General features: G+C 41.0%; 1 pseudogene; it reads right to left on the bottom strand.

The window, feature by feature from the left end:
- Positions 1–18,199: 18,199 nt before the first annotated feature.
- LOC132400081 (immunoglobulin lambda-1 light chain-like) lies at positions 18,200–21,528 on the bottom strand (annotated as a pseudogene).
- Between the last annotated feature and the right edge of the window lie 50,561 nt (positions 21,529–72,089).

Raw genomic sequence — 72,089 nt, 5'->3', positions numbered from 1 at the left:
GGATTGGAGAATGATACTGCCGGGGATGACGGCAGAACAGAGTAAGCTGAATTTTCTGTGAATAGTACACAAGTCACGGAATAGATATGTATCAAAGAGGACAGCGTTTTCAAATAGCAGATGTGGCTGACAAAGGAAATTAAGGACTGCATAAAAGCCAAGGAAAAGATAGATAAGATAGCAAAAGTGCGTGGGAAGTTGGATGATTGGGAAGCTTTTAAAATCCGAAAAACTAAAATTTAAAAGCTATAAGAAAAGGAAGGATGAATTATGAGCACAGGTTAGACAATAATATAAAGCAGGATACCAAAATATTTCAGTTACATGATAACTAAAAGGGAGGTGCTTGTTAATATTGGACCACTGGGAAAAAAAATAGTAACGGGGGACAAATAAATGGCAGATGATCTTAATGGGTACTTTGCATTTATTTTCACTGTGGATGACACTAGTAGTATGCCAGAGGTCCGTGAGTGTCACGGAGCAGGAGTGAGTGTCATGGCTATTAAAAGGTAAAAGTGGTAGGCAAACTGAAAGAACTTTAAGTGGTTGAGAACGTTGCTGAAGAGCTAACGGATGCATTGGTCATGATTTTTCAACAATAACTTCTTTCTGGCATGATCCGAAGGACTAGAGAATTGCAAATTCACTTCAGTCTTTAAGACAGGACATTGTAGACCAATTAGTCTAATCTCAGTTGTTGTGAAAGTGTTGGAGACTATTACTAAGGATGAGGTTTTGAGGTAATTTGAAGACTAATAATAATATAAGTCAAAGTCAGCATGGTTTCTGCTAGGGGAAATCTTGCACAAATCTGTTAGTCCTTCGGGGAAGCAACAGTGGTGTGGACAAAGGAGAAGCAGTGGATGCCATTGACTTGGATTCTCAGGAAGCGTTTGATAATGTACCACAAACGAGGCTGTTTAACAAAATGTAATCCCACATTGTTTCAAGAACGATACTATCATGGATAGAGGAATGGCTGACAGGCAGGAGACCGCGAGGGTGAGTAAAAGTGGCCTTTTCTGTTTGACTGCCCGTGTCAGGGATCAATACCGAGACCGTCAGTTTTCACATTCTTTGGCAATGACTAAGATAATGGAATTGGTGACTTTGTGGTAAAGTTTGCATATAAGACGAAGATAGGTGGAGGGTAGGTAGTGCTGAGGAAGTAACGCTATTTGCAGCACGATTGACACAAATTGAAAGAATGAGCAAAAACTTGGCAAGTGGAATAGTGTTGGGAAATATATGATACTGCATTTTGGTAAAATGAACTCTAGACCACATTATTATCTAAATGACGTAAGGGTTCAGACATCAGTGACGTGGGACTCGACCTGCAAGACTCGCAGAACATTAATTTACAGATTGCGTCTGTGGTAAAGAAAATATTTGCAATGTTGGCACTTATTTCAAGGGGAAAACAATATAATCACACGGAGAGCATGCTGCATCTTTATAAGTCACTAGCCAGTCCGCACTTGGAGTATTGACAGGAGTTTTGGGCCTCATATCTCTGATGGGATGTGTTGTCATTGCACAGAGTTCAGATGAAGTTAAGGAGGGTAATTCCGGGAATCAAAAGATTAGCATATGAGAAACGCTTGGCCTCCTTGGGCCCGTACACTTTGGAATTTAGAAGATTGCGGGGAGAGGGGGATCTTATTGAAGCCAACCGAATGTTGGAAGGACTAGATATGGTGGATGTGGAGAGGATGTTTCCTATGATAAGGGTATGCAGAACGAGAGGCCACAGTCTCAAAAAAGGCGACAATTTAGAACAGAAGTAAAGGCAGAGAGTATTAAATCCGTGGAATGCTCTCACATAGACTGCAGTGAAGGCCAAGACCATGGATATATTTAAGGCGCAAGTTGATAGTTTACTGATTGGTCAGGGCATCAAATGAAAGAGAAAGAGAGCAGGTGTATGGGGTTGAGTGGGATCCGGGATCCGCCATGATGGAATGGCGGAGCAGAATCGATGGGCTGAATGGCCTACTTCTGTTACTATGTCTTATAGTCGTATGGTCGTATGTACATCTCCACCCACCAAATGTCCAGTTCTATTTTGTTCTGAAAGTGGATTTTGCGAACAAAATCAAACATCAAGAGGAGTAAAGAATGCTGGGAATACTTGGAGGATCAAGCAGCGGTAATGGAGTTCGCCGATGTTACTTACCGATGCACCAGTAACTATGGATTTCAGCTGTAACAGTCCGAACCTGGAATTTTTGACCATTCCCATCAGAGTTGCTCGCAAAGACATGCCATTTATCAAGCCATCTGAGACCATCTTGGAGACTGATTACTCCAATTTATAACCCTCATTGGGCTAAATATATTTACCTTCACTTTCGTCTTGAAGTTCAAATTCATAGGTAGTCAATCAAATGATCTATAGTTCCTCCGGACCTAGATGCACAACAATGTGTATATGATTCATAAACAACACAGAAAATAATATTATCACAAATAACTTAATACTTGATGACATATAATCCTGAAAACTAACATTCAGAATAAAGTGCATTTATGACACAAGACGGATACAAGCTATGCAATGCTATTGAGACTCCAAAGCTGATAAGATCTGGGTAGTCGCAGGGTGTTCAGCAGTCTCACATCCTGGGAGAAGAAGTTGTTCCCCATCCGAACAGTCCTTGTCCTAACTCTGTGGTACTTCCTGTCTTATGGCGTTGTAGGAAAGCGCAACTCACCATTCTCTCGTTGTTGAATATGGTTTACAGACTGCACCCCGGTGTACGTCTGTCTCTTATTAGACAGATAGGAGTCTTTCTCCTATCTCCTACATTATGACCGTTCACCTTTCCAATGGTCAGTCTTAAGGTTTTATACCCGGTATTATTCGTCATGCAGTAACCATAATGCTTAAATGTTTATTGCAAAGGTGCAATAAACCCTCTCTGTGTGTATATTTCAGGAGCTTTTCAATAAAGGTTATGATTTAATTCATGAAATTTTCCAATTATCTACTATACCCACATTAAAGTTATAGAGTTTAACGTGCTATCCGGACGCTGGAGCAGGGATCCAATCGCAGACCCAGTACTGTGCACACAGTGATATTAATTGAGTAACAAATCCGAGGTGCAAACAAAGTAGGCGTTAAGTTCAGGCAGAGATCAAAACATCCAGAGAAATCCGAAAGCCAGAATCGGGAAACCGGCGGACTCGATATTCAGACGGGCAAGCTGCGGAAGCCGAAAATCTGGCATTGAGTCTGGTTCTGCAGTGCAGAAGGGAGGGGGAAGAATAGGAGAGCGGTGGTGATAGAGACCTCGATAGTTAGAGATACAGACAGGAGGTTCTGTGGTTGTGATAGAGGCACCCGGATGGTTTGTTGCCTCTTGGGTGCCAGGGTCAGGGGTGTCTCTGATCGCGTGCACCGCAGTCTGAAATGGAAGGGTGGGCAGCCAGATGCCAAGGTACACATCGGTACCAATGATGTAGTAAGAAACAGCGAGGAGGTCCTGAAGAGTGAGTATAGACAGCTTGTTAGGAAGTTAAAAAGAATGACCTCGAAAGTGGTAATCTCGGGATTCCTACCTGTGCCACGTGCCACTGAGGGTAAGAATAGGATGCTCTGGATGGTGAACACGTGGCTGAGGTACTGGTTTAAGCGGCAGGGTTTTAGATTTCAGGATCATGGCAACTCTTCTGGGGCAGGTAGGACCTGTATAAGTGAGTCGGGTTACACGTGAAATACTGGGGGAACAATAACCTTCCAGGCAGGCTTGTTAGTGCTATTTGGGGCGGCGGGGGGTTAAACTAGATTTGCAGGGAGATGGGAAGCAGAGTGCCAGAGTAGAGAGTGGAGCAGGCTTGCAAATAAATTATGTTAAAGTTTAATGCGAAGTCACAAATAGAAGGGTTGTGTGTGGTGGTAATAATCTCCAGAGGTGTATTTATTTCTCTTTTCTTTTGTAATTTATTTTTATTGTAGTTCATCATCAAACAAACATTTCCATAAGATGTATTTCAGACATTGTACATTTATATCATATAAGCATATATAACACAAATTTCCACAAAGTATTTATCTGAGGTATACACTTATAGTAAAGAGTGGAGAGAAAAAAATAAGCCAAAGGAAAGAACTATGTACGAGTACGGAGTAATTTTGTTTTACAACAGATTCGTTGATTTGTGAGAATAAATTCAGGCCTATGTGGCATTATGTAGTTAAAACATTTTTCCCAGTCTGAATCAAATTGTTCCAGCTAATGGTTTACAGATGCTGTTATCTTCGCGATTTAGAAAATGTCCATTGTAATTTCCATCCATATATTTAAATTTGTGCCCTCCTGTGATAACCATTTCCCAGTAAGTGTTTTTACCAGCCACCAACAGTATATTCATTAAATATTTATCTCTTTTCAACAATTCTTGAGGTATATCTCCAAAATATATGGTCTTACTCTCTAAGGGTATTTCACATTTCAAGATGTCTTGTAGGGCATTGTGTATCCCCCTCTAATAGTTTTTGATAACAGGGCAGTCTCAAAAAATATGATAATGATTTGCATTTTGATTTCCACAATTTCTCCAGCAAACAGGGAAGTTACTATCATAATGGGATTTCTCAGAGGGTGTAATAAAATATCTTATCAAGTTTTTCCATCCAAACTCCCTCCATTTCTGTGAACTGGTACACTTCTATTGACATCTCCATATTGTCGTCCATTCTTCCTCAGATATCATTATCCTTCCTTCCTTCTCTCGTTTTATTTTAATGTATGAAATCGAATGTTTTTTAAGATTTGACAACCCCTTATACGTGGTGGAAATGATTCTACCATCATTATCCGAATTATATGTTTTTCCAAGAGCTCTATCAAGCATGTATTTACCTTGTTTACATTTTAAGCGTCTTATTAACATATTGTCGCATCACTAAATAGCGATAAAAATCTTGTTTTTCTAATAAGTATTTCTCTTTAGGCATTTCAAAACTGAACAGTGTTCCTTCTTTCATTATGTTGCAAAGAACTGTTATTCCTTCATCTGTCCAGTCCTGAAATCTAGCATCCAATTTATTTGCTGTAAAATCCGAGTCATATGCACACCATTTAAGAATTGCAATATCTCCCTCTAGATTATATTCTGTTATAGTAGTTTTCCATATTTTAAGAGTCAATTTCACCCATGCGTTATCAATAGTATTTATTTACCTTTGCAAGTTGTTATCAGCCAAAATTGCTTGTACTGGGATAGGAAGTACCCGCTCCTCAATGTTTTTCCTTTGAGCGTCATATGATGGGTTATACCAACATATCACAGCTCTCAACTGTGCTGCAAAATAATAATCTCTAAGAGAAGGTAGGCCCCTCCCCAATTTTTCTATGCTAATTGCCGAGTTTTGTGACGAACTCTAGGCCTTTCACCCGGCCAAATAACTTTGATAATATATTGTTCCATTCATTGAATTGATTTTGATTAATCTCTATTGGTAGCGTCTGAAAGCGATATAACAGTCTGGGCACTAGATACATTTTAATAGACTCAGTCCTTGAACTGATACTGCAAAAAAGGAATCAGGTTCCATCGTGCCACATCATCCTTAACTTTTTTATATAAAGGCTGATAATTACATACTGATAATTTTGCCAAATGTTTTGGCACAATCATCCCAAATATTTGAAAGACTCTGTGTGACATTCCCAGGGGTATCGACTTTCAATTTCTCTTGGTGGGCTTTAGTAATATGAAAGTAATTGGTTTTTATCTATGTTGAACTTGTATCCTAATAATTGACCATTTTGTTCAAAAGATTGCATCAATTTAGGTAAAGAGTATTTTGGTTGCCCTAGATAGATCAAAATAAATCAAAATAGAAACCAAATCTAAGTAAAACTCTGTCAAGAAAATTCCAATTAACCGAATCAAATGCTTTTTCAGCGTCCACGCTTATCACTATTGTTTCAATTTTATCTATTTATTTTTTTATATATGATCCGTAACGTGAATGGTCCATCATATATTGTCTTGCGTCTGACATTGTCGTACAAAACCTGTCTGATCGTTACGTATCAGTATGGGTAGAAACTACTCTAATCGTTTGGCCATGATGGAGGTAAATAACCTATTATCTACATTAAGAACGGATATTGGTCTAAATGACCCGCATTCTATTTTATCCTTGCCTTCTTTCGGTATAGCTGAGATTGTAGATTTGTAGATTTGTACAAATGTAGATTTTTTTCTTGGTCGTCGAATTGGTGGTGAGCCGCTAGTATGTAATTGTTCAACAGGTTGTTTGCGTAATCTCCGCTGGAGAAAGGGATCCCGCGTTCTCACTCCAGATCAAGAGACGTTGCCACTAAAGGTACAAAAATAAATTCTTACTGACAGGTTGTCAAGAAGATTACAGAGTTAATTGCGTGGCTCAAGGATTAGCGTGGGAGAAGTAGGTTTGAATTCATGGGAAATTGGCACCACTATTCGGCTTGGAATCCGACGGGCTCCTCCTGAACCGTGATGGGACCTGAATCATAGCGAAACGCATAACCAGGGCTGTTGATAGGGCTTTAAAAATAGTAGGGACAGATTGGAGAAATATGGGTAGAGTAAAAAGGAAGGATTTGGATAAAGAAAACCAAAAAACAAAAAAGACAGAAGTAGTAGTGGAGTGAAGAAAACTCTAGTGGAAAAGAGTAAAAGATTACAAGATTTTAAAAGCACAGTGAGTGTAAAGGCACTTTATTTAAATGCCGATACTATTTGTAACAAGAGCAGTAAACATGTAGTCCAAATCGGTACAAAGCAGTATGATTTAGTGGCCATCACAGAAACGTAGTTGCAAGCTGGGAAAGATTGGGAATTAAATATCCAGGGATATCAGGTAATACAGAAGGATTGGTAGGAAGGTAAGGGAGAAGGGGTAGCGTTATTAATTAGAGATGAGACCAGAGTGATAGAGAGAGACGATATAAGATCTAATGAGCAGAGTGTTGAATCCATCTGGGCAGAGATGAGAGACAGTAGTGACAAAAAGTCTCTGGTGAGAGATGTCTATCGGCCGCTGAATAATAACATTACTGTGGCACAGGCAATAAACAAAGAAATATCTGAGACATGTCAGAATGGAACCGCAGTTATCATGGGGGACTTTTAACGTGTACATAGATTGGGTGAAATAAGTTGCTAGACGGTGTCTTGCGCAGAACTTCGTAGAGTGACAGGTGACAGCTTACTTAAACAGCATTACCGAACCTACAAGGTACAGTCTGGTTCTATGCAACGGGACAGGTTAAACTAGTCGTCCTGTAGTTAAGGATCCTCTTGGAAAGACTGATCACCATATGATTAATTTTCTCATAGAAAGGGAGAGTGTAATAGTTTTATCTACAACCAGAGTATTATGCCTAAACAATGGAGACTAAAATGGGATGAGGGAGAATTTGGTTAGTGTAGACTGGGACTACAGGCTACATGGCAAGACGGTTGAGGAACAGTGGAAGATTTTCGAAGAAAGATTTCACGGTACTCTACAAACATATATTCCAGTTAAGGGCAAGGACAGTAGGGGTGGGGAAAGCCTTTGATAAGAAAGCAAATAGAAATGGGATCAGACTAAAAATTCGTGAGTACAACGTCGCCTAGAGTAGTGGGAAACACGAAGACAGGGAAAACTTTAACTTTAGGGAAAACATCAAAGAACCACGAAGCGAGTAATAAAGAAAGGGAGGCTTGCCAATCTAAGAATGAAAGGTTGTATATAAAACATTTTGGGAAACAAGTTTCAGCATCTGACCACGTTACACCATTTAATCTTCTGTAATTTATTTTTTAATTGAAGTTCATCATCAAACAAACATTTCCATAAGATGCATTTCAGATATTTCTGCCTTTTTTAGAGCCCAGTTCAGTGTGGGGAGTAAAACAGGAATGAACTCATTTTAATTTCTTTGTACCACTCTGCCGTATACTCATCTGATCTTGGTGACTTGCTTAATTTAAGACTACTAATTGCAGCTTTTAATTCAACTTCAGTTATGTCAGCAGTCATCGTTCTATTTTGTTCTTCCCTTAAAGTGCGTGACTCTAGAGAATTCAAGAAGGTGTCAATTTGGGTTATGCTTCCCCTGGAACTTCGAAATATAGAGTTTCCTAAAACACTTCAAAAGTTTCTTGAATTTCACTTAGCTTATTTTTTATTATTGTCGTCCTTGGGTCGCTAATTCTATGAAAGAAATGTATTTTCTGCTATCTTTATTATCAGTTTCCACGCAAGTATTTCCATAGATTTCGATCCAATTTCATAAGGTCTCTGTTTCAGAGTGATGAAGTTTTTTCTTATATGAAAATATCGCTATAATTTTCGCTCTTATGCCTGCCTTCAGAGTATCCCATAAGATGGGAGGTGAAGTCTCTCCATTATCATTAAATTCCAAGCAAAGACCATTTTTTAAAAAAAAATTTGTTCCTTAAAGTACGGATCTTTGAGTGGACTTGAATTTATTTTCCAAATAGTATTCTTTGGTTGTAGGTCAAAATCAACAGATAAATATATAGGTGCATGGTCACTTACATCTATTGTCGCAATTCCACAGGTGTTTAGTTTGTCTTTGTCTTTTCCAAATATTATGAAATAGTCAATTCTTGTATATACAGCATGGGGAGCAGAATAATGAGTGTAATCCCTTCTGTCAGGGAAAGGGTTCCTCCGCATATCAATTAAATCAACATCCTCAAGAAGTGTATTAACTTTCTTGTGTAAAGATTTTGTTTCATAGTTTTTCTACTGGAAGAGTCTAATTTTGGTTGTAATTGTAAATTTAAGTCTCCCCCACATATATACAGTTATATCCCCTACAGTTATATTAAAAGCAAGATAGTGAGGGATAAAATTGACCCCTTAGAGAATCAGAGTGGTCAGCTATCTGTGGAGCTGAGGGAGATGGGAAAGATTTGGCATGATTTCTTCTCTTCGGTATTCACTAAGGAGAAGAATGTTGAAATGTGTAAGGTGTGGGAAACAAGTAAGGAAGTTATGGAACCTCTGACAATTAAAGAGGTGGAAGTACTGGCGCTTTTATGAAATTTAAAAGTGGATAAATCTCCGGTGCCTGACAGGATATTCCCCAGGACCTTGAGGGAAGTTTGTGTAGAAATAGCAGGAGCTCTAACGGAGATCTTTAAGATGTCATTAGAAACGGGGATTGTGCCGGAGGAATGACGTATTGCTCATGTGGTTCCATTGTTTAAAAAGGGTTCTAGAAGTAAGCCTAGCAATTATAGACCTGTCAGTTTGACATTAGTGGTGGGTAAATTAATGGAAAGTATTCTTAGAGATAGTATTAATAATTATCTGGATAGACAGGATCTGATTAGGAGTAGCCAGCATGGATTTGTGCGTGGAAGGTCATGTTTGACAAACCTTATTGAATTTTTTGAAGAAGTTACGAGGAATGTTGACGAGGGTAAGGCAGTGGATGTAGTCTATATGGACTTCAGCAAAGCCTTTGACAAAGTTCCACATGGAAGGTTAGTTAAGAAGGTTCAGTCGTTAGGTATTAATGCTGGAGTAATAAAATGGATTCAGCAGTGGCTAGATGGGAGATGCCAGAGAGTAGTGGTGGATAATTGCTCATCGGGATGGAGGCCGGTGACTAGCGGAGTGCCTCAGGGATCTGTTTTGGGCCCAATGTTGTTTTTAATATACATAAATGATCTGGATGATGGGGTGGTAAATTGGATTAGTAAGTATGCCGATGATATTAAGATAGGAGGTGTTGTGGATAATGAGGTGGGTTTTCAAAGCTTGTAGCGAGATTTATGCCGGTTAGAAGAATGGGCTGAACGTTGGCAGATGGAGTTCAATGCTGAGAAGTGTGAGGTTCTACATTTTGGCAGGAATAATCCAAATAGAACATACAGGGTAAATGGCAGGGCATTGAGGAATGCAGTGGAACAGAGAGATCTAGGAATAACAGTGCATAGTTCCCTGAAGATGGAGTCTCATGTAAATAGGGTGGTGAAGAAGACTTTTGGAACGCTGGCCTTTATAAATCAGAGCATAGAGTACAGAAGTTGGGATGTAATGTTAAAATTGTACAAGGCATTGGTAAGGCCAAATTTGGAATATTGTGTGCAGTTCTGGTCACCGAATTATAGGAAAGATATCAATAAATTAGAGACCATTTACTAGGATGTTACCTGGGTTTCAGCACTTAAGTTACAGAGAAAGGTTGAACAAGTTAGGTCTCTATTCATTGGAGCGTAGAAGGTTGAGGGGGGGGGGATTTGATCGAGGTATTTAAAATTTTGAGAGGGATAGACAGAGTTGACGTGAATAGGCTGTTTCCTTTGAGAGTAGGGGAGATTCAAACGAAAGGACATGATCGAGAGGACATGATTTGAGAGTTAGGGGGCAGAAGTTTAAGGGAAACACGAGGGGGTATTTCTTTACTCAGAGAGTGATAGCTGTGTGGAATGAGCTTCCTGTAGAAGTAGTAGAGGCCAGTTCAGTTGTATCATTTAAGGTAAAATTGGATAGGTATATGGACAGGAAAGGAGTGGAGGGTTATGGGCTTAGTGCGGGTAGGTGGGACTAGGTGAGATTAAGAATTCGGCACGGACTAGGAGGGCCGAGATGGCCTGTTTCCGTGCTGTGATTGTTATATGGTTATATCAGGAGACCTTCTGTTTCCGTTACCATAATATCAGTAATTTTCTGAAGGAAACCAATATCACTTCCCTGAGGTGTGGATATATTCAATAGAGTAACTGTATTGCCGTCTATATTCCCCCTTACCAGAATATGTCTGTGCTCTTAATCTCCCAGTTCGAATACTTTTTCAAAATTTATTCTACTTGAGATAAGAATAGCAACTCCTCTCCTATGTCCTGATTTATATGAGGAGAAAAACAGATTAGTGAATCCCATTCTCTTTTCATTTTGGATAAAATTCTCTTACGTTTGATTGGATTTAATAGCCCATCGATATTAAAATAAATGAATTTTACCTTCTCCTTAGTCATCTGTATTTATCTGTCAATGTATCATTGAAATTAAAATAAAACTTGATCGATCTACTCCCTGAACAGATAAGAACACGGAAACGCCAATAACAACAATGGAAACAAACGTGTGAATCCAAGGCTGTGGTCTCTATTAGATGACCCTGCGTTGAGCTAGTGGAAATGTCTAGCTGTGGGGGATAACCCCTCATAACTGTGAGTTGAGGGCCCCTATTGTAGTATTCATAAAAGTCAGACACACTCATATAAATATATATATATATGTAGCGGTGTGCTACACGCAGCGCTAAAATTACAACACGGAGTCGGTAACTGCAGTCGAAGGAAAAAACTTTATTCGAAATCTTCAGCCTCACTTTTAAGCCTCCCTCAACCTGCTCCCCATGGCGCAGAGGCTCCAAAGCTCTGTGCTCGCAAACCGCCGTAGGCTATCTAATTGTGAGGCGGTTCGGATGTGCCAGGAAATGGGTCGCCACACACACATATATATATATATATATATATAAGTCGCCTTTTCCAATGTCTGGTAAAATCGAGTCCCGCTGTCATAAAACACTCGAAGTTCAGCAGGGTATGGAGTTTGAAATCTAATCTTATTTTTTGTTTTCGTACTCGCTTTACTTTAGAGTATTCTTTGCTCTTCTGGAGCACCGCGGTGGAGGGGGGGGGGGTGTAATCTTGGTCGAAATATATTAATTTATCGTGGAAAAACAATCTCCGCCTTGGTGCTGTACCGAAGGGATTTAATTATCATTGAGCGTGGCTTTCTATCCTGGGTACGTTTCAGAGCAAACCCGCGGGGGGCTCTTTCGACTTCCAGCTCCATAACTGGGGGAAGATTCATCGCGTCCCGCAGTAACTTTCCGACAAACTACGTCATAGACGAGCTCTCCGCTCCTTTGGGAACATTGTAGATTCTGATATTTTTTCCGCCGTGATCTTCCCTCCAGGTCAAGCAGTTTACCTTCTTGGTCATGCAATTTTTTATTGTCTTACTCAGTATCCGTTCCATGTTTTGAACGCGCTCTTCCAGCTTCTGAATTAGAGTCTCTGCCACCGCTATTTTTTGATTAACGCTGGCAAGCTCAGACTTGATATCAAGTCAGCGGGCTGCTGCTTTATTTCTTTCAGGATTTTGAACATATTCGCCGCTTCGCCTGAACGAGGACCAGCATCCGCCTCGCTAGCATGCGGTCGGGTAGGAGAGCCGCCCGCTGCACTCCTCTCGGACTCAGGCTCCGCAGTGTCGCTTTTTTCATTTCTATTCATTTTCCCCATTTTTGCCCCAGTTTTCAGTTCAAATATTTTTCGAAAAATATTAGATTTTTCTAATAAACGTGCTTAATACACGTTTTTCCGGAGGAGCTAGTGACTTAAGATGCAATAGTCGACGATGACGTCACCGGAAAAGCAGGTGTGTCCATTTCAATGGGAGGTGTATTGTGAGGAAGGCTGACGAGCTGAAGGCATGGATTGACACGTGGAATTATGACATTGTAGCCATTACTGAAAATTGGCTACAGGAGGAGCAGGGCTGGCAGCTTAATGTTCCAGGGTTCCGTTGTTTTAGACGTGATAGAGGCAGAGGGATGAACAGGTGGCGGGGGGGGGGGGGGGGTTAGCATTGCGAGTCGGGGAAAACGCAGTGCTCAGGCTGGACAGATTAGAGGGATTGTCTAGAAAGGCCATATGAGTGGAGCTGAGAAACAGGAAAGGTATGACCACATTAATGGGGTTGTATTTTAGACCACCCAATAGTCAGCGAGAACTGGAGGAGCAAATCTGCAGAGAGATAGCAGAAAACTGCCGAAAACATAAAGTTGTGATGGTAGAGGATTTTAATTTTCCACGTATTGATTGGGAATCCCATACTGTTAAAGGCCTAGACACATTTGTAAAATGTGTCCAGGAAAGTGTTCTAAATCAATATATAGCGGTACCGACGAGAGAGGATACAATACTAGATCTCTTATTAGGAAACGAGTTAGGACAGGTGACGGAAGCGTGGGTAGGGGAACACTTTGTTTCCAGTGATCACAACACCGTTAGTTTCAACTTGATTATGGATAAAGATATATCTGTTCCTCGGGTTGAGGTTCTAAACTAGAAAAAAGGCCAAATTTGAAGAAATGAGAAAGGATCTAAAAAGCGTGGATTGGGACAGGTTGTTCTCTGGCAATGATGTCGTTGGTAAGTGGAAGGCCTTCAAATGAGTAATTTTGAGAGTGCAGAGTTTGTATGTTCAACGTTGCAGCCAACGTCAAAGAGCTTCTGCAGCTATATTAAGAGCAAAAGAATAGTAGGGGATAAAATTGGTCTTCTTGAAGATCAGAGTAGTCGGCTATGCATGGAACCAAAAGAACTGGGGGAGATCTTAAATGGGATTTTTGCGTCTGTACTTACTAAGGAAACTGGCATGGAATAAATGTAAATAAGGCAAACAAGTAGCGAGGTGATGGAACCTATCCAGATTGAAGAGGAGAAGCTGCTTGCTATCTTGAGGAAAATCAGAGTAAATACATCCCCAGGACCAGACAGTGACTAGTTATATGGCCTAGCTGCAGGTCAGTGGGACTAGGCAGAAAAAAGGATGTTGCCCGGACTTGAGAAACTGATTTACCGGGAAAGGGTGAATAGGTTAGGACTTTATCCCTGGAGCGTCGAAGAATGAGGGGAGACTTGATAGAGGTATATAAAATTATGATGGGATGAGCGATTGCAAGCAGGCTTTTTTCCACTGGGGTTAGGGGTGGATAAAATACAGAGGACATGAGTTAAGGGTGAAGGGGAGAAAAGTTTAAAGGGAACATTAGGGGTGGGGGCGGACTTCTTCACACAGAGTGTTGGGAGTGTGGAATGAGCAGCCAGATGAAGTGGCAAATGCGGGCTCACTTTTAACATTTAAGAAAAAAACATGGACAGGTACATGGATAAGAGGAGTATGGAGTGATCTGGGCCAGATGCAGGTCAGTGGGACTAGGCAGAAAAATGGTTCGGCACAGCCAAGAAATTTCCAAAGGCATGTTTCTGTGCTGTAATGTTCAATGTTTCTGTGGTTCTACGTGTAGAGTACAGATACGAATGCTGGAGGGGCTTAGGGAAATTCATTGACACCATATGTCAACAAACAAGTGAAAACACAGGACTAAAATACACTGAGCAATGAACAGAGAGGCAGATGATAGGCGGGGCACAATAAGACAGAAGTGGCAGTAAAACAGGCAATAATGAGAAACAGGTGAGAGGCGGAGTACACAGTAATACAATGGCCGAAGTAGAGCAGGAGCTGGTACAGGGAATAATGGGAATGATAACAAAAATGGCAATACAAAACCACTGACTGAAGGCTCGGGGGGAAAACACATAAAAAGGCAAAGTTCAACTGGAGATACTGACAGGTGCAGGATCCTTCAGGTTCTCTGGTTTCCTTCTGCAGTCAAAGAAGTACCGGTTAGTAGGTTAGTTGGTTATTGTAAATTCTCCTGTGATTGCGCTTCGGTCGAAACACTGAGCTGCTGGTTGGTGCGGCTCGTTCGGCCAGAGCAGTCTGTTATGCACTGTATTGGCGAATAAATAAATAAATAAATAAATAAATAGATAAATGGATGGATGGATGGATGGATGAATGAATGAATGAATGAATAAATAAATAAATAAATAAATAAATAAATAAATAAATAAATAAATAAATAAATAGATAAGCGGATGGATAGATAGATAGATAGATAAATAAATAAATAAATAAATAAATAGATAAATGGATGGATGGATGAATGAATGAATGGATGAATGAATGAATGGATGGATGAATGAATGAATGAATGAATGAATGAATGAATGAATGAATGAATGAATGAATGAATGAATAAATGAATGAATGAATGAATAAATAAATAAATAAATAAATAGATAGATAGATAGATAGATAGATAGATAGATAGATAGATAGATAGATAGATAGATAGATAGATAGATAGATAGATAGATAGATAGATAGATAGATAGATAGATAAATAAATAAATAAATAAATAGTTAAATGGATGGATGAATGAATGAATGAATGAATGGATGAATGAAAGAATGGATGGATGAATGAATGGATGAATGAATGAATGGATGGATGAATGAATGAATGAATGAATGAATAAGTAAATAAATAAATAAATTTGTTGTTTGATAGGTAGATGTATACATTCATACATACACACATACGCAGACAGACAGTTAGACATATAGATATAAAGACAGATAGATAGGTAAATGCGTAAATACCAAATTAATATATGTTCTCACCGAAAGCGTGCTGGCAATTCCGGTCTGTCACCAGCACAATCTTTATTGATTTGATTTGATACAAACGGCACTGTATGTTTGTTTCTATGTATGACAAATAAAGCTAATATCTTATAATATTTAATATATTCAATGTTATGTTCATTGATTTTCATGTTTTAGTGTAATGCACTTGACTGTCCCAACATTTTCAAAGAGGTTTTAAAGATGTTTCACATGTTAATAGTTCCAGTAAACCAAGAGTAGGCATTATTTGCCAGATTGTTCATTTGAGTTCTATCTTATGTTCAGGATTTGTTTTCTCTGAAGTCGCGCACGTTGCTCTGTACAGTCCAAAAATAGATTGATTATCACAGACCAGCAATAGGTTGACAACATCCAACCAACATAAAAACATCATTAATGACGAAGTAAGATATTTACACCAAATTCCTGAAAATATTCTGCAGGATAGGCAACCTTAAATAATTTGTGTGAAATGTTACTTAAGTCGCTGAGTGTGTGTGGAGCTTCTGCAGTCGTCTCATCAGTCACACCCTCCATTAAGACTACGCTATTAATCAGACAAGATATTCCTTTAACATAATAAACGGGTCTCTGTAGTCATCTTACACTTGCTTCACGCTTCAGCAACTCCCCCCCATCTGACAATTACAGTCTTAACCATATAACCATATTACTATTACAGCACGGAAACAGGCCATCTCGGCACTTCTAGTCCGTGCCGAACGTTTACTAATCCCACTAATCCCTAATCACTTAATCCCACTGACCCGCACTCAGCCCATAACCCATTCCTTTCCTGTCCATATACCTATCCAATTTTGCTTTAAATGATAATACCGAACCTGCTTCTACCACTTCTACTGGAAGCTCATTCCACACAGCTACCACTCTCTGAGTAAAGAAATTCCCCCTCATGTTACCCTTAAACCTTTGCGCTCTAAGTCTCAACTCAAGTTCTTTTGTTTGAATCTCCCCTACTCTGAATGGAAAAAAGCTGTTCCACGTCAACTATATCTATCCTCGTCATAATTTTAAATACCTCTATCGTCCCCTCTCAACCTCCAAAGAAGGGCTCCAAAGAATAAAGACCTAACTTGTTCAATCTTTTCCTGTAACTTAGGTGCTGAAACCCAGGTAACATTCTAGTAAATCTCTGCACTTTCTACATTTTGTTGATATCTTTCCTATAATTCGGTGACCAGCACTGTGCACAATACTCCAAATTCGGCATTACCAATGCCTCGTACAATTTTAACATTACATCCCAACTGCTATACTCAATGCTCTGATTTATAAAAGCCAACATACCAAAAGCTTTCTTCACCATCCTATCCGCATAAGATTCCACCTTCTGGGAACTATGCACCATTATTCCTAGATCAAACTGTTCTACTGAATTCTTCAATGCCCTATCATTTACCATTTATGTCCTACTTGGATTATTCCTACCAAAATGTAGCACCTCACACTTATCAGCATTAAACTCCATCTGCCATCGCTCAGCCTACTCTTCTAACTGACCTGAAACTTCCTGCAAAATTTGTAAACCGAGTACAATATCCACAACGCCACCTACCTTAGTATCATCTGCATACTTACTAATCCAATTTGCCACCCCGTCATCCAGATCATAAATCTTAGGTCCCACATTACAGGCTTTAGGAAGAGTTAAAACATCAGGCTCATGAACCAAAGTGGATGACTTTAATCACAACATCGCTGAACTGATTCCACGATCTATAGAGTCATTTTGAAACATGTCCTCAGTATTATTTATGTATTAACCCATTATCCCTTTGTCCATTTGTTTGTTTATTTATTTATTTATCTATCTATCTATCTATCTATCTATTTATTTATTTATTTATTTATTTATGATTGAATTTAATTGACTTATCATTCATTCATGTTTTATTTATTTCTCTGTGTATTTTTCTATCTACCCATTTATTTGTTCGCGTCTATTCCTCTTTGTGCTTCTCAGTCTTTGTGTATAGTTTTCACTGCATCTATTGCACTTCTTTATTCTACTGTGAAAACCTATAAGAAAATGAAACCCATAGTCGCATATGAAGATGTGGACATACTTTCATAACAAATTTACGTTTAACTTTGAAGATAACCATGAGTTACAGAAGCTAATGTGCGGGTGTGGGTGTGGGTGAAGTGGGTGGTGACGGTGGTGTCAGGACGGGAAGTGAGGCCGATGGCCGTCATTCAGGAACTAACAGAATCGATGGAGAGAGTGGTCAAGTTACGGGGAAACATCCTTAGAGCGTCACACTTCCAATGGTGGTAAGACTTGGCCAACCGGCGGTGAGAATGTTGATCTCCCTCCCACAGGGATAGTTGTAAATGAAAAGCAGAAGTGCAGGAGCACGAGGAATAGAAGGTTCCGGTGATGGCGGGGACGGGGGAAGGAGGTGGTGGGTGGTGAGTGCCGACGGACAATGCAGGCTCAGGACAAGGATAGCATAATGCGGAATAAGATTTCGGAGTCGATTTAACAGTAATTCTGATTGAGGCTCCCAGACCGCACGTTATCCACGACGATTCCCCATAACGTACTGCCAGCAGCCGAGGAACGAAAAGGCACGATAGATCTACCGCTCATTCCTCTTTTATTTAGAGTTGTGTTACACAATTTCTAATCACAGTACAGGAGATCGCTCCTGATTCTACACGCAGCGGTAGGCAGACACAGCACAGTGGGGACAATTCTACACAGAATTAACCCTCGCAAAGGATGGATTATTATTGCCAACTGCTCTGAAATACAAGCGAACATTACGACACTATTACATTGCAAGGTGCTGCTGCATAGACCCAATCATTGCTTCACTGCATTAAACAAGAGCAAACAATCCGCGTGTGCTGCCAGCCGGAACACTCTCACTGCCCACAGGCGGACGAAGAGATGGTGCTGCGCAGCGGCGAGCTCAGCGAGCTGTGGCTCACGCTGCAGGAATAGTTTGAGCCCTTGTTCCAGGCAGCGGTGAGTACCCGCAGGTAACTGCTCAGCCTGTAGGTCTGGTCGGTGTCCAGGGACACAGCGCCTGTCGTCACCCCGCTTTCCGTCACGACTCCATCGACGACCCAGCTTAGCGCTACCAAGCCCAGCTTAAAACCGCTCACCAGACAGGAGAGAGTGGTCGAACCCGAGTGGGTCTCCTCCGGAGAAGGAGGGAGCAGGAGAACCCTAACCCTAATGCGGCTCCCGGGAATCGCTACCTTTGGGAGAGAACAGACGGAGAAGAATCAACACAATATCAGTTCATGAACTGTTCAGAAATAAAAACAGCAGCGCCGAAATTAACACATGCATTGGGACACTGCATACGGTACATTTGACTTCTCGGGTAAAAACCTTTGAGTGAAGAGTTGCCCGGACTATTCGCAGCCTTGCGCGGCTACGACATTACATTATTTATTTCATTTTTTTTTTTTGAATCCACTCTCCTCTCGGCACTGCATTGTGTTAAAAGATAACTTGAACACGACTCAACCTTTTCGCTAAATCCCCACACCGTGCCCATATGATTGGTCTCTTTATTGAGACCAGTTCTTTGTTGTTCTCCAATAAATCCCCAAATCTTGAACTCTTCGGGCAATAACTGAGAATAGTACACTTTCAGTTAATGATGGAAAGAAGACTCTTTGGGATGTCCCGAGCTCGGGAAGGCACAGTGAATATCCAAGACTCGGGACCCAGTGGATGAAGAGGAAATTACGGAAAAAAGAGCAGGCCTGTGAACCGGTGAGAAGCGGGAAGAGGCGAAACCGCTCGCTCATACTCAAATTGCGTTCCGAACTCCTAGTGACCCGATCTATTGTCGCTTGACTCTGTAACCAGCCTGCTTTTTGCCCAGCACCTTCCCCTAGTGTGTTTTATTTTCAAGGTCTGATGTTCTTCTCCTGTGTTTGCTACAATCATATTGACACGGTTCTTAATCAGACTCTGAATTGCGTTAACTTGAAGCTGTGAACATCCTGCTCCGTGGTCCAGGATTTTCGGCAACCTGTTCCGTGTGAAGCAAAGCAGAGCTGCAGAACGGATGCTGCTAAATAAGAGAGAGATAAAAGAGAGCCATCCAAAGTGCTAATGAGAAAGAGATCACGAAAGAGATAAGGGAGAACTATTCAAAATGCGAATAAGAGAGAGATAACGAGAAAGAGGCACATAATTCAGTATTTTGGCGTCTGCAGTGATACTGCCACGGACATTTTGCTTTGAAGATGAACTGCTCGGTAACACTCGGGCTGAGATGAAAGGAAATAGTGGAGTTTAATGGACAGGTGATACCCTATCGGGGGGGGAGGGGTATTAAATAGCGGATTTGCCAAGACACAGGGAGACACACCACGAGACTCTGAAGAGAGCATTGTGCCCCAACAAGTTGGTGGAAGTTTGGAGGACCGATTCGCGGGAATCGTCCAGAGGATCACAAGGTGTAAAGTTACGACCGGTGGGGACCTGCTATGTGTCCACCCTTGGCTGGGTGACGGGTTCACCACGTATTAAGGGCCGCATCTGGAACGGAGGGGTCACCGTCGGTGACCACAACGGGACAAGAAGACAACGGAAGGTTTGCCTGAAAGTTCAGCTGCATCTCTCACTCACTCTCTCACTCTCCAACGGTACCACAATAACTATCTCGAACTACACTAAACTGAACTGAACTCTGCTTCACTGGAAGACTGATCATTTACCCCTAGACTTAGATAGACCTGGGCCGATTTCTATTCCCATATTTCTGTGTATATCTGTATACTATTATTGCTAACCTGTTACATTTATATCCTTGCATTAGGGTATAGTATTACTTACTTTACTAGTAAACTTTATTAGTTTCTGGTAATTACAGACTCCAACGAGTGTTTCATTTCTGCTGTTTTGACAACCCAGTTACGGGGTGCATAGCAACCCAGAAAAAATATGGAATATTCGCGACATGTTCTCAGAGGTGATGAATAAAGAAGGAAGGATTGATGTCATGCTTGTGGTAGCGATCATTTCCCCAAATTATCTGTGAACATTATTCAAGACAGTATGGGAGAGAACGATAGGATAGACAGACAAGATTTTTCCCCAGGCTAGAAATCTTAGCCAAGAGTTGTAAAGTTTACTGGAGAAGTTGGGTGAATGTTTACTTTTATACAGAGTGCAGGTGGTATGAGGTGGAGGAGGCAGATTCGATAGGGATGTCTAAGAAACTGTTAGAGAATGGAGGGATATGGAGTATATGTAGACAACAGGAATTGGTTTAATATGACATAATAGAAGCGCCGCTGTAATAAGACTATTGAATGGTTCTCTGGTACGATAAGATGGACGATTGACCTCACAATCTGCATCCTTAAGAACCTTTTCTACCTGCACTGCATTTCCTGTGTGGTTGTTATGGACAGTATGCAAGGCAAACTTTTCATTGCATCTTGTGATTTAGCAAAAATAAACCAATACTAATGCTAAAATGGTCAGCGGCTGTTGTGTTAAGAAGGGATGACAGCGAGTATTGAATTCTGCTACACCAACTGAGGTAGATCAAAAGCGTCCAATAAAAAAAAATTGTTCACAAGTCAACCAATCATTAATTTGATTGTTGAGACAGACTCGATGGGCTGAACGGCATCTTGTGCCGACCAGAAACGAATAGAACCTCCCACAGGCCTTCCATGACTGGAATGAGAGTGGCTGTAGTAGGAATTGTTTGTAACAGAATGGGGGAGCCACTTACTCTTAATATCCAGGATGGTGCCTGGACCGAAGATATATCCAGAGTCCCAGGCTGCACAGTAATAGACAGCGGAATCCCAGTCCCTCGGTATATACTATTGCCTGTGGTATGTTCTAACACCCACTCTGGTCTCTCCCCTGGACGCTGTCGCTACCATCTCATGTAGTAACTTCCAACATTACCGTTCTGTATCCGACACTCTAAGCGGACGGTTTAACCCGCGGAAACAGGTCCGGACATTGGGGTCTGATTGAGCACTGGGGCCGCGTGGATATCTGCAATAAAGCACAATAAAACCACTGGGTGACTTGGAGTAAAATAAAATTCAACAACAGTAATCGCAATTTTAACCGAATCTGAGCGTGAACCAATCCGACTTCCACCTGGTAAATGGATCAGCAGAACCCACAAGAGATGCAGCGCTGGGGACATTCCTCCGGACAGATGCGGGCAACGAGCGTCCAAAAATTCCGACCGATCCATGCGCTGTTCTGCAAGCTTCGGGAACCGCTCTGGTTCCAGAGTCTACAAACTGTGGTCTCCGTGTCTGTTTATTAATTGGAATGTAGATCAGTGGGTGGCTCCAGGGAAAGAAGGTGGGCGGAGATTAACTTGCTGACCTTCGGAACCTTTGAATGGCCATCTTGCTGATTTTTAAAACCTTCACCTCTCATTTCAAGATTGATTTATCTTCAGTTGTATCACATTAGCAAGCCTGTAGAACTCTGGAGAATACTCAGGCGAAAGTGAATTTAGCCATTTGTTTCGGCTGCTTCCCTCTGCAACAGTGGGTGTGGGTGTGGATGGTGGTGGCCCCTTGTCACTCGGCTCCTTCTTACTGTTCAGAATGCCTCATGAGAACAAAACTTTTCAAGGTTACATGAAATTTCTACAAAGTGTCTATACAGAATTACCTCGACAATGTATCGTTTCGTATCTGAGAATATATAATTCTTGCAGAAAACAAGTCGCTGCTTTGCTTTTGCGGTTGTTGCGAGAACGCGTAGCTCCGAACTAACAAGTGTTTTTTTTTCTCTCTCTCCCTAAAGACTTTAAAGCGAGACAGGGCAGAATTTCATTTAACGTCAGGCATTGGAGTCAAAGGGGTTGCAGTGGAACAATCAACACAGCCAGAGTGCTCCACTCGGCAGTGAATCTATCATTAGATGGGAATTAAGGAGGTTCAGAAATAATTGCAACAGTGATGCAAATGGCTGCCGATGCTGAATTATGGAGCAACTCAGAAAGAGCCGGAAGGACTGAACGGGTCGGACAGCATCTATGCGGGGAAATAACCAGTCGCCGTTTGTGTTCGAGAACGTTCATCTGAAACCCCATTCATGTAATTTTCCAACAGTGCATTATTGAGGCATGGAACAAGACTCCGAAAATCGTCAGACAAGTTTAGTAGGAGCAAACATCGGTCTGACTACTTTAGTTCCCGCAATGGCCTCTGTCAACATGAAAGGAACTGACCACCCGCCCGTGATGTTCCATGATTTTACTTCGCCATCAACATCGGGGATGGGGGACGGACAAATAACCAATGCGCAAAATAAGACAAACTGTTCAAATCACAGCAAACAAATAATTACATAAATAATTAAATAGATGGATAAATAAATATTATTTTGTCTTACGTGAACATATACTTCACACTTCATGTAAACCTGTCGATCTTCAGGCCATGCCATTCAGACACATGTGCTAATATCTATTTTCTCACTGCATGTGTTAAAGCGTTACTGTACCTAATCTGTATCGCTTTATTTACTGTGATTTTCACCTTGGCCTCAGAGGAAAGGTGGTTCATTTGTGTAAATGCGTAGGGTTAATTGGCAATAAACTTCAACATGAACTTGCACACATGACCTCACCCTTTCGCCATTGAAGTAGACACCAATTTAAAACATTTTTCCAGACATGACCACACGTTTTCCACATTTTTTTCGGTATTTTGTGTCCCTGACTGCTTTGCAAACCTGGGAACATCAACTAAATTATTCTGCAGTGTCGTGATAACCCTGATAATCAAGAAACATAACAATATTACACTCTGTTTGATTTCTAAGTGTTTGGATAAACTCTGTGAACATCTGGATTTCTTTTTTCAGCAAACTCTTGCGAATCACTTCACAGGCGGCCTGCTGATAATCAACATGCCAATCTGCCAATACGTAAGCTATGATACCATTACCATTGGATCACAAAGAGATTTGCCGACCTTGGTTTCCAACCCTGTTTCCTGGCGGATCTTCAGGCACTTCCTTAACATGAGGACAGCGAGGATATAATTAATCAAATTTACAGGGAAGTATCACCCCGAAGTTGCAGGAGGCGAGTAGCTGCGTGACTGTCAAGAGAAATGGAAATGGGCAGTTAGCGCAGAACTCTTCTTTTCTCATTCCCCTTAAAGGGGAATGTATACCTCTTTGGATATTTTTGAGGAGGATGACCACCCGAGAGAATGCCACGGCGACCGGTTTACAGGCACTGAGCATTTTATAGAAGATTCTGTAGACTTGAACGGGACACCCAGATGTTATGTTGCCTCCCAGGTACCAGAATCAGGGATGTCTCAGCGAGAGAGAGAGTCGGACAATCAGACATAGAAATCAAGCACATTCTTAAAATATGGCTCTCGTTTCATAAGACTGACTCCGTTCATACCCATCATTTTTGTATCGAATATCAAGATTGTGCATCTTTGATAGGTGCTCAGACAACGTCCGTACATGAGCCGTACTGCCGTGTCCCTCACGCGTTCAGGTTTGAGGACTGTGTCCTGTGTATTGTGTGTGGTTTTGAGCAAATATGTATGCATATATGTGTTAGAGAGAGAGAGAGAGGAGTGAGAGAGGGAATCAGAGGGAGAGAGCGAGAGAGAGAGAGAAGAGGGGGAGAGAGAGACAGAGAGAGAGAGAAAGAGTCAAGAGAGAGTGAAAGAGGGGGAGAGAGAGAGGGAGAGAGAGACAGAGAGAGAGAGAGAGCAGATTTCTTGGTATATATTGTTAACAATTTCATAGGAAGGGAAAGGAAATGAGGCCCTAAAAGGTGAATTTAGAGAACTACGTTGAAAGCCGAGATGCAGGACCACCCGATTAGTAATTTATAGATTGGTGCCTGTGCCACTCGCGAGTGTGGAGAAAAACTGGACTATTTGGTCCAGTTGATGCAGCGGACAGGGCTTCAGGTTTTTGGATAAATGGAATCTCTTCTGGATGAGGTAATGCCTGCGCAAAGTGATGAGTTGCACCTGAAACAAAGGGTGACTAATAATTTCGCGGATAGTTTTGTTAGGGCTGTTGTGTGTGTTTAAACTAACTGGGTAGGGTGTTGCGATCCGGTGTGAAGGGACTCAGGATAGTAAGGATGGTAAGAAATAGAGATAGCGTGTAGACAGATTGTCAGGAAGTGCACGCAGGTGATAGGACATAGTTGCAGCCAACAGTCTAAGAATCAAATCATCAAGGATGCAGAATCAGAAAGGATAGCAAATGCAGTTCTCAAGGTGTTGTATCTAAATGCACGTAATATAAGAAATCACGTGGATGATCTTGTTGAAATATTACAGATTGCAAGTATGATGTTGTGGCCATCAGTGAAGGATGCAGGATGGTTGTAGTTGGGAGATGAATGTCCAAGGTGACATGTTATAATGGAGGGATCGGAAAGTAGAGAGAGCTGTGGTCCTGCAGGCAAAGAATGGCATCAAATCAGATGTGATACAGGTTCGGAAGATGTTGACTCACTGTAGGTTGAATTAACAAACTGCAAAGGGTAAAAGGACATTGATGGCACTTATATGCAGGAGTCCCAACAGAGGCTGGGAGATGGACGACACGTTACAACAGGAAAGAGAAAAGTCAAAATTATAGTAATAACGGGAGATTTTAACATGCAGATCGATTAGGTAAATCCGGTTGGTAATGGATCTCAAGAGAGTGAGTTTGTGGAATGTCTAAGAGATAGTTTCTTATAGTAGTTTTTCGTTGATGCGACGATGGGATCAACTACAATGGATTGAGAGTTATGCAATGAACCGGAGGCGATTAGGCAGCTTAAGGTAAAAGAATCCTGAGGAAACGATCATCACAATATAATTGTGTTCAACTTGAAATCTGATAGAGAGAAAGTAAACTCTGAGGTAGCTGTATCTCAGTTAAGTAAGGGAAACTACAGTGGTATGGGAGAGGAGTTGGTCAAAGTAAAGAGGAAGAAGCTTTTGGCAAGCATGTTTGTAGAGCAGCAATAATGTGTGTTCCTGGGGAAAATGAGGAAGGTGGAGGTATTCCAAAATTGAAGAAACACTCAAATGATAAAATAGTGCAAGCATGGCTGACAAGGAAAGTTAAGGCAAAAATGCTACCGGGTCAGGGGTGAGACAGAGAGAGAGAGAGAGAGAGAGAGAGAGAGAGAGAGAGAGAGAGAGAGAGAGAGAGAAAGAGAGAGAGAGAGAGAGAGAGAGAGAGAGAGCGCGAGGAGAGAGAGAGAGAGAGAGAGAGAGAGAGAGAGAGCGAGGGAGAGAGAGAGAGAGAGAGAGATCAGCAAGATTTCTTGGTACATAATGGTACCAATGTCATGGGACGGAAACGAAATATGGTGCTGAAAAGAGAATTTAGAGACATGGGTAGAAAGCTGAGAAGCAGGACCTCCCAAGAAGTAGGTCTTGGACTGCTGCCTGTGCCACGCGAAGTGAAGCTGAAAACAATACTATTTGCTAGAAAATACTTGGCTAAGAAGCTGATGCAGCGGGCAGGTCTTCAGGTACATGGATAATATCTCTTCTGGGGGGGTATGACCTGATCAAAAGTGATAGGTTGCACCTGAACCAGAGGAAGCCAAATATTCTCGCGAACAGTTTTGTTAAGGCGGTCGGTTAGGGTTTAAGCTAACTTGGCAGATTGGTGGGAATCGGAGTGAAGGGACTCAGAATAGGACAGATAGTTAAAATGTGAAGATAGCGTGCAGTGAGATTGTCAGGAAAGGCACGCAGGTGTTGGGACTCAATTCAGAGCCAGCAGGCTGAATGTCTAATCATTAGGGATGCAGAATCAGAAAAGATCGCAAATGTGGTACTCAAGGTATTGTATCTAAATGGGCGTAGGATAATAAATACTGTGGATGATCTTGTTTAAAATATTACAGATTGTCGTTATGATGTTGTGTCCATCAGTGAATCTTGGCTGAAGGATGATTGTAGTGATAAGCTCAATGTCCAAGGTTATACGTTATACCGGAGGGATAGGAAGACAGGTAGAGGCTCTAATGGTGAGGAATGGCATCAAATCAGATGTGATATAGGATCAGAAGATGTTGAATCATTGTGTGTTGAATTAAGAAACTGCAAGGGTTAAAAAGACATTGATGGCGTTAATAGACAGGCATCCCAACAGAAGCTGGAAAATGGATCACACTTTACAACAGGAAATAGAAATGGGAAGGTTATAGCAGTTACGCGAGATTTTAACATGCAGGTCGATTGGGAAAATTAAGTTGATAATGGATCTCAAGAGAGTGACTTTGTTGAATGCCTCACAGATAGCTATTTAGAGCAGTATTTCGTTGAGCCTAGTAGGGAATCAGCTATACTAGATTGGGTATTATGTAGACGATTAGGAAGCTTAAGGTAAAATAACCCTGAGGAAATATTCATCACAATAAAGTTGTCCTTCAACTTGAAATTCATGGGGGAGAATGTCAATTCTGATATAGCAGTATTTCAGTGCAGTGAGGGAAACTACAGTAGTATTCGAAAGGTGTTGCCCAAAGTAAATTGAAAGGAGTTGCTGACAAGCAATTCAGAAGAGCAGAAATAATATGTGTTTCTGGGGGGAATGAGGAAGGTGCAGTTGACGATTGTATTCCAAAAATGAAGAAGTACTCAAATGATAAATTATTGCAACCATGACATATTGCAAACAAGGAGAGTCAAAGCAAAACAAAGGGCATACAACAATGAAAAAAAATCAGTGGGAAGATAGAGGATTGGGAACATGTAAAAACCTACAGAGAGCAACCAAAGAAAATTAGAAGGCAAAAGATGAAATATGAAACCAAGCAAGCAATTAACAGCAAAGTGGATAGTATAAGTTTTTTTCAGGCATCTTTAAAAAAAAAGAGAAATGAGAATGGATATAGTTCTGCTAAAAACGAGGGCAGACAAGGAGATAGCTGAAGAATTAAATTAGTATTTTGCGTCAGTCTTCCTGTGGAAGACAATAACAGTGTGTGTGATGTTGTAGTGTTTGAAGGAAGAGAGAAGGTGCTAAATGTACATAGGTCACCCGGACCAGAGGAATTGCACGCTGGTGTTCTGAATGAGGTAGCATTGGAGACTGTGGTGGCATGAGATATGATCTTTCAAAAATAATTGGTCTCTGGCATTGGTACCAAAGTGACTGTAAAATTTCCAAATGTTACTCCACTATTTTTGAAAGAAGGAAAGCAGCAGAAAGGAAATTATAGACCAGCTAGCCTACCATCAGTGTTTAGGAAGACGTTAGAGTCAATTTTTAAGGATAAGGTGATGGACCACTTGTTGATACAGGACGAACATGGTACAAAATCAGCATCGTTTCTTTCAGGGAAAATGCTGCCTGACGAAACTGTTGACACTCTTTGAGATTACAAAGGGGATAAAGGGGATACAGTGGATGTTGTATATTTGGACCTCCAGAAGGACTTTGACAATGTTGCCACACTTGAGCCTTCTTAAGAGCCCAAGGTATTACAGAAAATTTAATAACATCGTTAGAGCAATGGCTAATAGGTCGGAAGCAGCGAGTGGGAATAAATGTCTGCATTTCTGTTTGTCTGCGAGTGGCGTTCGGCAGGGGTCGGTGTTGGGACAACTTCTTGTTACACTGTATGTAAATGATATAGGGTGATGGAATAGATGGCTTTGTTGCCAAGTGTGCAGATGATACGAAGTTTGATGGAGGGACAGGAAGTTGCTGTGGTACGGACTTAGCATGGTTAGCAGAATGGTAAGAAAGTAGCAAAATGAAATATAATGTTGGAAAATACATGGTCATGTAATTTGGTAGTAGAAATAAATCAGTGGCCTAAGTGGCGAGAAGATTAAAGAATCTGAGATGCCGAGGGACATGGGAGCCCTTGTGCAGAACATCTTGAAGGTTAACTTTGTTTGAGTCGTTGGTGATGAAAAATGCCACGTTAGCATTCATTTCGAGGTCTAAAATACAAGAGCACAGAGATGAGATTGCTAAGGCTTTATAAGGCACTGGTGAGAGCTCACATTGAGTATTGTGACCAACTCTGGGACCGGCATCTTATAAGGGTTGTGCTGGCATTGGAGAGGCTTCAGAGGAGGATCACAATCATGATTCCAGGAATGAAAGGGTTGTCATACAAGGAAGGTTTAATGGCTCTGAGTTTATACTCTCTGGAATTCAGAAGGATGAGCGGGGTCGGGGGTGGGGGGAGGAGAGAGGTGATCTCATTGAAACCTTTCGAATGTTGAAAGGCCTAGACAGAGAGGAACGGATGTATCCCGTGGTGGGAGAATCTGGGGGCCTCAGGATACGAAGGTGCCCTTTCAAATCAGAGATGCGGAGAAATTTCTTCAGCCAAAGAGTTTTGAATTTGTGGTATTCGTTGCCACATGCAGCTGTGGAGCCCGGGTCGTTGGGTGCATTAAGGCAGAGATTGACGGGTTTTTGATTGCACAAGGTTACGGGGAGAAGTCCGGGAACTGTGGTTGAGAAGGAGCTATAAAGAAGGATCAGCCGTTTTTAAATGCCGGAGCAGACTCTTAATCCTGCTCCTATGTCTTATGGTCTCCTTATGGTCTTATTAATAGATTGCAGCATCCTTCTATGACTGAGATCTTTCTCCCTTCTCCCTCCCCCTCTCTCTCTCTCTCTCTCTCTCTCTCTCTCTCTCCTCTCTCTCTCTCTCTCTCTCTCTCTCTCTCTCTCTCTCTCTCTCTTCTCTCTCTCTCTCTCTCTCTCTCTCTCTCTCTCTCTCTCTCCTCTCTCTCTCTCTCTCTCTCTCTCCTCTCTCTCTCTCTCTCTCTCTCTCCTCTCTCTCTCTCTCTCTCTCTCTCTCTCTCTCTCTCTCTCTCTCTCCTCTCTCTCTCTCTCTCTCTCTCTCTCTCTCACTCACACTCTTTCCTGACCCAAAAACCACTTTCTTCATTATGCCGCCTGCATAGTGTGATAGAGTGTCACGGCGGCCTGTAGGTCCAGTGTATTTCCCGATAAATTCATTTGCCTTCTCATACATGTGTATTATTTCACCGACTCTATTTATTTACTTTCTGGTGTTTCCATTCTCAGTGTGAAATTGATCCAATTTATCCATTCCACTTTAAACTTTTTTCTTACATACTTATATTGGCAGTATTGGTTCTTTGTGTCTCCTACTACGCTATTCCAGCGGGATATAGCAAGGGTGAAATATTAGCAGGCTACTTTTGCACTGATATTGGGTGAGACTACAACCAGAGATATGACATAAGGGTAAAAGGTGGAATGTTTTAAAGGGATCATCGGGTGAAACTTGTTTATTCAAAGCATGGTGAGGCGGGTATAAAGATTTACCAGCCGGATGTGATGGATAAGGGTCGATTTCAAAACCTTAAGAGAAATTTGGATGGTGGGGGGGTTGTATTAATGCCGATGTTCCGGGTGCAGAATGACGGGAATAACCATATTAATAATTCGGAACAGACTAGATGGACCGAAAGGTCCTGAATTGGTTTTGTGGTGCTCTATTACTTTCTGACATTCCACGTTTTTTCTTAATCAGCTCCTCAGCCTCTGGAATACAAACAGCAAATTTAACGACATGAGGCACTGATATTATACCTGAGTCTGATGCTGATCCGTACTCTGATGAAGGATGTGACTAACAGTGAGGCCCACATGTGGGACATCAGATCTCCCTTCTCTTGTCCATCACCACTCAGCCTCCATTCTGCCACGATCTTTTCGATACTGTGTACTAGATGAGAGGGGAATTTCATACAAGTAAAAGTTCGACTCAATGGGACACGGTATCAACATTTTTCTAATAACGCGACTGTGAAACATTGGGCTTCTTTGGCTTCTTTGCATTTGTGAAATGTTATTGTTTAATATACTTTAGGTACGGTTGAGTAAGGCCTGTTCTATAGATTGTTTCTCATTAGATAATTGGAGATGGTGATTAAAATTTAGAATACTGTTGTTCATAACATGGGATATGGTAATCCTTCAGAAAGCAGGGTACTGGTCAGTCCAGTTAACGTTTTCCCTCATTCAGTCAGGGGCTTTCAATTTTCTTTCCCAAGGCCCCATAATTTTTTTATCCGTTGCCCAGAGTCGAGGATGGGATGTGCACATGAAAAGGGTCAAACTGTCTGTGTTGTGAGAAGCAATGATGCAGCTGCGGAACGAGTCATCTCCCCTTGGGGACCGGGATGGGGTTTGCAGTCTTTATTTAGCGACAGTTACACAAATTGCTGCTGGTTCTGTCTTGTTTGTGAAGTGGTGCAGGTGGCTCGGTCGCAAGGTCCCGGGAAGGTGGGGGCGCGTTTTGAGATACGACTGAACGTTATTTAAATTATCTCAATCGGAGAAACTGCAGTTCTAGGAAGAGATACGTTCTAAAACTAGATCTGAAAAACAATTGGTCTATTGGAATTAGTTGTGACAAGCGATGAATAGAGAGACAGATGGACAGGGAAAGAGAGGTAGAATGAGTTATGGGAAACAGAACAAACAGAGGGTGATACAGTGAGAGCGCGGAGGGAGAGAGATGGGGTGAAAGAAGAATCAGTGGCAAGTGAGGCAGAATGAGTAAGGTAAGAATATGATAGGAGAGAGTGGGTGTGAGAGATGGGGAGAAACAGAGAGAGAGACGGAAAGAGGGGAGAGAGATAGAGGCAGCAGAGTAAGGCAGAGAGAGGGGAGGGAGGGGAGAAGAACGCGAGGGTGTGTGTGTGTGTGTGAGTGAGAGAGAGAGAGAGAGAGAAGAAAGAGGAGGGGCGGGGACGGAAGAGTTGATGACTCTCTCAGCTACGTCATGATAAATGTGTAACATTGAAAACAGCGAACAGAAAAGTTATTGAGGAACATAAGGGCTTGAGAATAACCCAGAGGGTGGTCATGGGATAAGTATCTCTATCCTTCTCTGAACTAACACGCAGCATACTCTGAGGATCCCGATAAATATTGCAATACAAGACACACAAGGAATATATAAGATGACGCATGGATCTCGCGCGCCTACCTCGCCGTTATTCAAGATCTGAAATGGTCATAACATCAGCACTGCCCAGCCGATATCCGCAGCGCTGAATCACGTCATGCACAAACATCCTTCAATTCCATCCTGGACTGTGGTCGGCGATGAAAAATGCACCTGGCACTTGGGAGAGAAAATCGACAGGCCCTGACTGAATTGTGTCACCTCATCGCTGTTCATCCTATTCCCCCATCGCCCATCTAGCTGAAAGAGATTTTGCTTCCTCTTTGTAGTCCAATCAGTGTCTTGCCTTTCGGTGTATTCACCTTTCAGTTCCCCGAACTTGTTTGCTTTCCCTCTCCCGCCTAACATTACCAGTCAGCTCTTTTCTCCATAGAGCATGATCAGCCTGGGGCTATCCGATCCGAAGACACATCTGTCCTGTACTGAACAACAGTCATCCAACTAAAATTTCCTGTCCTCACACTCCTTTGAAAAAGCCAACATATCTCCCTGAAAGCTTGTTGTACTTGCATGCGAGTAACCTGCGAAAGATATATTTGATGCATAGTTTTATTCGTTGCTACTAACTTAAACATATTTCGTCATAACATGTCAGTACCCACAATAAGTAATACTTATGAGGAGCCATGGGAATGGTGCTTGTTGAGCCTCACTGACAACCAACTATGACACTAATTCCCTCTCCCTGACAACCGCGACATTTAGACTTACAGAGTTATACAGCACAGAAATGGGCCTTTCTGCCCAACTTGACCATGCCGGCTATGTTCCCTAACTGCGCTCATCCCATTTGTTTGCGTTTGACACGTGTCAATATGAAACTTTAATATCAATATTACTGCCCGGATTTTTTTTTAAACTGCAAAATTTGGCTTTCTTCTCCTACTATCTCAGGCAGGTTGATAAACATGCCTAACATTTGTCGTAGGATCTAAGTCTCCGTGATGAACCTCGATCAATGTTTTTGTAATTATTTTTTATTGAAGTTCATCATCAAACAAACATTTCCATAAATGTATTTCAAATATTAAACGTATATATCATACAGTCATATGTGCCTCAAATCTACACATTATATTTACTGTGGTATACACAAATAGAAAAGAGAGGAAAGAAAGAACAAGAGAAAGGAGAAAACTACGTACAAGTAGGGAGTGATTTTTTTTTTTACAAATTATTGACTTGTGTGGATAAAATTAGGCCTATACGTTGTTACATGTTAAATCACTTTTCCAAGCATGAATGAAATTGTTCCAACTTATGATTAACAGATTCTGTTATCGACTCCATTTTGTAAATGTCTATTGTAATCTACAGCCATGCATTTAAGGTTGGGCTCTCCTGTGAAAACCATTTCCAAATCAGGAAAAAATTAATGTTTCTGAAACCGAGACATGATGAAAGCGGATCAACGTCTATAAAAATACTGGTATGGAAACGGAAAAAAGATAGCAGAAAATACAATTCATGGAATTTGGAACCCAAAAACGAAAATGATAAAAAAAAATAAGCTTAGTGAAACTCAGGAAGCTTTTGAAGTATTTTACAAAACTCTATATTCCAAAGTTCTAGGGGGAAGCATAACCTAAATTGACACCTTCTTGAATTCTCTAGAGTTACACACTTTAATCGAAGAACAAAATAGAACGATGACTGCTGACATAATTGAAGTTAAATTAAAAGCTGCAATTGGTAGGCTTAAATTAAGCAAATCACCAGGATCAGATGGGTATACGGCAGAGGGGTACAAAGAATTTTAAAAATGAATTAATTCCTGTCTTATTCCCCACACTGAAGTGGGCTCTAAAAAAAAACACAAATGCCACACAGTTGGAAGGAAGCGATAATCTCAGCTATACCGAAAGAAGGCATGGATAAAATGGAATGTGGATCATTTAGACATATATCCGTTCTTAATGTGGATTATAGATTATTTACCTCCATCATGGTCAAACGATTAGAGGAGTTTCTACCCATACTGATATGTAACGATCAGACAGGTTTCATACGACAACACCAAACACAAGACAATATACGAAGGACACTTCACATTATGAATCATATACAAAAAATAAAATCGAAGCAATAGTAATACGCGTGGACGCTGAAAAGACATTTGATGCGGTTTATTGGAATTTTCTTTACAGAGTTTTACATAGATTTGGTTTCCAATACACAATTATTAAAACTATACTGATACTATATGACAACCCTACTGCTCGGATTAAAATCAACGGATATTTATCAAATAGTATTACCCTAGAAAGGGGTACGAGACAGGGTTGTGCATGGTCACCGCTACTCTTCGCTACATATCTGGAACCATTAGCTCAATACATCAGACAAAATGAAGATATCATGGGAATTACTACTAAAAGGACAGAGCATAAATTGGCTTGTTATGTGGATGACATTTTGATCTATCTAGGGCAATCAACATACTCTTTACCTAAGTTGATGCAATCCTTTGAACAATATAGTCAATTATCAGGATACAAGATCAACATAGATAAAACCAAAATGACTTTCATATTACCATAGCCCAGCAAGAGAAGTTGAAAGCAGATAATCCTGGGCATGGCAAACACAGTCTTACAAATATTTGGACACCATTATGCCAAAAGATTTGGCAAAATTATCAGAATGTAATTATCAGCCTTTATATAAAAAAATAAGGAAGATATGGCAAGATGAAACCTGATTCCTTTTTACAGTCTCAGTTCAAGATTGCGTCTATTAAAATGAATATAATGCCCAGGCTGTTATATCTCTGCCAGACCCTACCAATAGAGATTAATCAAAAACAATTCAATGAATGGAACAAGATGTTATCAAGGTATATTTGCCAGGGTAAAAGGCCAAGAGTTCGTCTCAAAACTTGCAATTAGCGAAGGAAATGGGGGGTAGGGATGAGGCCTACCTTCTTTTATAGATTATTATTTTCCAGCACAGTTGAGAGCTGTGATATTTTCGTGCAACCCATCATATGATGCTCAATGGAAAAACATTGAGGAGCGGGTACTTCCCATCCCCATACAAGCAACTTTATCTGATAACAAGCTGCAAAGATACGTAAATACTATTGATAACTTACGGTTGCAATTGTCTCTTAAAATATGGAAAAATATTATAAAATAATATAAACTGCAGGAGATCTTGTAGTTCTTAAATGGGGTGCATATGACACGGATTTTACACCAAATAAGTTGGAAGCTAGATTTAAGGACCGGACAGCTAAAGGAATAACAGTTCTTTGCAACATAATGAAAGAAGGAACAATGTTCAGGGTTGAAATGCTTAACGAGAAACAGGTTAGAAAAACAAGATTTTTATCGATATTTATAGACGTGACAACATGTTAATAAGACGATTAAAATGTAAGCAAGGCAAATACATGCTTGATAGAGCTGTTTAGAAAATCATATACTTCATACATTAAAACAAAACGGGAGAAGGAAGAATGGAAAATAATATGGAAGTATCAATGGAAGTGTACCAGTTCAGAGAAATGGAGGGGGTTTGCATGGAAACACTTGATAAGATACTATATTACACCCTCTCAGAAATCCCATTGTGATAGCAACCTCCCTGTTTGCTGGATAATTTGTGGAAATCAAAATGCAAATCATTATCTTATTTTTTAGGACTGCCCTGTTATCAAAGACTATTGGAGGGGGATACAAAATGCCCTACAAGACATCTTTAAATGCGAAATACCTTCAGAGAGTAAGACTATATATTTTGGGTATATACATGAGGAATCATTGAAAAGATATAAATATTTAATGCATATACTGTTGGTGGCTGGTAAAAAGACTCTTACTAGGAATTGGTTATCGCAGGAGAAGCCAACTTCCAATGCGTGGATGGAAATTACAATGGACATGTACAAAATGGAGAAGATAGAGAAGATAACAGCATTTGTTCATCATAAGCTGGACCAATTTGATACATACTGGGAAAATGGTTTAAATACATGATGCCTCATAGGCCTGATTTTATTCTCACAAATCAATGAATACGTTGTAAAAAGAAGTTCACTCCCTCCTTGTACATAGTTTTTTCCGTTTGCTTATTTTTCTCTCCACTCTTTTTCTGTAAGTGTATACCTCAGATAAATACTATGTGGCGATTTGTGACATATATGATTATAATATATATTATATGCACAATGTCTGAAATGCATCTTATGGAAACGTTTGTTTGATGATGAACTTCAATAAAAAAAACAGGAAAAACATTTCCTCGTAAGCGTCTTTTTACCAGCCACCAGCAGTATATTCATAAAATATTTATATCTTTTCATCCATTCTTGAGGGATATACCCAAAATATATGGTCTTACTCTCTAAGGGTATTTCGCATTTAAAGATGTCTTGTAGGGCATTGTGAATCCCCGTCCAAGATTCTTTGATAACAGGGCAGTCCCAAAAAGTACGATAATGATTTGTATTTTGATTTCCACAATTTCTCCTGCAAACAGGGAGGTTACTATCATAATGGGATTTCTGAGAAGGTGTAATAAAATATCTTATCAAGTTTTTCCATCCAAACTCCCTCCATTTCTGTGAACTGGTACACTTCCATTGATACCTCTATTATTTTTCATTCTTCCTCAGGTATAATTATCCCTCCTTCCTTCTCCCATTTTGTTTTAATGTATGAAGTCAAATGTGTTTTAAGATTTGACAAACTTTTATACACGCTTGAAATGATTCCACTACCGTTATCACAATTATATGCTTTTTCTAAATAGCTCTATGAAGCATGTAGTCCCCTTGGTTACATTTTTAACCGTCCTACTGTCTGATCTGTAAATACTGATAAAAGTCTTGTTTTTCTAATAAGGGTTTCTCTTCAAGCATTTCAAAACTGAACAGTGTTCTTTATTTCATTATGTTGCAAAGAACTGTTATTCCTTTAGCTGTGCAGTTCTTAATTCTAGCATCCAGTTTATTCGGTGTAATATCCGTGCCATATGCACACAATTTAAGAATTGCAATATCTCCCTGTAGTTTATATCCTTTTATAATAGTTTTCCTTATTTTAAGAGTCAATTTCACCCAAGCATTATCAATAGTATTTATATACCTTTGAAGGTTGTTATCAGCCAAAATTGCCTATATGCAGATGGGAAGTATACCCTCCTCAATGCTTTTCTGCTGAGCGTCATAGAATGAGTTGCACCAACATATCACAGCTCACACCTGTGCTGCAAAATAATAGTTTCGATGATAAGGTAGGCCCCATCCCCCCTTTTCTTGGCTAATTGCAAAGTTTTCAGGCGAACACTTCTCCTTTTACCTTGCCAAATATATATTGATGCCATTTTGATCCATTCACTGAATTAATTTTGCTTAATCTCTGTTGGTAGGGTCTGAAAGAGATATAACAATCAGGGCAGTATATTCATTTTAATAGATTCAGTCCTTCGACTGAGACTAAACAAAAGGAATTAGGTTCTTGTATATCTTCCTTGATTTTTATATATAGGGTGATAATTGCATTCTGATAATTTGGCATAACGATGCCCAAGTAGTTGAAAGACTATGTTTGTCATGCCAGGGATATCTACTTTCAATTTCTCTTGGTGGGCTATATTTATATGATAGTAATTGGGTTTTTATCTATTTTGAACTTGTATCTTGAAAATTGACCATATTGTTTGAAGGATTGCATCAACTTAGGTAAAGAGTATGTTGGTTGCCCTAGATAGATCAAAATGTCATGCGTGTAACAGACCAGTTTATGCTCTGTTCCTTTAGTAGTCATTCCCCTGATATCTTCATTTTGTCTGATGTATTGAGCTAATGGTTCCAGATATAATGCGAGAGTAGCAGTGATCATGTACAACACTGCCTCGTGCCCCTGTTTAGGATAAATCTGTTTGATGATCATCCATTGATTTTTATCCCAGCTGTAGGGTTGTAAAAGAGTGCCTGTATAGTTTTAATAATTGTGTCAATAAAACCAAAATCTTTGTAAAACTCGGTAAAGAAATAATTGCCCAAAATATCCATGGTATATCTGTGTCTGACAGACATGTTCCTGCGTTTGTCCATTGATAGCTTGTAGGGCCATCTTATTAAAATGGAAGGATAATCAGCTCTAACTTCTTCACAATGCTTCTCTCAACTGATGCTATGTCTCAGCTTGGAGAAAATTAGAAGTCTACCCTTTGAACTTGTATTTGATTTTGTGATGAGGCTCATTTGTTCGTTGTTGCCATTACAGTTAACTGATAGATTTCCTCCACGATCTAAGTGTTTTTTTTTCTTGATATGGCTTTCTTTCTGGTTGGCGGCTTGATGTTTATTTTTAGAAGCTGTGTGTATGGCGCATGGCTCCATAGTTGTACTCCCAATGCGTTTCTTTTCTTTTCTCACTTTTTTTTGCTTATCAGGGTTTTTTTATTCACAAAAACTGTTCAATATTTAAGATAATTTCTTTTTGAAGCATTGTCAGTGTTGTTACTTCGATGCACCTGTGTTAGCTTTGAATAATAACAATAAAAAAGTTGAAAAGAAAGAAAGAATATTCCAATTAACCGAATCAAATGCCTTTTCAGCGTCCACGCTTATCACTCTTGTTTCGAATTTATTCTTTTTTTTTGCATATGATCCACAATGTGAAGTGTGCTTCGTATATTGCCTTGTGCTTGGCCTTGTTGTATAAAACCTGTCTGATTATTATGTATCAGTGTTGCTAGAAACTCATCTAATCGTTTGGCCATGATGGAGGTAAGTAATCTATAATCTACATTAAAAACGGTTATTGGTCCGAATGACCCATATTCCATTTTATCCTTGCCTTCTTTTGGTATAGCAGTGATTATCGCTTTCTTCCAGCTGGTGGCATTTGTGCCTTTTTTTAGATCCCAGTTCAGTGTGAGGAGTAAGACAGGAATTAACTCATTTTTTAAATTCTTGGGAAACCCTGCCATATACCCATCTGATCCTGGCGATTTGCTTAATTTAAGACTACTAATTGCAGCTTTTAGTTCAACTTCAGTTATGTCAGCAGTAATTTTTCTATTTTGTCCTTCGCTTAAAGTGGGCAACTCTAGAGAATTCAGAAAGATGTCATTTTGGATTATGCTTCCCCCTGCAACGTTACAATATACAGTTTTGTAGAACACTTCAAAAGCTTCTTGAATTTCAGTGAGCTATTTTTTTTATCATTTTTGTTATTGGAGCCTTAATTCAATGAAATGTATTTTCTACTAACTTTTTTTCTGTTTCCAAGCAAGTATTTGCATAGACTTAGGTCAATTTTAATCATGTCTCTGCTTCAGAAACATTAATTTTTTCCTGATTTCTTTCGTTACCAAACCATTAATTTCATTCCTTTTTCTTTAATTTCCTCTAATTTATCCTGTGCCAAATTCAATTTGTGTTTTTCTAGTTCCTTCAGCCTATTTTGGAAATCCTCCAATGTTTCATTCCTTACTATTTTTTTTATGAATATATCGCTATAATTTTTCCCCTTAAAACAGCCTTCAGAATATTCCATAGAATGAGAGGTGAAACTTCTCCATTATCCTTGATTTCTATGTAAAGTCGAATTTCTTTTTTCAATTTGTTCCTTAAAGTAGGTATCGTTGAGTTGACTTGAATTTAGTTTCCAAATAGTATTCTTTGGTTGTCGGTCAAAATCAATAGAAAAATATATAGGGGCATGGTCACTTACATCTATTGTCCCAATTCCACAAGTGTTTATTTTGTCTTTGTCTTTTCCAAATGACATGAAATAGTCTTGACATTCTTGGATATACAGAGTGGGGACAGAATAATGAGTGTAATCCCTTCTGTTGGGGAAATGGTCCCTCCATATATCAATTAGTCCAACATCCTCAAAAAAGGTTTATTAACTTTCTTATGTAAGGATTTTGCTTCATAGGTTTTTCTTTTGGAAGAGTCTAACTTTGGTTGTAATTGTAAACTTCAGTTTCCCCCATCTATCAGGAGTCCTTCTGTTTCCATTATCATAATATTAGTAATTTTCTGAAAGAAACTAATATCATTTCCTGGGAGTGCGTACATATTCATTAAAGTAACTAATTTTCCGTCTATATTCCCCCTAACCAGAATATATCTACCCTCCTTATCTCCCATTTTGAATACTTTTACCAAAAATTAGCTTGTTTGAGATATGAATAGCAAATCCTCTCCATGTCCTGATTTATATGAGGAGAAAACCAAATTAGTGAAGTCCATTCTCTTTCGTTTTCCATGCTCATTATCACTTAAGTGAGTTTCCTGTAAATATACCAATGAGCTTGTTACATTTTTTAAAAAATTGGCTAGAAATTCACTGCATTTGATATGATTTAGCAACCCATTGACATTAAAAGAAATAAATGTTATTTTGTCCTTAGCCATGTGTATTTATCTGTCAATATATCGTTGGAATTAGCACACTAAATCTTAATTCATCTACTCCCTGAACAATTAAGAACCAAGAAATGCGAATGATTAAAAAAAGGCAAAGAAACTGTGATTCCAAGGCTGAGGTCTCTTGTAGATGATTCTGGGTTGAGCTGGAGGAAACGTCTAGCTGTTGGGGATAGCCCCTCCCACCTGGCAGTTGAGGGCACCCATTGCAATACCCATAAAAGTAAGTGAACAAATCTATGTCCATTACACAGAAAAGATTTCCCTGTATATTCCTCCCATATATATATTCTCATTTAGTTGGGGAAAAAGGAGTGAATGAAAGAATAAAAAAGAAAATTGAGTAATATAAATTCCACATTTTCGTAAGTATTTCTTGAGATAGGTATAGTAACGTCTGTTTTTGCTTCCATTTAGCTTATCAATATTTTTGAATTTAGCCAAACCTTATGTCTGCTCTGTAGGGGGTGAGGGCGGTCTTCGGAATACTCACAGTCTCTTCCTGATATAATTCTGTCGCTTGCTTCCCGTCCTCTGCTTCCTCGATTCTTTCACTATTTTCGAAGCAGAGAGGGCTAACTGCTCAGCCAGGTTTTCTCTCTGTTTGATCACGCTGACGGGCAGCCCTCTGGCCTTCATTTCTGTAGTTGCCTTTTCCACCGTCTGATACAGTTGGATCCCATCTTCATAAAAACTCCTAGTTTAGCAGGGTACCGAGTTTAGAATCTAATCTTTTCTTGCCTTAATATTCGCTTTACTGCAGAATATTCTTTAAGTTTCTGCGGACCGCCGGGAGGTAATCTTCATCGAAATATATTAATTTCCCGTCCAGAAATAACCTCTTCTTTCCCAAGGCCCTTCATAGAATCTCCGCCTTGGTATTTTATCGAAGGAATCTGATTATTATTGTGCGTGGCTTATCTTCGCTGTCTCCAGTAGGCCGCACGGCGATAGCACGATGCACCCTCTCAAATTCAAGCTACGTCGTGGAAAGAATACCCTGCGTGTCCCACAGCAACGTTCCTACAAACTTCATCATAAACAAACCCCTCTGCTCCTTCGGGAACATTGCATATGATGATATTTTTCGGCTGTGATCTTCCGCGTGATCAATCAATTTACTTCTTTATTTAATATTTGTATAGCTTTTTGATTTACTTTGGCGAGTTCTGACTTTATATTATTTACTTACTGTTTTATACCTTTTTGTATTTTCCGTCTCTCTTCCAGAACTCTTATATTTGCCGCTTCTCCTGAAAAAGGTCCACCAGCTTCCCTACCACGCAGTCGGGTAGGAGAGCATCTCGCTGCACCCCTCTCGTCCACAGGCTCCGCAGTGATGCTTTTTTATCTCCACTTTTTTTCCTCGTTCTTATCAATTCAGATATTTTCGAAAAATCTGATATTTGATGGATTAATGGGGCAAAATATGCGTTTCTCCTTTGGAGATATTGGGTTAAGCTGCCATTCTGGACGATGACGTCACCGGAACCTGACCTCGCTCATTAACATTTTTAGCCCACAGAACCGCTGCACACTAGATGTTCTTCTTTAATTATTTAATTGTTTGTTTTTCGCATCGTTCTCTGTAAACTCTAGTAACAGCCGTGCATCCAAATTCCAGAAGAGCAGCAGTAACTAAAAGATCCGAACCGCTCCATCTTTCACCAACATTCATTCCGATCACATTCACTTGGAGGACTTGTCACCTCCATTAAGCTGTGTGGTGCAGATATCAACTGAATCTCTTGAACATATATGCGTAAGGTGTAAGAATTTACTTCCTATATCACTCAATCCTTAACGAAAGTAGAGCATTGCGACAAGTGTTAGCAGCGATCCCACAAAAACGTTAGCAAAATAGATCATCGGGTTAGGCACATGATACATTGCTTAGTATATTACAGGAATGACTACATCAATGAACTAATTGGTGTAAAGTTCTTGTTCTGCTGCTGAAATTCTGATAGGCGCTATCGAAATGCAAATATAACTCTATTTTGAGTTGCGGACGCTACATTGTCAGGTTAGGGCCGACTCTGGTCCTCAATGGTAGTCTACCGCCACCAGATATTCACCGGCAGAACTTCAAGCACAAGGCAATCTCAATTGCAATCCGCCTCTCTCCGAACCACCCCCCCCCCGCCACCATGACTATATTTTATTACCCTTTTGCTGACAAATGTGAAACAATTTGTTATTTTGAAATATACCCTGCAAACTCCGAGTTACATCCATATTTTTGCGAGCATATTTGGGCATGTTGATGGAAAATTCCATCCTCGAAAAGGAAAACTGCACGCTGCCCTTTATAAAGAGTTTCAGCACCAAGGGCCTTACAGAAAGACAGTTCCAGGCCTGTGTACCAATTCAAACACTTACACTCGATATCCTACTAATTGTCTCAAATTTGATCCCACTAAGCAAGGAGACCCAGTAATGTGACCGTCACGATGTGCACTGACAAACGTCTGATCCCAGGTGCGCACGAACCACAGACTCTCATATCGAGACAGTTTTAGATAAGAATTCTAACAAGAATATCAGTGGCTTGAGTGAGCAACAGCCAGTCGAATCTTTCCCGAAACAACAGGGCACCGCAATAAGTGCCAATGGGGAGTCTAGTTTAAATGATCATATTGCGCAGAAAACCCGTGTCAATCAAAATAAACTTGACAAGATTAAAGAGAAAGCAAACTGGCTTAATGACTCGCGATAAGACAATGATTAACACAGTCACGTTCACATCCCCGTATGGTTCATGGCAGTACATCGTTCCCAAAGACCGGCACGTGACGTCCTAAGGAGCCCCAGGTTACTCGAGACAGGATTGTGAATTCGATACAGGCATGCTGCTCTCGAGAAATTGCCGGGAAATTCGAAACAGAGCTGATGCTCTCGAGACATGGCTGGTAAAATCGATAAAATGGCATATAGCTCGTGAATATGGAATATTCATCGGAAAACTGTAGGTCAGTGGGAGGCACAGGAAAACTCGCAACAGAGCCTCGACACGAACACTGAGGATATAAGGGACTCTCGCCTCCAGCTAACCGTTGTCCAGGCGGTTGTTGAAACTCTGTTGGGTCAATTTCTGGCTCTGGGTACGACTGTCACTGTGTGCGACTGAACTCAGGTGCCGAGGAACAACAGACTGTCTCATGTAGAGACAGAAACAAGAGTTTATTCACAGTAATTCCAACAGAACATTGATGGCTTGTTCGAGTACCACCGCGAAATGAACAATTCTCGAAAAACCAGGACCCCACCATGGCTGCTAATAAGGAATACGACTTTAATAATATCAGTACGCAGAAAACCAGTCCCAATTAAAATAAAGTTTACAAGATGAAACAGAAAACACAAAGGTTAACGACACTAGCTAAGAAAAGTATTAGCAAATGCAGGTGCACAGACACGCACAAATATGCACAAACACGCAGGGCCATGAAAGACCTACTTTTCCTGTTATTACAGATTGATATCATTTTATGGATAAATTAATTTCTCAGTCGTGTTTCTGTCAAGTTTTCTATCGTCAGCAACTTTAGATACATTATACTTGATACATAACCCTTGAGAATGTGCCTGATATTTAAATGGAATATAAAGAGCAGAGGATAAATCAGAGATCTTTACAACACCAGAATTATAAACACAATAAATTCTGTAGATGCTGAAAATTCAAAGCAACACTACCAAGATGCCAGAGGAACTCAGCAGACCAGGCAACATCTAAGGAAATGAATAAACAGTCGAAGTGTCGGGCCGGTCCCTTCTCTAGGACCAAACCAATAATGAAGGTTCACAGTGATTTTTAATCTTTGCACCCTACCTTTAACTGTTCTCTTTTCCAGTTAATATACTACCCCCAGTTAACCTGAAACTGCGGCAACACGCACAAACTGTTGGAGGAACTCAACAGGTCAAGCAGCATCTATGGAGAGGAATAGAATCGTCGTTCCGGGTCAAGACCCACCACGTAACCTGAAGAAGTGATTCGACCAGAAATGTTGATTCTATTCTTTTCCATTCTTGTTGCCTAACCTGCTGAAGTCCCCCAGCATTGTGCGTGTGCGAATGTGTGTGCGTGTACGCCTGTGTTTTTACTCTAGATCTCCAGCATCTTTAGAATTCTTCTGTTTCTGATGATAACACTGTAACCAGAGGTCTGTGTTGTGAGATGTAAAATGTTCTATGGAGTCGGACACTCAGTCACAGTGTTCTGAATCTCTGATCTATCGATCAGTCGAGGTTGTTTGCTTTTATGCAGGGTCGTGTGTCTGTTTTACCTGGTTTTAACGCAATTTATCGTATCTCCAGGATGGGAAATGTCACAATATCAATTGTGTCTTCAGAAGAAGGTAAGATTATCAGTGAAAACGAGTTACGGTACCGGACTGGCGGAGTGCGATTGAAGGAAAGTAGGTTCTGGGAGTTTTTATCCGCTTCTGTTCTTCGCTTGTGAGAACTTGAGTGTCGAAAGTCTTCCTTCTGCTGCTACGTCACAGGGTCTCTGGAATGAATAGTCTCCCTTGTAGGCACGGTATTGACTGAGGAACACTCTTAACTTTTCCATGTGAATTCCGGAGATTTCGACTGGCCTCCAAATACCATTATGAATTTATAAACATCAGGAATAAATGGTAATTCGTGGGATATTAGCAATCCGACGGGAATTCCGAAAGGAGATTTGCGGAGCGTTTGACTGATGTAGCGCTTAACGGTGGAAGCCCTGCATTCAATATTCACCTTATGTCTCCAAATAGACTGGACATCAATCCCACGGCTGCTCTCGAAGTAAAAGGATATTTTTGAGATTCCACAATGCGGTTCTGCCGTTATTACTCTGTTTCAAACATGTCAATAGCGAGCACGCCATGTCATTTTCTTCCTTACTAATGAATTTGCTTCCCAGGACTGATAAAGGCTACAGGAAATAAAATCTCAGGTATCTTCGCCATTGAACCTGGTTTGCCGATTACGTCCCGTATATGGCTGCCTTCTACCGCTTCTACACGACAGATGTTACTTGGAGAAAATCACTTTTACACTGTCATTTTAAACGGTTATTCCCAGTATTACTTGTGATTCAGTAACAATATTTTTAGACTGCAAGCTACCATTGTAACCCCATCATGGGTGATGCTATGCCTGAGAAAGGAACAGGGTTGGGCATGAGGCTAACAACCCCAATCGGAAACTCCAGAGCTACAGAAAAGCCAGAGAAGATCCAAAGACCCTATCCATGGGAGAAGAAGGATCTGTCGGCGTTCTGTACTCCAGCGGGGGTGATGGGCTTAAGACGAAGAAAAATATATTAGTATTGCAGCTGAATTTGTTGTTATGAGAAATAAATCTGCAGAAGCAGAAAAGATTCGGAAAATAAATTTAGCACTGGACAACCAAGAAAAGTGGTCATCTGGAGCGTTTTCAATCTTCCATGCATTTAACTTCCTTACAATCTTTCCGCTGCGAACACAAAACAGGAGAAGCAGCCACTAAAAGTACACTCAGATGATGTTGTTGCGTCATCCTTCCCCGAAAGATGTTCCGAAGGATCGCAACAAGAACCTGGTTTGTATTCGATACGGCACCTTTCAGTTGGCACGTGATTCTTATCATGCAAATCAGAACTGAGTTCCACAAAGGAATATAGTTCCGGAGTGTGTGGAGTATAAAGAGCGATACTAAGAGCAATACCACAGCTTCTTACAACTGAACGCTATTTCGGGATTTAATTGTGTGCGCATGGGACTGAACTCTTTGCACTCGCTTATATAATATATCGTGTCATTCCAATAACAAAGGCAAGGATGTGATTAGTCTTATTTGTCACATAGATATCGGCACATACAGTGAAGTACAATGTTAAGTTTAACAACCAGCACAGTCAGAGGCAGCCCACAAACGTCGTCACACTTTGCAGGTCAGTATGTCATACCCACAACTCATGTATACACTTAGTACCCGCTTTATCAGGTATTGTTGATCGTTAATGCAAATACCTAATATACAAGTCATGTGGCGGCAACTGAATCCATAGAGGAATTCAGATCTGGTAAAGAGGTTTGTTTATTGTTGAGACCAAACATCCAAATGAGAAATAAGTGGCATTAAACTTGACATGATTCTGGGTGCTAGACAGGGTCGTTTGGGTATCTCGGAAGCTGTGTATCACTTGGAGTTTTCTGGCACGAAATTCTCTGATGTGTACAGAGAATGGCGCGAAAAAAAAAAAAACAAGCCAGTGAACAACAGGTCTGGGGACGAAAACACTTTCTTAATGAGATAGGTCAGAGGGGCATGACTGTACTGATGCGAGCAGACAGGAAAGCGACAGCAACTAGAATAACCATGAGTTATAAGATTGATGTACGGAATAATAAACGGAGGCCTTAATAAAACTGAGTTGGATCCGCAACCACCAAACTTTAAAACTGTGTGAAATTATATTCACTCTTTATGTTGAATGAAAAAGCCATCATCTTCACTATAAAACATAATCACATTGAAATTCTCTTCATGTTCTTTTAATTGAGATAGATTCAGTTATTTCTATCACGCAAACACATCCATATTTCGTTTACTTTGAACATGTCTTTGCTTAATGTTTTGTTTGTGAATCAAAAGTTTCAGTTTCGCTGCGCTGTTTCCATAAATAATCATGGGAGTTGAATGACCATTGTTTCTCAAGGTTTGTAACGTCCTTGGAAAATTTTCACTGCTGACCCAATGGTCTTTCTTTAGAAGTCGTGTTTGGGTTATGGTTAGAGATAAAGGATGCTCTGGAATGTGAGCTGGGTCTATCGTTTTGCGTGAGATGAAGCGAGTAGACGCTTTGAACCGGTCGGAACACACCCGGTGGGAAGATTGTGATTAGAGGGAGCCGGACGGCGAGATCGGTGTATTGAGCTCCAGCTGGTACTGTACACATTTGCCACTGTGATGTTATTTTTCGGTGGCCAGTAAACAACTTCCTCCAGTGATGAGTTTTCCCTTTACTATTCTTAATCTCTACTTAGATGATTTCAGCATGCTACTCCTTAGATCAGATATCATCTCTCACTATCGCCTTGATCTCATTTTTAATTAAGAGTACTTACCTTACTGCCTATCCTTCCGTATTGCCTGATATCCTTGGAAGTTTATTTCCCAATCTTCTGCACCCTGCAACCACATTTCTGTAATGGCCATTAAATTATACCACTTTGTACTGATTTGTGCCACAAGCTTACTGATATCGTTTCGAATACTATGGGCATTAAAGTCAACTGCCTTTACACTTATGGTGCTTTAAAAACCTTGTAATCATTTACTTTTTTGCACTTCTGTTTTCTTCACACCAAACTTACTTTTTCCTTTTTTGTTTTTTTTTTGCTTCTTTATCTTTATCCTCACTTTTCTCCTTTAATTCCCCAATGTGCTGAAGACATGCCTAACTATTTAGTTTAATGCCTTATCCATAGCCCTAGTTATGCGATTCGCTAAGATTCAGATCACATCACGGTTTAGTACAGTATGTCCCAGTGGTACAGATCTCTCCTTCCCCAATACTGGTGCCAACTTCCCACAAATTCAAACGTGCTTCTCCCACACCAATCCTTGAGCCACGCATTTAACTCGATAATCTTCTTCACCTGCTGTCAGTATGAATCTCATCCTGTACCATCACTGGGAACGTCTTATAACCTGGAGTGAGTATTCGGGATCCTTGGCTACAGCGGTGATTGCACATTCAACCTTTGGACAATTGGCGGTGACGATCAAGAAGAAAAACAGTATTCAATGCAAAATTATAATTTATTGGAGCAGTAGTTAGGAGAAGGGTTAGTTTTAATCCTAGCAAGCTGTACATAATCAGGGATGGGACTACAGATTAACTGATGTTCATTATTTCCGGTTGGTCTGAGACTGAGGGAGCCCTCAGTGAGGCTTTGGATGGAGAGAAACGGGAATATGACCAGTGCTCCTGCGACGATCGATGGCGCCGTGAAACAATTGGGCCTCCTGCGCGTGGGCTTTCTTTCGAGAGTGCACGTTTTCGTCTCGGCGGGTCCGGTTTGTCTTCCCGCACTATAAGTTGCTCAGCTTGTGCCGTTAGTAACACGACTCTTTAAAAACATTTAATCACACTACTCAGTTGTTGTTCTTGTTCCGCACATAGGAAACAAGGTCTAAATCTTTTGTTCTTCACGGAGGATAATATTCACTCTGCCTTTCCAGATCAGTTAGTATCAATCGCCAGCTGGGCGTAGATCTGTAAGGAAATGGCATGTGATTGGTTACCGTAACACACTCACCCTGCACCATTCCCCGCCAGTTTGTGCGTATCGGGCAACATCACGCGTTAATTCCAGATCAAAGGGATGTTATATTATGGAGCACAGTGCGTCATTCACCTTTAATTTCCCTGATTAAAGCCAACAACAAAATGCAGGACCCTCTCTTTCGGTCGCTGAACCTGCCCCTGTGATATCCTTCGGATTTCGATATGATTCTTCAGCTCTTGCTCTGTCTAATCTTGTCCAGTCCTGGACCTGATATATCCATAATATTCTACATCCCATAGACTTCTTGATGTCCCTTAAATATAGGATCTGTCGGCCTTTCATCATCTCTATCTCCCTCCCCATCTAACGCCACCATCACCAATGCCCTTCCCTATCTATGCAACTCCCTTCAGTTTCTGTACTGCATTCTTTGTAACTGTTTAGGCAACTACTCGGTACTCCATTGGCGTAACCCCTCCAACCCATATACCCCTCTGTGTGACTCCTCCAGCTCCAAACCACTCTATCTGTGTAACCGTTCTAGACCTTTCGCTGTCTGTGTAATTCGTCCAAATCCTAAACCCATTTATCAAGCAGCACACTCCAACCTCTATCTCCTCGCCGATCTGTAATCCTCTTTTTTTAAGCTGCTTCCCTGCAACTGAAATATCCACAAATTCCGTATCCAATTCCACCCCCTGTTGTATTATTTCTCTTCTTCTGCAACTCCACGACTTCCCAAGGTCTCTGCACTCCGATGTTGCGGACTAACGCCACCAGTGTCTACGCTCACTGCTGCGGGTCTGGAAACCCGACCGCTCCTCCTTTGAAGTCCTCCCGCCGACCGGAAGAGACCAGCTGCAAGTCACATGAACGTGTATGGTTTGGTGTTAAATTCTGTCTATTGGCGTATTTGTAATTTGTTTTAAGACATTGAATCCCACACAAAGTTCTAAAAGCAACAGGGTTGTTGCGGGTAACTTCAACTTCCCTAAGATCAAGTGGGATCTCCTTAAAACAAGATACTTATACAGTGCAACATTTGTTTGGTGAATCCTAAATAGTTTCTATATTAATGTTCAGAAGTTCCAGAAAGAGGATGGGGCAAAATTGAAGTGGAGTTTAATAATGAGCCTGGTCTAGTGACTAATTTTTCACTGGGAGAACAGTTATTATAAATATCATTAAATGCGAGCAGGGTAAATTTGCAGAATATTAGAAAACAACTAGGGGAGGTAAACTGTGAGCAGCTGTTTGGGCGCAAGTATCGAGTCAGGCAGCAATATTGGTTGACAAGGAAAGGGAATCTATTGCTACAAAAAAAAGTTTGCAAAGCTAAAATATTCGATCAGAGTTCATAAGAACTGTGGAGAGCTAGAAAATAAACTCGAAGCAGTGAAGAAGTTCAGAAGAGACAATGAAAAGACTTTGGAAAGTTGGATTAGAGAGAACCCGGGGGGTTCTATGGATCCAAAGAGAGCAAGGTGACAGCGAGGAGCGGATAGGACATGGAATGGCAAATGAAGGAACATATGCATGGATGCGAAGGATGTGGTTCAGTGTTTAACATCAAGAAGAAAGATGTGGAAGTTGGCACGAACAGAGTGGAGGGTACGAATTTCCTTCAGCACGATGAAATAAAGGATGAGGTATTACTGTGCCTCTTAAGGAACATTAAGTGTGTGTCTTGATAGGATATACGCCGGGTTATTAAGAGGGGCAAGAGATGAGATTGCTGGAGGCTTGAACTGCATCTCAGTGTCTTCTATAGCCACAGGCGAGATCTCGGAGAACGTGTACGTAGCTAATTTTCCATTATTGTTGAAAGAAAATTGGGATAATCTTGAGAATTATAAAGCGGTGAGTCTCGTGTCAGTAGTAGGGAAGTTACTGGAAATAATTCTTAACTGTCAGATTTATGAGCGTTTGGAGAACCTGTCTTTGTGCGGTGGACCTCGCATCTTCCGAACTTGATTAACCCTTTTGACGAAGTGACAATGGTGATTTGTTGTAAGCAGACCTATATATGTTGTCTAAGTGGATTATAGTAAGGCGTTTGACAAGGTTCAATACAGGAGGCTCAATCGGAAATTAAGATGCATGAGGTCTATGGCGAATTGGTCGTTTGGATTCAGAACTTTGTTTGGATTCAGGCTTGCCCATAGAAGACAGCGGATATTGGTTGAAGGGACTTATTCTAGCTGAAGGGCTGTGTCCCGCAGGGATCTGCTCTGGGACCTCTGCCATACGTGAAATATAAATGACGTGTATGAAAATATAAATGGGTTGGTTATTAATTTTGCAGATGATACCAAAGTTGTGGACAGAGCAGAAGGCGACCGAAGGATACAGATCAGTTGCAGATACGGGCGAATGACAGAGGAGTTTAATCCCACCAAGTGAGAAATGCTGCATTACAAACGGATAGAACACTATTAATGACTAGAACCTTAACACGGGTGACGTACAGAGGAAATATGGAGTTGAGTGCGTATCTCTCCGTAAATGACGACACAACTTGCTAGTGTGGTCAGAAGCCACACGACATTCTTTTATTTATCAGTAAAGGAAATGAGTTCCAGAGTCGGGAAATTATGTTGGAGCTTAATAGATCGCGCAGTTAGACTTGCAGAAAACATTGCATTCAATTTCGACCAGCTTCATATAAGGAAGGATGTTGAGGATTTGGAAAAAAATGCAGAAAAAGTTTTCTGGGATGTTGTCTGGAATGGAGAGCATCTGATATAAGGAGAGTCTGGCCCTGCGTTCGAATTCTTAGCATTGTCAATAATCGCTCCAACTCCTCCAACGATCTTTCTTATCCCCTTCTGTCAGGCTGGCGGGACCAGATCATTAAAACAAGAACTTTCAGGGTGGGGAACAGCTTCATCCAATAAGCCATAAGAATGCTAATCTCCCTACCACCACCCAAGTCTCAGCACCTATGAAGTGCCAATAGCGTTCTACTGTTTACCTTTGACTTGTACTGTATGTATCGTATTACTGGTTATTTTATTTTTGGTTACTATGGTTATATTGTTTAATGCGTGGTGTGTAAATCATATGTACTGTGTTGTGCAACTTGGTCCAGAGGAACGTCGTGTCGTTTGGCGATATGCATGCGTACGGCAGAATGACAATAAACTGAACTTGAATTTGAACTTGAGCAAACATGGGTTGTTATCTTTGGAACCTCTGAGACCGAGGGGCTATTTGAAAGAGATTTACATACTACGAGATACACAGATAAGAAAGGTAGCCAGTATCACTTTTCCACATTGTTAAAAAGAGGCAAGCGTTTACGGTAAACCCGGGTAAGTTCACAAGAGATGTGCGGGTCCCTTTTTTAACACAGGGAGTGGGAGGAGCCCGGAATTCGCTGCCAAGATGTTGGTAGAGGTAAATGCGATAGAGTCGTTATAGAGGCGTTACGATATGTAGATAGATGTGCAGGAAATTTAAGAACATGGATGTTCTACAAGCAGAAGTATTTAGTGTAGTTGGGTATTTGATTACTAATTCAATTAGCTCATTTGAATATCGTAGGCTGAAGGACCAGTTCCCATATTGTACAATTCTAAGCGCAAAGCAATTTCCTTTTTGTAAATGGCATCATTGGATATAGGAGTGGAACCCGGTTTGGTATTCTGCTGTTGTAGCCCATTTTCTTCGAAGTTCGACGCAATGTTCGCTCCGAGATGCCTTTCTGACAGCACTGTCGTAACACGTGCTAATTTAAGTTACTTTCATCTTCCTATCACCTTGAAACTGTCCGCCCGTTCTCCTCTGACCTCTCTCATTAACAAGTAGTTTTCGTCCACATCACTGCCACTCTCTGGTTGTTACTTGTTTTTTTTTTTTGCTTTTTGCACTAGACTTTGTTAGCTCGAGGAACTGCAGTGTCTGAAAACGCCGGAACATCACATTAAACTGAAATTGAGTCTACTTACATCACATTCTCGATCCTTTCGCCGAGTGGTGGTACTCCTTTTACTTATTGAAATAGATGTTTACAAGTGAGCTATTCTTGAAAGGATTATTCACCGTTTGGCGAGAGGTTCATGTCATGATTGAGTTACGGCCAGCACGTTACCTGGTTTGCGTTCATCCCGATACTTCCCAATGGCCACAGTGGTCGCCCCGACAGCAATGAACACGGGGTTCGCCACCAGGCCAGTTGAAAGCACATGACAGAGTTGGAGCTGCAGGCTGTCTGAAGGACATAGGAACGACTTCCAATTGAAAGTAATTTAACATCAGTTCCAATCTGCATTTGTTGGCCTGTGTGTCCTAATTACTCAACAGATTGTACATAAACTCAACGTAATATCAGAATCATGTATTTGTTGTGAACTTGCTGTATTGCTGTAGCAATATATTACAATGCACAATAATCGAAACTATAAATTACAATAAGAAGTATATGCATGTGTTTGTCTGTCTGTCTGTCTGTCTGTCTGTCTGTGCAAAAAGAGTGGGAATTCGTGAGGTAGTATTCATGGGTTAATTATCCATTCCGATATCAGATAGCGGAAGGGAAGAAGCTGATCTTAAAACTTTTCAGACTCTTATAGTTTCATCTTGAAAGAAACAATGCATAGAGAGAATGTCCTGAGTGATGGGTTCTATAACGATAGATGTCCCTTTGCTGAATCATGAGCTTTTGAAGATCTCCTGGATAGTGAAAGAGTGTTGGCCATGATGGAGCCAGCTGAGTTTAAAACTGATAAATTGAAAGCGGAGGTTGATGGTTTCTCGATTAGCAAGAGCTTCAGTGGTTTGTGGAAAACTGTGGAGAACAGGGACGTGAAATGCCCCTAGTTGTATTTGAGAAGTGTTGCATTGTAAATACATTAGCTGCCCAGGTATGTTGGGGGAGAGCGGATGAGGGGAGTTTTGTTTAGCGGTAAGATATGAAAGCTAAATGGAGGAAAATATAATGCATTACGTATTTTGTATTGTGGCATTCCTTCAATAAAAAAAAATAAATTACAGAAGAGGCAGATTGTGTGAGGTGGTTCACTTAGGTAGGTCAATTATGAGGGCAGAATAGACTATTAATAGTAAGACTCTTGGCAGTGTGGAGGATCAGAGGGATCTTGGGGTCCGAGTCCATAGGACACTCAAAGCTGCTGTGCAGGTTGACTGTGTGGTCAGAAAGGCAAACATCAAGCGTAGAATTGCGTTTAAGAGACGTGAGGTAATGTTACAGCTTTATAGCGCCGTGGTCGGACCCCACTTGGAGTACTGTGCTTAGTTCTGGTCATCTCACTACATGAAGTATATGGAAACTCTAGAAAGGGTGCAGGGCAGATTTACAAGGATGTTGGCTGGATTGGGGAGCATGACATACGTGAATTGGTTGAGCGAACGAGCCCTTTTGCCCTTGGACCGACGGAGGATGAGAGGTGCTTTATAAAGGTGTATGAGATAAAGAGAGGCATTGATCGTGTGGATACTCTGAGGCCTTTTCCTAGGGCTGAATTGGCTAACACGAGTGGGCACAGTCTTAAAGTGCTTGCAGGTAGGCACAATAAAGATGTCAGGGGAAGTTTTTTTTTACGCAGAGAGTGGTGAGGGCATGAAATGGGCTGCCGGCGACTGCGATGGAGTGGGATATGATAGGAACATTTAAGAGACTCCTGGGCAGGTACATGGAGCTTGGAAAAATAGAGGGCTATGGGTAACCCTAGGTCATTTCTAAACTAAGTACATGTTCGGCATGGCATCGTAAGCCGAAATTCTTTTATTGTGCTGTGGATTTTCTATGTTTCGATGTTTCTGTATTGGTACCACTGAAGTGGGAATAAAAAGGGAGAAAGTCATGAAAGTAGAATACAGTGAGTTAAGAAAAACCTGAGAAGCATGCCCTCAAAGGTAGTAATCACGGCGTCGCTGGCTAGGCGACAGTGAGAACAGGAATAAAATCAGGTGGAGGCAGATAAATGAGTGGCTGAAGAATAGGAGCAGGGTGTAGGGATTTAGATTTCTGGATAATTAGGACTTCCTCTGTGCAGGTGAGAGCTGAACAAAAGAGACGGATAGCATTTGAATCCCATGGGAACCAATATTCTTTCAGACAGATTTATGAGAGCTGTTGGAAGTGGTTTAAACTAATATGGCAGGGGGATGGTAACCAGTATGTAGAGCTGAGGGGGAGCCAGCAGGTTTATAATTATATGATGGGTGTAACATGAATGTTATGAATACCATGCCATTGATCGTGTTCAAATGCAAATAGAGCAAAGTGTTCAATGGTGCGAAGGCAAAAATTTAAAAGGGCGGAAGTGCAGGAATGAAGGTGATGTGTTTCAATGCGCGTAGCATTCGGAACGGAGTGGACGAACTCATGGAGCAATTAGAGATTTGTTGGGATGAGTTTGTAGGCATCAATGAGTCGTGTTTGAATGAAGGCCAGAGCTGGGAGCTTAACATCAAGAAATATAATTTGTATGGAAAGGACAGACATGAACGCATCGACATGAACGGGTTCTGTTGGGAAGGGATGGTATTACGTATTTAGAAAGAGTTGACATCCGGTCAGGGAATGTTGGGTCTTTGTGGGTGACGTTAAGAAATTGCAAGGATTAAAGTAGACATGATAGGAATCATGTATAGGTATTCTGGGAATCATACATACGCCTCCTAATAGTTGCCAAGATGTGGGATTGAGATTCCAAAGAGATCTGCTAACGACGAGTATTTAGATCAATGCAGCAATTATAATTGGGAACTTCAACATCCATGGAGATTGTAAAAGTCCAGTTGGTGTCGTATGGCAAGACAAGGAGTGTGTTGGTGTCGAAGTGATAGCTTTTTGAAGCAACTTGTGATTAAGCCTACTCGCCGAAAGGCCATTTTAGAGATGGTGTTGTAAAATACCCCAAATCCTATTAAGGAACATTACGTCACGGAACACTCAGGAGGCAGTGATTATATTATTGAAATCGTACTGCAATTCGAAAGGGAGAAGCGTAACTTACAAGTAAAAGTATTGCAATGGAATAAAGAGAATTACAGAGATCTGAGAGAGGAGTTTGCCGATGTGGATTGAATAAGGATACTGGCTGGGATGATGGCAGAGCAGAGTTAGCAGAATTTTCTGGGAATAGTTCACAAGTCGAGGGATAGATATGTCTCACAGAGGACGAAGTTCTCAAATGGCAGCGGTGGCTGATAAAGGAAATTACGGACTGCCTAAAATCCAAGGAAAGGGCATATAAGATAGCAAATGTATGTGAGTAGTTGGATGATAGGAATGCTTTTAAATCCAACAAAAGGCAACTTAACACCTACAAGAAGAGAAAGGATGAAATATGACAGACAAGCCGTTAAGATAAAGCAGGATACCAAAATAATTCAGTTACATAAAGTAAAAGGGAGGTGACAGTCAATATTGGACCACTGGAAAATTTTGCTAGTGATGTAGTAAATGGGAAAAAAGAAATGGTAGATGATCTTCATGGGTACGTTTCATTTGTCTTCATTCTGGATGGCTCCAGCAGTATGCCTGATGTCCGGGAATGTCACGGAGCAGCGGTGAGTGTCATTATGATTTCAAAGGAAAAAGCGATAACCATGAGTTACAGAAGCTAATGTGTGGGTGTGGGTGTGGCGGGAGGTGACGGTGGTGTCAGAGCGGGAAGTGAGGCCGATGGCTGTCATTCAGGAACTAACGAAATAGACAATAGACAATAGATATTAGGTGCAGGAGAAGGACATTCGGCCCTTCTAGCCAGCACCGCCATTCACTGTGATCATGGTTGATCCTACACAATAAGTACCCTGTTCCTGCCCTCTCCCCATATCCCTTGACCCCGCTATCTATATGAGCTCTATCTAACTCTCTCTTGAATGCATCCAGAGACTTGGCCTCCACTGCCTTCTGGGGGAGAGCATTCCACATATCCACCACACTCTGCGTGAAAAAAGTTTTCCCGCATCTCAGTTCTAAATGGCCTACCACTTATTCATAAACTGTGGCCTCTATTTCTGGACTCACCCATCAGCGGGAAAATGCTTCCTGCCTCCAGCGTGTCCAATCCCTTAATAATCTCACATGGCTCAATCAGATCCCTTCTCATCCTCTAAATCCCAGTGTATACAAGCCCAGTCGCTCCAATCTTTCAACATATGACAGTCCCGCCATTCCGGGAATTAACCTTGAGGACCAACGCTGCACTCCCTCAATAAAAAGAATGTCCTTCCTGAAATTTGGAGACCAAAACTACACACAGTACTCCAGGTGGGATCTCACAAGGGCCCTGTACAGCTGCAGAAGGACCTCTTAATTCCGATACTCAATTCCTCTTGTTATAAAGGCCAGCATGCCATTAGCTTTCTTCACTGCCTACTGAACCTGCATGCTTGCTTTAATTGACTGATGTACAAGAAGACCTAGATCTCGTCGTACTTCCACTTTTCCAAACTTGACTCCGTTTAGGCAGTTATCTGTCTTCCTGTTCTTGTCACCAAAGTGGATAATCTCACATTTATCCACATTAAACTGCATCTGCCATAAATTGCCCACCCACCCAAACAGTCCAAGTCACCCTGCATTCTCATAAAATCTTCCTGACATTTCAAACTGCCACCCAGCTTTCTGTCATCAGCAAATTTGCTAATGTTACTTTTAATCGATTGAGAGAATGGTCAAGTCACGGGGAAACATCCTTACAGTGTCATACTCCCAGTGGTGGGAAGGCTTGCCAAAAGGTAATGAGAATGTTGATCTCCCTTCCACAGGGACGGTTGTAAATGAAGTGCAGAAGTGCAGGACGACGAGGAAGAGAAGTTTCATGTGATGGCGCGGGCGGTGGAAGGTAGTAGTGGGCATTGGGTGCCGACGGACAAAGAATGCTCAGGACACTGAGATCAAAAAGTGGAATAAGTTTTCTGAGTCGATTTAATTGTAATTCCGATTGGGTCTCCTAGACGGTACGTTATCCGCGACCATTCCCCCTAACCTATGGCCAGCAGCCGAGTAAAGATAAGACACGATAAATGTACCACTGGTTCCTCTTTTACTTAGAGTTGTGTTACCTAAGTTCAAATCAGAGCGCGGGAGATCGCTCCTGAGTCAACACAGAGCGGTAGTTCAGAAACAGCACACTGAGGGACAATTCTATACAGAATTATCCTTCGCAAGAAATGGATTATTATTGCCAACTGTCCTGAAATTATTAAACATTCTGATTGTTTCCATAAGCGAACATTACTACACAATTACATTGGAATGGGCAGCTGCACAGACACAATCACTGCTTCACTGCATTAAACAAGAACAAGCAAACAATCCGTGTTTCCTGCCAGCCGGAACACTCTCACTGCCCACAGGCGGACGAAGAGATGGTGTTGCGCAGCGGCGAGCTCAGCGAGCTGTGACTCACGCTGCAGGAATAGCTCGAGCCCTTGTTCCAGACAGTGGTGAGTACCCGCAGGTAACTGCTCAGCCTGTAGGTCTGGTCGGTGTCCAGGGCCACGGCGCCAGTCGTTACCCGGCTCTCCGTCTCGACTCCATCACAGCGCAGCGCTACCATGCCCGGCTTAAAACCACTCACCAGACAGGAGAGAGTTGCCGAACGGAGAGTGAGGGAGCAGGAGAACTGATGGCTCCCGGGACTCACTACCTGTGTGAGAGAATGAGGGGAAGAGAAACAATATTATTTCATGGACTGTTTAAAGATAGAAACACCAGAACGAAAAGAGCATAGGCATTGTGGCCTAGTATACGGGATATTTTTAGCCCTCGGGTACAAGCCTCCGAGTGAAGAGTTTCAGGGATTATTCACAGCCTTTTGTGGCTAGGACGTGACATAATTTATTTTTTAAAATATTTTTGTATCCACTCTGCTCTCAGCACTGCATTGTGTTAAAAGATAGCATCAACACTACTCAATCTCTTCGCTAAATCCCCACATTGTTCCATATGTTTGATTCCTCTATTGCGACCAGTTCCTTGTTGTTCTCCAATAATTCCAAACCTTGATCTCTTAGGACAATAACTGAGAATATTGCATCATTGGGATGTCCCGCGTCGGGAAAGCTCAGTGAATATCCAAGTCTTGGTACTCTGTGGCTGAAGAAGAAATGACGGAAAAAATAGCTGGTCTGTGAGCGGGTGGGAAGAGGGAAAACGCAAAAGGTCTCGTTCAGAACCAGACTGCATTCCAAACCCGTACTAACCCGCCTGTTGCCGCTCGACTGTGTGGCCAGTCTGTTGTCTGCCCAACAAATTATCCTTGTGTGTATTATTTTTCATCTGATGTTTTTCTCCTGTGTTATCGAAACTCATAATGACGCGGTTCTTCATGAGAAATGAATTGCGTTAACTTGAAGTGCTGAACATTCTGCCCTGTGGTCCAGGATTTACCGCACCCTAAAAAAATTATGGAATATTCGCGACAAACATGTTCTCAGAGGGGGTGAATGAAGAGGGAAGGATAGATGTCATGCTTGTGGTAACGATATTTTCCCCGAATTAGGTGTGAACATTATTCAAGACAATATGTAAAATAGCGATAGGATGGACAATCAGGATTGTTCCCAGGGAAGAAATCTCAGCCGAGAGGAGAAACATTTAAAGAAGTCCAGTGAATTTTTACTTTTTAAGCAAAGTGATGGATGCATGAGCTGGAGGAGGCAGATAGGGTCGGGTCGTTTAAGAATCTGTTAGACCGAGACATGAGTATGATGAGAATGGATGGATATGGGGTATGTGTAGACCACAGGGATTGGTTTCATTTGACATCATAGCGGGGGCGCTATAATATACTATTGAATTGTTCTCTGGTAGGATAAGATGCACGATTGAACTCACAATCGACCTCCTTATGATCCTGCAACTCATCTACCTGCACTGGACTTCTTGTGTGACTGTTACATTTAATTCTGCATTAAGCTGTGTTTAACACAATGCACTGTCATCACGTAATCTTTATGGACAGTATGCAAGAAAATTTTTCATTGCATCTTGTGAAAAGCGGCAAAAATAAACCAATACCAATCATACAATTCACAGGACTAATTGTGTTAAAGAGGAGTGAGGTCAGAAAGTATTGAATTCTGCTACACCGACTGAAGTAGATAAAAATTGTCCAACGGAAAAAAATCCACAAATCAAGAGATCATCAAATTGATTGCTTGGTCTGACTCGGTGGGCTGAATGGTCTCTTGTGCCAGACTGAGAAAGATGGAACTACCCACAGTGTAGATATATGACAACTCTCCCCTGGACGGGACTTTATCCAGCTGTGGGCACCGAGAGCGGCTGTAGTAGAAAATGTTTTGAACTGAATGAGGGAGTCACTTACTCTTAATATACAGCATCGTGCCTGGACCGCAGGTCAATCCATTCTCCCACGTTTCACAATAATAGACAGCGGAATCCCGGGGCTCCAAACGGTCAGGATGTGACTGTTGCTGGAGGTGTCTCTGGACGGTTGGAAACGGTCTGTGATCCCTGTCCCTCGGAATATATTATTGGTTGGGTAATGTTCTAACACCCATTCCTGTCTCTCCCCTGGACACTGTCGGTACCAGTTCAGGTAGTAACTTCCAACATTACCGTTCTTTCACCGACGCTCTGAGCGGAAACAGGTCCATCCATTGGGGTCTGACTGAACACTGGGGACACGTGGATATCTGCAATGAAACACAATAAAACCACTGGGTGATGTGGAGGGAAATAACAATCAGCAGTAATCCCAATTTTAAGGGATAATCCGTGCGTGAACTAATCCGATTCTCACCTGTTAAATGGGCCAGCAGAACCCGCAGACATCGAGAGCCGAAAAATTCCGACCGAACCATGCGCTGTTCTGCAAATTTCAAAAACCGCTCTGGTTTCAGAGTCTATAAACCGGGGTGTTCGGGTTCATTTATTAATTTGGATGTAAATGAGTGGGCGGTGACGGGGAAAAAATGTGGGCGGAGATTGACTTGCTGACCTTCCGAAAATTTGACTGGCCAGCTTGCTGATTTTTAAAACCTAATCCCTAATTTCACGATTGTTTCACCTTCAGTTGTATCACATATGCAGGCGTATAGAACTTTGGAGAATACTCAGGCTATATTTAGTTTAGACATTGTTTCGACTGCTTCCCTCCGGAACAATCGGTGTGGGTGGCGGTGCCACTTGGCCCGTTGTCTCAGCTCAGAATGGCTGATGAGAACAAAACTTTACAATATCACATTAAATTTCTATAAAATCTCTATGCCATCCCCGAATTACCTTGACAATTCATCGGTTCCTATCTGAGAATCTGTCATTCCTGCAGAAAGCATGTCGTTGCTTTGCTTGTGAGAGAATAAGGTTTATCACTAAAATACTCAACTCGGAACCGACAAGTGTGTTTTACTCTATAGACTGTTCGGCGAGCCGAGCAGAATTTCATGTAACGTCAGACATTCGGGTCAGAAATTGTGCAAGCAAGTTACAGTGGAAAGCAATCAACGCAGCAGGGCATGAGGGGTGCTCCTCTCGGCAGTGAATCTTCCGGGTATCGTTAGGTGGGAATTGCGGATCTTCAAGAATAATTGCACCGACTGCAGATGGTGAAATCTGGAGCAACTAAGAAATAGCTGGAAGAACTGAACGGGCCAGGTAGCATCTATCCCGGGAACTGGACAGTCGCCGTTTACTTCAGAGGACTTTCATCTGAAACCCCATTTTCCGACAGTAAGATATTGAGGCATGTAACAAGACTCCGGAAATAGTCAGACAAGGCTGGTGGGTCCAAACATCAGTCTGATTACGTTAGTTCCAGCAATGGACCCTGTTAACAGTAAAGGTTCTGACCGCCAGCCCGTGACGTTCCATGATCTTCAGTCGCTATCAACATCGGGGGGGTGGGGGGGGGGCACCACTGTTCAGAAACCACTGGATTGATTAAATTGAGCCTTATTAATTAGACCGTGGTCCCAGGCTTAGGCTTATAAAATTTAAAGCTCAAAATAAATTCACTGTCAAAGTGCGGTAACGCATCATGAACTGAAGAACCCTGAGTTTCATTGACTTGCGGGCATTCACAGTACATATAAATGAATACAATGGAAGCAATGAAAAGCTAACCACTAAGACGAAGAAGCAGCAAATGTGCCAAATAAGTCTGTGCAAATACAAACAAACAAATAAATAGGTATATGCGTGCATAAATAGATGAATACATAACCATTATTTCGCCTTACATAAGCATTCACTTCGCACTTTATGTCAGCCGGTCTATCTTCGGGCCATGCCTCTCAGAGACTTGTGGTAATATCTATTTTCGGACGACATGTGTTGGATCGTTACTATATCTAATGGGCATGTCTTTATCTACTCTGTTTTTCACCTTGGCCTCAACAGAAGTGTGGTTCCTTTGTGTTCATGTGTATGGTTAATTGGCAATGAACTTCAGCATAACTTTGTACGCATGATATAACCCTTTCGCCAATGAAAGAGACTCCAATTTAGAATATTTCACTGCACATGACCGTACGTTTTCCACATTTCATTCAGTATTTTGCATCCCTGCCTGTCTTGCTCTGTGAACATCAACTCAGTCATTCTGCAGTGCCCTGCTAATACTGATAATCAACAACCATACTAATATTATATTTCGTTCCCTTGACCAAGTGTTTGGATATACACTATGAACAAATTGATTTATTTTTTCAGCAACTCTTGCGAATCCCTTCACAGGCGGTCTGCTGATAATCAACATTCACCGCGTCCGCTGTTTGCCAATCGTTCCATTCCGTAAGTTATGACACCATTACCATGAGATCACCAAATGATTCGACGATCACGTTTTTTTATCCCTGTTCCCCGGGTGTTCTGAAAGCCCTTCCTTTATATGAGGAGACTGAGGATAGAATTGATCAAAGTTACAGGGAATTGATCACCCCGAAGTTGCAGGAGGCGAGTAGCTGCGTAACTATCAGGATAAATGGAAATGGGCAGTTCGAGCAGAGCATTTCCCTCAAAAACAAGTATACCGCTTTGTATCATTTTGTGGAGGATGAACACCTGAGATATTTTCACGGCGACCGGGTTACAGGCACGGAGCATGTGTCCGTGGCCCAGAAAGGAAAGAGACAAAGAGAGAGAAGAAAGGAGCCGTAATGATAAGGAACTCAATAGAGAGAGGAGGACAGGAGATTCTGTAGACTTGGACGGGACACCCGGATGGTATGTTGACTCCAAGATGCCAGTGTTAGGGATGTTCGAGAGAGAGAGAGAGAGAGAGCGCTGCCAGATTTCTTGGTAAATATTGGTACCAATTTCATGGGAACGAAAGGAAATGAGGTACTGAAAAGTAAGTTTAGAGAGCTAGCTGGAAAGCTAAAAGGCAGGACCGCCGGAGTAGTTATTTTTGGATTGCCACCTTTGCCACGCGCCAGTGAGGGTAAAAGCAGGACTATTTGGCAGATAAGTACTTGGCGAGAAGCTCATGCAGTGGGCAGGGCTTCAGGTTCTTGGATAATTGGGATCTTTTCTGGGGGAGTTATGACCGGCTCAAAATAGATGCGTTGCACCTGAAGCCGAGGGTGACCAATATTCTGGCGGATCGGATTGTTAGGGCTGTTGGAGAGGGTTTAAAATAACTTGGCAGATTGGTGGGAACCGTTGTGAAGGGACTCAAAACAGGACGGATAGTAGAAGAATGAAGATAGTGTGCAGTCAGATTGTCAGGAAGGGCACGCAGGTGATGCGGCTTCGTTGCAGCCAGCAGGCAGAGTATCAAATCATTAGGGATGCAGATCAGAAATGATAGCAATTGCGGACTTAAGGTGTTGTATCAAAATGGGCGTAATATATTGAATAAGTTGGATGATCTACTTGAAATATTACTGTTTGTCGGTATGATGTTGTGGCCATCAGTTGATCGTGGCTGAAGGATGGTTGTAGTTGGGAGATAAATGTCCAAGGTTACACGTTATATTGGAGGGATAGGAAAGTAAGTAGAGGGGTTGGTGTGAGCTGCAGTTAGATGTGACCTATGATTGGAAGATGTTGAATCATTGTGAATGAAGTTATGAAACTGCAAGTGCAAAAGGACATTGGTGGCACTTATATACAGACGTCCCAACAGAAGCTGGGAGCTGGACCACACGTTGCAAGAGGAAGTAGTAAAGGCAAGAATATAGTAGTTACGGCAGAGTTTAACATGCAGGTCGATTGGGAAAATCAGGATGGTAATGAATGGTAATGAATCTGAAGTGACTGAATTTGTTGAATGCTTAAGATAGAGTTTTTCAGAGCAGTTTCTCATTGAGCCTACCAGGGGATCAGCTACACTGGCTTGGGCGTTAGTAACGAACCGGAGACGATAGGGAGCTTAAAGTATAACATCCCTGAGGATACAGTCATCACAACATAATTGTGTTCAACTTGAAATTTGCTAGAGAGAAAGACGTAGCAATATATCAGTGAAGTAACAGAAACTACTGTTGTATTGGAGAGGAGTTGGCCAAAGTAAGCAAGAAGAAGCTGCTGACAAACATGCCAGTGGAGCAGCAAAAACGTGTGTTTCTAGGGGAAATTAGGAAGGTGCGGGACATTTTATTACAAAAATGAAGAAATACTCAAATTATAGAATCGTGCAACCACGGCTGACAAGGAAATTCAAAGTTATTGTTAAAGCAAAAGAAAGGGAAAACAACAATGCAAGATTAATGGGAAAATAAAGGATTGGGAAGTTTCACAAAACCTACAGAGAGCAACTATAAAATCATTGGAAGGGAAAATATGTAATATGAAAACAAGCTGGCAAATAATATCAACGTGGATAGTAAAAGTTTTTTTACAAATATATTAAAAATAAAAGAGATATGAGGGCGGATACAGGACTGCCAGAAAATGAGGTGGGAGAAATCTCAACGGGTGACAAGGAGATGGCTGATCAATTAAATGAATACTTTGCGTCAGTCTTCACGATAGAAAACACTAGAAGCGTGCGTGATGCCGTGGTGTGTGAAGGAAGAAAGAAGGTGCTAAATGTACAGAAGTGACCTGGGCCAGAGGAATTGCACCCTTGTGGTCTGAAAGTGGTAGCGTTAGAGACAGTGGTGGCATGAGATATGATCTTTCACAAATAATTGGACTCTGGCATGGCATCAGACGACTGTAAAATTTCAGATCTTACTCCACTCTTTAACAAAGGAGGAAGGCAGCAGAAAGGAAATTTTCGACCAATTAGCCTGACCTCAGTGTCTGGGAAGATGTCAAAGTCAATTGTTCAGGATGAGATGATGGACTACTTGGTGACAGAGGACAACATAGTACAAAATCAACATCATTTCCTTCGGGGAAAATCCTACCTGACGAACCTGTTTAAATTCTTTAAGATTACAAGTAGGGTAAGGGGGATGCAGTGGATGTTATATATTTGGACTTTCAGAAGGCATTTGACAACGTGGCATACATGACGCTGCTGAACAACTTAAGAGCTCATGGTATTACAGGACAGTTACTAACTTGGTTAGAGCATTGGCTACTTGGTAGGAAGCAACGAGTGGGAATAAAACCATCATTTTATGGATGACTAGAAAGTCAGTGACTAGTAGTGTTCAGCAGGGGTCGGAAATACAATGTTGGAAAATGCATGGCCATGCACTTTGGTAGTAGGAATAAAGGTGTGGCCTATTTTCTAAACGGGAAGAAAATCAAGGAAGCTGAGATGCAAAGGGACTTCGGAATCCTTGTGCAGAACATCCTGAAGATTATCTTTCAGTTTAAGTCGGTGATGAGGAAGGCAAATGCCACGTTGGCAATCATTTCAAGAGGTCTGGAATACAAGAACAAGGATGTAATGCTGAGTCTTTATAAGGCAATGGTGAGGTCTCACCTTGAGTATTGCAAACAATTTTGGGCCCTTCATCTTAAAAGGATGTTCTGGCATTGGAGATGATCAAGAGTAGATTCACAATGATGATTCCAGGGATGAACTGGTTATCATGCGAGGAAGGTTTAATGGCTCTGGGTCTGTACTCGCTGGAATGTAGAAGTATGAGGAGGGATTTCATTGAAACCGTTTGAGTGTTCAAAGGCCTGGACATAGTGGAAAGGATGCTTCCCATTGTGGAAGAATCAAGGAAAAGGGGGCACAGCCTCAGAACAGAGGGGTGCTCTTTGAAAACAGAGAATCGGGAAAATTTCGTTTGACAAAGGGTGCTGAATTTGTGCAATTTGTTGCGATATGCGCTGTTGAGGCCGGGTCGTTGGGTGTATTTAAGACAGAGATTGACACGTTTTTGATTGGATATGATATTAACGATTACGTGCAGAAGGCCGGGAACTGGGATTGAGGAGGAGATTATAAAGGAATCAGCCATGATTGAATGCAGGAGCAAATTCGACGATCTGCAACCTTCCTCAGCGAAGGACTATTTTGTCTTCCGTTTTTTTTTTCTGGTTTTTACTTAAATTGTTAAGCGATCAGGTCAGTTAGAATGAGAGGGTTCCCTTTCTTGGGTTGTACTGTCTGTGTTTTTTGCACTTCGAGATTAACTTTTCTGTCTCCTTTTATGATTTTGCTATTTTTATCAAAGTCTTGCTAATTTTAGTTATAAATTCGATCTTATTTTTACATTTCAAGATGTAGTTCTGCTCTTCTCATACGACCTTATTTTTTACTGTGTTATTTTCAACTGTTTGGTTTGTAATTTTGATATCATTAGTATTTTTAGTTTAATCTCTCTGTTCCTTTCAGGGATCCTATTTTTAATATTTTTTGAAATTATTTACTAAAGGGTTTGGTGTTCCTTTCTTTTTGAACGAAGTTACACTTGTCCTCGTTTTTTTATACACTTTAAGATGTTGTCCTGTTTTCTTCTTCCCATAAGACTTCATTATCTTGCTGCAGCATTTTCAATTGTTTATGCGTGAAAACGATCAACAGGAATCACTGTTTCTTTTCGCTACATTGCAATATTTGTATCTTCGTACTCTGCTCTACGATTTAATCCTTTTCTTTAAATCGCATTTTTTTTTTTTTGCTTTTTTGGTAATTTATGTCATATCTTTCCTGGATTATGGGTAGCTTTTCTTATCAACATTTATCGTTTGGGCTGCCATCAGGAGAGATGGGGGTAGATTTAGTTTTTGTTTATCTCTTCGCTAATCACTGGCTTTTTTCTGGGTCTTTTGGGGAGGGGGAGGGTGTCACTTTCTTTTTAGATTAGAATTTTCTAACTGGGTTAATTCGAAACTACTAAAATGTCCGATTTCTCGTAACTTCCAGTTCCTCTTTCAACCTTTTTCCCTCTCCCGAGTTCATGAGTGTGTTTTACTAAACCTTTACGGACCATATTACTGGTTTTTCTATGATGGATAAGGTTATCAATTTTTTCTCGTGGAATACAAAACGGTTTAAAAAATGAGAGCAAACATATAATAAACAAGATATTCCGCAGACTGAATGCTGATATAATTTTTATAGAGGAAACTCATGTGAAGAAAGAGGATAATCAGCGAGTTTTTAGGGTTTGGTAGGGTTAACAGTGTCATTCGAATTCCCAAGCTAAAGTGAGAGGAGTTTCTATATTTCTGGATTATTTTATTTCATTTGTTCACTATGATACAACTTCGGATCCGAATGGTAGATTTTTGTTAATTTACTGATTTAGTCTATAATAGAAAGGTGGTGATGGTCAATGTTTATGCTCCGAATATTGACTATACTCAATTTGTCTAACATTTGTTCACATCCCTTCCGAAGATAAACGATTATACGTTGATAATGAGGGGGGGAGATTTAAATTGTTCTTTAAACCCTTCAATGGATAGATCTAAATCTAATCAGGCACTTACGAATAAATCGGCTACCGTTATTAACTCCTTTATACCTAATTGTGAAATTACAGAAATTTTGAGGTTTCTACACCCAAAGGAAAAAGAGTTTTCATTCTTTTCCCATGTTTACCATAGTTATTCTAGAATTGACTACTTTTTTATTGACTCTCGTTTAATTCCATCTGTTACTGACTTTAACTATGATTCCTTTGTCGTCTCGGACATTGCGCACCTGAAATTTTCCAGCAAACTAATGGATATGCCTTCCAGTTTAGGACAATGGCGACTCAATTCTGTGCTACTTCAAGACACGGACTTTGTGAATTTCATTAAGGATCAGACTGATTTTTTTCTTTTCAACAAACTTTAAGGATGAAATCTGCAGCGGGGTTCTATGGGATACCTTTAAATCATACATCCGTGGTCAGATTATCTCATATTCTGCTGGACTGAAGAAACAAATTAATAAAGAGATTGGTATGTTGGTTGGTAAGCTTAAAGCAATTGCCAAGATATACTCTATCGCTCCTAGTGAGGAGCTTTATTAAAAAAAGGGTCGAAATACAAATGAAGGACAGTTTACTTTTAATATCATCTATTTATAATCAGTTAATTAAGACTATGAGTCATTTCTATATACATGGCGATAAATCTGGTAAACTATTACTTAGTCAATTGAAATCTGCTTCAGTGGATTTGAATGTTAGTCCCCATTGGGTAAATCTTGAACGCAATTCGGCAAAAGGGTTTTCATTGGCTTCTATCTTAGGGATTTCGCTTCCCTTGGGTTCTCTCTGAATTGAATAAACAAATAGTTAATCCTACAATTAAACATACATTACGAATATGGTTTCAGTTTCATAAATTGTATGGCTTGAATAAATTTATTTTATCAAGTCCTATTATATAGATTTTTTTCTTTCAACCCTCTGTCATGGATCAAGCCTTTATGGTTTGGAAAATGAAGCACATAATATGTTTTCGTGATTTATTTTTGGATAACTGCTTCATGTCTTTTGAACAGTTGTCGAATAAAAAAAAATGCCCAAATACCATTTTTTTAGATATTTACAGATTAGAGTTTTTGTAAATACGATGATAACGACCTTTCCGATTTCATATTCAACTGATATCATGGAAAAAAGTTTAGGCTTAAATCCTTATTAAAAGGGTTTAACAGCAATCATTTATGGTATGATTATGAATATACGGCAAGATATATCTGATAAAATTAAAAATGAATGGGAGAAAGAACTTCAACCTTCTGTACCAATAGTGAAATGGGAGAAAATTGTACAATTAGTTAATTTTTCTTTTATATGTGCTGATCATACGTAGATTCAATTTAAATGTGCTACGTAAGGCACATATGTCCAAAGATAAGTTAGCTCGATTTTATTCTCATATAAATCCGATCTGCGAAAGATGTCATTCTAAGGTAGCCTCTTTGACTCATATGTTTTTGTCTTGCCTTCCTTTAAAAGAGTTTTCGAAAGATATTTTTTCATATATTCTCTACAATTTTACATATGGATTCACAAACTAATCCAATTACTGCAATTTTTGCCTTACCAATGATTGCTTTGCCCTCTGCAGCTCGGCGGATGATGGCATTTGCTATCTTAATGGCTACAAGTTCTATTCTATTGAACTGGAAAGAGATTAATTCTCCAACCACATCTCAATGGTTCTCCCAAGCCATATCGTGTTTAAATTTAGAAAGAAATATATAGAAGTGGTACATTTGACCCCTAGGTTAAATTTGATGAAACTTGGAAGCCTTTTATTCAACACTTTCATAGAAAAATATCTGAGCTTTTCCGATTCATTTATTTTATTCATTGGCTTGAGTAGAGGAGCGGAGTTAACGACATTAAAGATTTTATTTGATGTAATTGAATAGCCCAGCCTGGTTTAGTTTTGTATTAGTCTGGTTTAGTTTAGTTTAGATTTTTTTTTTCGATTTCAATTTGGTTTTTTTCAATCTTATTATTTTTTTTTATATTTTGGGTATCAGTGGTTTGGGACGTCAATTATATTGGTGCTATTTATAGCTTTTTTCCTATGTTAATTACCAACAATGTAATCCTACTCTCTTTATACTACTATGATTATTATTCATTTACTTCTGAAAAAACTTAGTAAAAAGATAGAAAAACAAGTACCGTTTCTTCTCTGCGCTGCCGCCCCTTGCAAGTCCAAAAGTTTTTCGAGAGGATGGCGTGGCGAGCGGCTACTGTAACCCACAGAGCTCACCCACGGAATGCCTCCTCAGCACGTACCATATGACTAACAAGATCCATTTCCTCCCCAAATTGGTACGCGTTGGAGCCAAACATGTCTACAGGGGAAGATGTCGTTGGCAGTAAAAGCTCAGAGCCCTTCGGCACATCGGCTCCATGCTTGTGTTCACTGCTTCACTCACGCCTCATCCCACCGGAAAAAAAGTAGGCTAGCAAGTTTTGAAGAAAACACAACATGCCTACAAAGGGGCAGTGGAATAGGAGAATGCCTGAGGATTCAGTACAATGCAGGATGCTGTTTGGAAAAGCGATTTCTTATTGAACTGGAATATGTTCTAAATTTCCAGGAGACTCCCTGTCTCCCCGATGGCCACATCTGCGCCAGGTCTATCGATATATAGCTCCTTAGAGACCGTGTTATGGATATGGAGCGGGACCTTTGGCTTGCTACTGAAAGTGAAGTAGTGATAGACAGAAGCTACGGGGAGGTAGTTACCCCAGGGCTACAGGAGACTCAAAAATCAGTGACTGTCACAAGATCAAGGGAGAACGACTAATCGTGGAGAGCACCCCTGCGGCAATCCCCATACGCAATAAGTGCTCCATTTTTATTACTGTTGAAGGGAGACGACCTACCTGGGAGAAACAACAGCGGCCTTGCCTCTGGCACTGAGTGTGGCCCTGTTGCTCAGAAGGGTAGGGAACTGAAGAGGATAGCAACAGTAATGCGGGACTCCATGGTCGGGAGGATAGATAGGCGATACCTGGACGAGAAAATGCAACATGTATGGTAGCTCGCTTCGCAGGGCCCAGGGTCCACGATGATTCTGGGCGTATCCCTAATATGCTGAAAAGGGAGGCTGAGCAGCCAGAGTTACTGTTAAATATTAGGAAAGGTTAAAAAACTAAGTGATGGCAGATTATAAGGCCAGCAGGAAGAAGCTTAAGAATGAAATTAGGACAGCCAGAAGGGGCCATGAGAAAGCTGTGGCAAACCTGAAGGCACTGTACAAGTACGGTAAGAGCCAGAGGATAAAACGTGAGAGAATAGGACCAATCAAGTATGACAGTGGAAAAGTGTTAATGGAACCGGTGGAGATAGACGAGTTGCTTAATGCATTCTTTGCTTCAGTATTCTCTGCAGAAAATGATCTTGACGATTGCAGGGATGACTTACAACGGACTGAAAAGGTTGAGCACGTGGGCATTAAGAAAAAGGATATGCTGGACCTTTCGGAAAACATCAGGTTGCCTAAGTCACCGGGACCGGACGACATTTACCCCAGGCTACTCTGGGGGCCGATGGAAGAGATTACTGATCCTAAGGCATTGATCTTTGCATTATCAATATCGACGGGAGAGTTTCTGGAGGATTGGAGGGTTGCAGATCTTGCAGAGTAGAGATGGCCCAGGAAATTATACACCACCGAGCCTTACTTCAATGGTTTGTAAATTGATGGAAAAAAAATCGTTAGAGGCAGGATCTATGAATATTTGGAGAGGCGTAATATGACCGGGAGTAGTCAGCATTTCTTTCCCAAAGGCATGTCGTGTTTCACGAGCCTAATTGAATATTTTGAGGACATGACTAAATACCATAATGAAGTTAGAGCAGGAGATGTAGTGTATATGGATTTGAGCAAGGCATTTGATAATTAACCCATGCAGTGTTTATTAAGAAAGTAAGGAGGCATGGGATCCAAAGCAATGTTGGTTTGTGGATCCAGAACTGGCTTACTCACAGAAGGCAAGGGGTAGTTGTAGATGGGCCACAATCTGCATAGAAGTCGGTGACCAGCGGTGTGCCTCATGGATCTGTTCTGGGACCCCTTCACTTCGTGACCTGAATGAGGAAGTGGAGGGATGAGCTAGTCAATTTGCTGATGACACAAAGATTGGGATGTTATGGATAGTGTGGAGGGCTGTCAGTGGCTCCAGCGGGACATCGATAGGATGCAAAACTCGGCTGAGAAGTGTCAAATTGAGTTCAAACCAGATTGTGTGATGTGGTTCATTTTGGTGGGTCAAATATGATGGCAAAATAGTGTGTTAATGGTAAGACCTTTGGCACTGTGGAGAATCAGAGGGATCTTGGTGCCTCAGCCCACAGGACACTCAAGTCTGCTACTGCAGGTTGACTGTGTGGTGAGGAATGCATGCGGTGCATGGGCTTACATCAACCGTGGGATAGAGTTTAAGAGCCGTGAGGTAATGTCACCCTGGTCAGACTCCACTTGGAGTACTGTGCTCAGTTCTGGTCGCCTCACTAGCTGAAGATGTGGTAGCCATAGAAAGGGTGGAGAGGAGGTTTACAAGGATGTTGCCAAGATTGGGGAACATGCCTTATGAGAAGAAGTTGAGTGAACTCGGCCTTTCTTCCTTGTGTCGACGGAGATAATAGCTGACCTTATAGAGGTTTATAAGATGATTAGAGTTATTGATCGTGTGGAAAGTCAGAAGCTTTTACCCAGGACTGAAATTGTTGCCTCAAGAGGACACAGGTTTAAGGTGCTGGAGTGGTGTAGGTACAGATGAGATGTCAGGGGTAAGTTTTTCACTCAGAGAGTGGTGAATGCGTAGAAGGGGCTGCCGGCATCGATGGTGGAGTCGGATACGATGGGGTCTTTTAAGAAAATTCTAGATAGGTACATGGACCTTAGTAAAATAGAGGGCTATAGGTAAGCCTAATAAATTCTAAGGTAGAGACATGTTCGGCTAAATTAGTTGTCTTTAATCGCCAAATCTCTGAACTGATTCGATAATCTATAGACACACTTTCAAACTAATGTCCTCAGTATTATATATGTATTTGCCCATTATCACTTTATCCATTTGTTTATGTATTTATGATTGATTGAATTTAATTGATTCATATATTTATGTGTGTTGTATTTATTCATTTACTTATCTGTCTCTCTTTCTATCTATCCACTTATTTGCGGTTATTCGCATTTGTGCTTCTCAGTCTTTGTGTATAGTTTTTCATTGCATCGATGGTACTTTATAATACTGTGAATAGCTGTGAGAGCATGAAACTCGCGGTCGCACATGAAGATGTATACAGACTTTGATAACATATTTAGATTAAACTTTGAAGATAGCCATGAGCTATGGAAGCTAATGTGTGGGTTTTGGTGTGG

The sequence above is a fragment of the Hypanus sabinus genome, chromosome 9 (genome assembly GCF_030144855.1).
Source record: "Hypanus sabinus isolate sHypSab1 chromosome 9, sHypSab1.hap1, whole genome shotgun sequence".
Lineage (NCBI taxonomy): Eukaryota > Metazoa > Chordata > Chondrichthyes > Myliobatiformes > Dasyatidae > Hypanus > Hypanus sabinus.
Note: the sequence above shows the minus strand (reverse complement) of the source record. Positions and strands in the feature narration are given on the sequence as shown.